This window comes from Phragmites australis, chromosome 20 (genome assembly GCF_958298935.1).
Source record: "Phragmites australis chromosome 20, lpPhrAust1.1, whole genome shotgun sequence".
NCBI lineage: Eukaryota > Viridiplantae > Streptophyta > Magnoliopsida > Poales > Poaceae > Phragmites > Phragmites australis.
In genome coordinates this window covers 20,495,167-20,567,255 of record NC_084940.1, presented here as the reverse complement: position 1 = coordinate 20,567,255, position 72,089 = coordinate 20,495,167, and the positions used below count along the sequence as shown (strand labels likewise).

At 45.1% G+C, this 72,089-nt stretch overlaps 1 protein-coding gene across 1 annotated transcript; it reads left to right on the top strand.

Moving 5' to 3' along the window:
- Positions 1-14,675: 14,675 nt before the first annotated feature.
- LOC133902034 (uncharacterized) lies at positions 14,676-18,899 on the top strand. Its single transcript, XM_062343606.1, has 4 exons — positions 14,676-14,987; positions 17,173-17,290; positions 17,368-17,596; positions 18,544-18,899. The coding sequence occupies exons 1-4, from the start codon at positions 14,836-14,838 to the stop codon at positions 18,570-18,572; spliced, it is 528 nt and encodes a 175-aa protein (XP_062199590.1). The 5' UTR covers positions 14,676-14,835; the 3' UTR covers positions 18,573-18,899.
- The last annotated feature ends 53,190 nt before the right edge of the window (positions 18,900-72,089 follow it).

The window sequence follows — 72,089 nt, the reverse complement described above, 5'->3', positions numbered from 1 at the left end:
CGCCTACGTCTCCCGGCCAACGCCCGCATACATAACGTTTTCCATGTGGGCGTCCTCAAGCCATTCCATGGTGATCCGCCTAAAGAGCTGCCAACACTACACCCTTGCTCCATGGGTGTGTCACTCCACAACCAGCTAAAGTAACCAAGTTGTGGCTAGCAAGGGGTCACAAGGAGCTGCTAGTGCATTGGGAGGGACAGGCGTCCACTAAAGCCTCATGGGAGTCTGATGTGCGTTTAACTGATCTTCCGAAGCTAATATGATAAGTCGATTAGTGGAGTTTCGACGTTGATGATCCAAAGGCTCCGATTAGAACAGATCAAGAACTCTCACAACCACTACACAACTACTTCGCGGTTATCAACCATGCCAAAAAGCAGTTGACCTCGCCAAGAAGGCTTTTCCTGCAAGGGAATCGAGAACACAAGCAAGAACATGTGATGCAATCTGAATATTGCTAATTACCAATGAAGCACTTGAGTTTGGGGTTCAACAAACCGATAAACGGCGAAATTGTATTAAATAGAATAATCTAAGCTAAACCCAAGCCTAAACTACGATGGCTACTGTGTATATATAGGGAGGGCATGAGGAGGTCAACCTAGGGTTGTGCAAACGTAGAGAGAGGCGTGCACAACCTGGACTTCAACTCCGACACGATTACAAAACCCAGCAAGGTTCAAAATGGTGACGTAGCATCTTATTTCTTTGACTCTGACTAAACTATAAGGAATATTTGGTTGAGCTCATATCCATTGGAAAGGGCTCGTCGTAAGCTTTCTCAATAAGGGACGAATTCACCTTGTGTATATCCAAGGGAGCCGTGCCCTTATCAGAGTCTCTTGAGGAATTCCAGTGACGCTATCTCAACTTCCAGATCAAGGACAAGCTACTTGCGGAGGAGAGGAGAGATGTCATGGTAGGCAGTACCTACAGCAGGTGTGCTAAGAAGAAGATTCCCTCGACCAATGGCTAAGCCAGCCGAGGAGGAAGCTAACTGCTTACTCTTGGGATTCAATTAGCTAGTTTGTTAGTCGGTTGCTTTATGATTTGTTTCAATTATCATTAGTTTATTAGGTAATTGGATTAGTATTAGTTTGTTAGGAGAACAGATTAGTGCTGCCCTTGTGCTATAAAAGGGAGTCGGCATCATAGAATAAACAAGCAGAAAGTTATCTCCTCCTGTCCTCTCTGTTCATCCTTGTCCTACTGGTGCGGAGAGTCGATCACGGCTCTGACGTTGCGCCGTCAGGGTCCAAGGCCATGGCCTCTTGTCTCCCACAATTAGCCAATCCGATCCAATCCATTCCCTGGCGTAGAGCCCGTGACACATTGCTTGTAACACAACCAAGATAGCAAGCATGAAGCACATCCTTGCTAATATGGAGAAAGTGCATAGTTTTTATGAATTTTCAGGAGCAAATACAACAGGCCTTTGACGTTGCGATGCAGCTGTGGCCGGCTCCTACGCGGTAATTCCTGATCTATGCGCATTCATGGGCTCGGAGACACGTGATCAAATCGACTTGCTGAAAGTGAGACATGATCATCAAATTGACTATATCGGCGACATCGAGCGACAGAGAGGGCAACATGCATGCAATTGATTTGGAAACATACGTGTGCCATTTGGCTAACAGAAAAGGGAACGAGAACTAAGAACAAGATACTAGTTGGGTAGCTGTTGGGGATCATCTCCCGCCACCCCTACCTCGAAGGGAACCGCAAAGTCTACTGGAGGCGTTGCGTGATAGCCATTGTGCTTTTGTTACAGGGAGTTCATCTGTTAGTGGTGAAGATCGTGGAGCAACATTGGTCGAAGGGTGTAGGCGCGCTTGCATCTTCAAGTTCCCGTACCGGCGAAGACGAAGGCTCACGACCTTCGACTGACGGGCGAAGCCCGGGTTCGCAGTCTGCATCGTTCGGAGCAGGCGAAGACGCGAGCTAACCTTCGCCAGGGAGCAAAGGCTATCCAACGTGCGTCTAGGCGAAGGAGGCTTCGGTGCCCTTTGGAGGGATGAACCACCTCGGCATAGTGGGCCCGACTACAGTCTCCCTGGGTACTGCCATAATTATGCAATCATGCTCATTTGTACCATAATGCCCCCGGATATTCTGGGAATGTAGCAGGTAAGGGGGTAAGATGTGTAAACGGCACATGTGGTCGCCGGGTACGGGCTATAAATAGAGCCACAGTGTAACCAGAAGGGGTATCAAAAAACTGTTCACCTCCAGCACGTGTCACTCTGAGAGCCCTTCGATATCTCCGTATCCGAAGGCTCACCTTGTCTAGGAACTCGATCCCAATAGTTGGCATCGTCCACAGGATCGAACCCACGAAGGCATGCCACCCAAAAAGAAATCGAAGCCAGCCGGAACGGCGGAGGCGTTACCGGAACCCCCAGCAGCGGCCGGGCCTTCGACTGATAGACCCACTTCGGCCATACCAGGATCAAGTAATGCTTCGGCCAGGGGGGCTTTGGCTGGACGAGAGCGGCACTGCGAAGTTGAAATAAGACCACAACAACCCAGTGATGGACGCCAGGGTGAAGCACTCCGGGTTAGCACGGAGCAAATGCCGGTCATGGAACCAATAGATCGCACTCACTTCGATCCTCCAGAAAGAGAAGGCAAAAGGGAGCGAAATGAAGAATGGGAGGAACTCGATGACTTCGCAGAGTTTGAGCACGAGGAAGAAACAAATGAAAAAAGAACAGCAAGGCTAGAAGCCAAAGAATTTGTCATGAGTTTCGAAGCAAGGCTAGAAGCCAAAGAGTGCTTCGAAAGGCAGCTAGCGCAGAAGAAGAGCATGTTGGATGGCCTAGTAGCAAGTCAGAAAGCCGTAGAGTACCGTAGGCGGGCAGACGAAGCAAGAAAAACATTGGAAAAAATCCAGGAGGAAATCGATATGCTCCACCAAGCGAAGGGCATGTCTCGCAGGCCAACGCTGCCGGGAGACTTGATACGAGCTTCACAGGAAGTTCGGTGAAGATCTTCCACAGGAGATCCGGAGTCCCCTCTGGCCATGGATCCGCAAAATCAGCCATGGCCGCCAGGATTCAAGATGCCCAGAGTGGTTATGTTTGATGGAGAATCAGACCCGACAGAATTTGTCATGAGTTTCGAAGCAGCTATGGAGTCTGCCGGAGGGGATGATGCAACCTTGGCGAAGGCCTTCGTATTGGCCATAAAGGGGACAGCAAGGTCCTGGTACTCCGCGTTGCCCCCGGGATCCATATATTCATGGGAACAGCTGCGCAGTGCACTATACAGCAACTTCCAGGGGAATCGGGCTGACAAAATCACCGCAACCGTCCTCTTCGCGCTGAAACAGCAACCAACAGAAACCTTGCAGAGCTATATGCGTCGCTTCGTACACATACGTTGTCAGGCGAAGGGATTGAGAGAAGATACAATCATCGATGCCGCAATACAGGGCATCAGAGGCGGGCTATTGGCAGGAAAGCTCACTAGAAAAAGATCCGGAAGCGTCCAAGAGCTGCTCAACAAGATGGAAGAATACTCAAGATCTGAGCTCGACCATCTCCGAAGGAAAAATGAAATGACAGCTTCCAAAGTAAAACAACATGCACCAGCTAAAGAGGCAGGCAGCAGCAATCCTAGAGACAGACTGCACAGTCTAAGAAAGCCCGAAGGCTCTGATTATCCAAGGCAAAAGGAAGTCAATCAGATCAATCGCAGCCTGCTTGAAGCCGCTCAAGGATCATGCGAAGCCTACAGTTTATCCATTAGGGGAGGCTGAGCGGGCAGGGGAAGAGGCCGTGGAAGCCGAGGAGGACGGGTTCCGCAGGACCCAGCAACCTTCTACTGCGAGCTGCATGGCGAAGGAGCCGGCCACCGGACCAAACAGTGCCCACAAGTCGTGGCTATGAAAGAAAGCTTGGCGAAGCAGTCTGTTGATCACGGAAGGATAGTGCACCATGCAACAAGCTTCAGAAGAAGCGAAGGGTGGCAGAACCACAATCAGAACATGGCGTTTCTGAAGCAATGGCAGCAAATTCCAACACCACAATATGCACCTGCAACTTCAGCTCAGTTTGATCAAACTAGGCAAATGAACCTTCAGAGGGAGCTACCTCCACCACCACCAAGACCCGCAATTGAGGCACCACCAAAAAGTAGCAAATCAAGCGACACGATAAATCATGGGTACAACGTGGTGTTGGCCATCTCAGGGGGATCAAACCAGCAGACAGAATCTAAGAGACAACGAAAAGAATACGTACGAAGGGTCAACCACATCGGAGTGGGACCAACGTACATCAATTCAAGATGGTCATTACATTCTTGCAAGAGGATACGAGGGTCTTAGACTATCCACACACAGATGCCTTTGTCATTACTGCAAACATCTCAGGAAATGAAGTACATAGGATTTTGATCTATGGAGGAAGCTCGGCGGACATTATCTTTGCTGACGCCTTCAACAAAATGGGGCTGCGAAGAAGTGACTTAAAGCAAGCTGGATAGCCATTGCTAGGCTTCGGCGGAAACACAATCAACGCTCTGGGAAAAATAACAATCCCAGTGTCGTTTGGCGAAGAGATGAATTTCTGCACAGAAGACATTACCTTCGATGTGGTGGACATTGGTTACCCGTACAATGCGATATTTGGGAGGGGAGTCCTCAATACATTCGGAGCAATACCACACCATGCATACTTGTGCATGAAGATGCCTGGCCCGGAAGGAGTCATAAAGGTGTTGGGAGATCAGCGAGTGGCTAGACGAATCGAAGTGGGAATAGCTCCAGGAAGAAGAAATGTCCACACGATAACAGACCCTTTGATGGGTCGCGAAGCAAGCTGCAACCAGCCAAAGATAGGAAAAGTAGCGAAGGCTGCACCAGAAGGAGTGATCAGAATAGTATAGCTAAACTAGGAGAAAGAAGATAAAAAGGTCACTATAGGAGCGGAGGCTCCGGCAGAGGATCAACAACAACTTGTTATGTTCCTCTGCGACAACGACGTTGTCTTTGCTTGGTCTCCCAGGGACCTGCAAGGAGTAAGTCGGAAAATCATTCAGCACAACCTAAATGTGGACCCCAAAGCGAAGCCAAGGAAGCAAAAGCTTAGGAAAGCTTTGGGCGAAAGAGAAGAAGCAGCGAAGGCTGAAGTAGAAAAACTGCTCGATGCCGGAGTCATATGCGAAATAATGCACTCAGAGTGGCTGGCCAACCCCGTGTTAGTAAGAAAAAGCAATGGAAAATGGAGAATGTGCATCGACTTCATAGACTTAAATAAAGCCTGTCCCAAGGATGACTTCCCACTGCCTAGAATTGACTAGCTGGTAGACTCTGCAGCCGGCTGCGAGATGTTAAGCTTCCTAGATGCTTATGCAGGGTACCATCAGATATGGATGGCGAAGGAAGACGAAGACAAAACGAGTTTCAGGACCTCCTTCGGCACATACTACTTCATAAGGATGCCTTTCGGACTCCGAAACGTTGGCGCAACCTTCACAAGGTTGGTGCAGGTTGTATTAAAGCCATAGCTGGGACGGAATGTCTTGGCCTATGTTGATGACATAGTGGTCAAAAGTACCAGAAGGAGCCAACACCTCGAAGACCTCCGGGAAACCTTCGACAATCTGTGAAGAGCAGGCTTAAAGTTAAACCCAGAAAATGCGTCTTCGGGTTACAATCCGGAAGACTCCTAGGGTTTTTGGTGTCGAAGAGAGGAATCGAAGTGGATCCTCAGAAGATACAAGAAATTTTAGATATGAAACCCCCACAGAACAGAAAGCAAGCTCAACGCTTGGCAGGAAGGCTAGCGGCATTGAACAGATTCATTACAAAGTCTGCAGAGCGAAGTTTACCATTCTTCAAGGTGTTAAAAAGCTCTGTCCCTTTCAAATGGGATGCGGAGCAGCAAGCAGCCTTCGATGAATTAAAAAGCTACTTGACGAAGCTTACATTACTAACTAGCTCGGATCCAGGCGCAAATTTGTTGTTGTACATAGCGGCATCCCCTTCGGCAATCAGCGCTGTGCTCGTACAGGAAAAACCCGAAGACAACAGACTGCGCCAAGCACCAATATATTATGTATCAGAAGCCCTAGCAGGCCCAAAAAAGTCATACACAGAGTTGGAAAAAGTAGCGTATGCACTGGTAATGGCATCCCGCAAGCTTCGCCACTATTTCACGTCTCACAAGATTACAGTACCAACTTCCTTACCCCTTCGCGACATGTTTGAAAACAAAGAAGCCATTGGAAGAATAGCGAAGTGGGTAATGGAGATCGCTCCATTTATGATTGTTTTTGTGGCAAGAACATCATTAAAATCGCAAGCACTGGCAGACTTCGTGGCGGAATGGACACCCTTAACCGAAGTCTCGAATGATGAACCGCCAAAACTTGTCTGGACCGCATATTGCGACGGAGCTTGGGGAGCTACAGGAGCAGGAGTTTCGGCAGTAATGTTTTCACCTTCGGGGACGAAGCTAAGATACGCCTCTAGGTTAGAGTTCTGCTCTATAAACAATATGGCGGAGTATGAAGCAGTCCTCCTGGTACTTCGCAAGGCGAAGGCTTTGGGCGCTCGGAGAGTACTTGTCAAAACAGACTCGAAGGTCGTAGCAAGTCAAATTGATAAAACATTCTAGGCAAAGGAACCAGAGCTGATTAAGTACAGAGCAGCGGTGCGAAAAATGGAAAAATACTTCCTCGGATTCACAGTCAAGAGTATATCAAGAAATGATAACACCGAAGCAGATGAACTAGCGAAAGAGGCTTCGCAGAACCTGCCATGCCTTCAGACGTTTTCTATCAGAAGCTGACTGAACCAGCCCTTGAAGACACTTTGAACCAAACGCGTCTTGTTGCGACAATCGAAAGCGAAGACTGGTGTTCTCCAATATTGGCATATCTTCGTGGTCAGAGAGACATCGAAGATCAGGTCGGAGCAAAGCGCATGGCTCGGAGGGCTAGAAATTACAAAGTTGTGGAAGACAATTTGTACAAAGCCAGGGTCTATGCACCGTTCTTGCGATGCATATCTCAGAAAGAAGGCCAGAACCTATTAAGTGAAATTCACAGCGGGTTGTGCGGTTCTCATATCGGAACAAGGGCTCTGGTCGGAAAAGCATACAGGCAAGGCTTCTATTGGCCGACGGTTGTAAACGATGCGGATCAACTGGTCCGAAGTTGCCAACAGTGTCAATTCTGGGCGAAGGGGTCAAATAGACTGACGACGAAGACACAACTCATTCCGCCGATTTGGCCACTAAGGCGGTGGGGAATCGACATTGTTGGGCAGTTGCCGCCAGCTCCAGGAAATTTGCGGTATGCGGTGGTGGCAGTAGAGTACTTCTCAAATTCGGTAGAGGCAAGGCCACTTGTGAGCATAACATCAAGAAACATACAGAAATTCCTATGGCAGAATATTGCATGCCGCTTCGGAGTCCCAAGCGAAGTAACCGTGGACAATGGCACTCAAGTCGATAGTGTGGGTTTCATGGATTTCTGCAATGGTATGGGGATAAAAGTAATTTTTGCATCAGTATACCACCCACAATCTAATGGGACAGTTGAGAGAGCAAATGGCATCATCTTCGCGGGGGTCGCGAAGCGTCTTCAAGGATTGCCAAAAGGGAAGTGGGTCGAAGAACTGCCCGAGGTATTGTGGTCATTAAGAACAACAGTTGCAAGACCAACCGAGTACACGCCATTTCGCCTCCTCTTCGGCGAAGAGGCCATGACCCCAGAGGAATGCAAAACCAAATCATTCAGGGTCGGGAATGAACCAGAGCAATGCGAAGAACTACCATCGAAAGATGCCCTTGAAGAAGTAAGATTGCAAGCCGCAAAAAATCTGGCTAGTTATGAACAAGAGACAAGAAAATAGAGAGATAGGAATATATCTGAAAAGACCTTCGCCTCTGGAGACTTGGTGCTATGAAGGTTCGGTACAACAACATCAGTTGGAAAACTTCAGAGTAAATGGGATGGCCCTTTCATAGTAAAAAGATCGTTGAGACCTAGCTCATATCATCTAGCTAATATGGAAGGTGAGGAGCTTCCGCACACCTGGAACGCAGACAATCTTCGCAAGTTCTACGCCTGAAAGTCAGCGACTAAGTCCGAGACTACAATGTAATTTTTCTTTCGTAATATTTCTTGTAATCACATTGTAAAGGTACTGCACTCTTTTCCTCACAGGGGGACCCCTTCGTTAGGAGGTGAGATTTTTAACGAGGCAGGAACCCATGTAAACATTGATATAGCAGTACCCCCAAAAAATATTGCTTGTCTCGAGTACTAGTAGTTTATCATCAAAGTGTGACAACCTAGGGGTAGATTGGCGCACCAATCGACGACGCGAACGCGGTGCGAAGTGTAAGCAAAAAGACGTACACTTTTGACCTTTAAAAAAAGTAATAATATATATATATATACATACATACATACATATATATATATATATATAAAGAGAGAACAGGAATACAAAAGCCACTCGGGGGCTAAGAGTGCCTACCCCGCACCGAAGCAAAAACAATCCTTCGGAAGAAAAAAAATGAAGTGTCGCTTGACCGACGAAACGGTAGCGCACTTCATGAAAAAGTCAGGGGCTAAGAGTGCCTGCCCCCGCACCGAAGGAAAAACAAACCTTCCCGAAAAAAATGAAGTGTCGCTTGACCGACGAAACGGCAGCGCACTTCACAAAAAAGTCGGGGGCTAAGAGTGCCTGCCCCTGCACCGAAGGAAAAACAAACCTTCAGGAGTAAAAACAAAGTGTCGCTTGACCGACGAATTAGCAACGCACTTCGCAAGAAGTCAGGGGCTAAGAGTGCCTGCCTCCGCACCAAAGGAAAAACAAACCTTCGGGAGTAAAAACAAAGTGTCGCTTGACCGACGAATCGGCAACGCACTTCGCAAAAAGTCGGGGGCTAAGAGTGCCTGCCCCGCACCGAAGGAAAAACAAACCTTCAGGAGTAAAAAAGAAGTGTCGCTTGACCGACGAATTGGCAACGCACTTCGCAAAAAGTAGGGGCTAAGAGTGCCTGCCCCCACACCGAAGGAAAAACAATCCTTCGAAAGATAAAATCGAAATGTCGCTTGACATACGAAAAGGTGGCGCACTTCGCAAAAAAGTCGGGGGCTAAGAGTGTCTACCCCCGCGCCGAGCTAAAAACAAATCAAATCTCTACAGGCCGAAGTTACCTGCGACTAAAAGTCGGGGGGGGGGGGACGGCGTTTTACAAAAAATATATAACACAAGTACTGTGCAATCGCAGGAAACTGCGGCAAAAATCGGGGGAACGACGTCGCTCGGTACGTCGAGTCCGAAGCCCCTACCTACATAAGATTTGGAATGTCTCAAATCACAGACAACGCTTCGGGTGTCACATCGCTGAAGTGTAACAAGAGAACAAGTCGTAATGCAAAACCAATTTATTCCGCATGGTCATCAACATCTGGATCAACAAAATTCTTATACCAATGACTAAAAGAAAATTGAAAAGCAACGCCTTCGCTGGCGTGAAAATGCGTCGCTGGGGCCAGAGAGGCCCCAACTTGAGTCAAATATGATGGGGACATGCGGACATCATCGTCGCCACCGTTGCGCTTTACTACTTGCGAAGAGGGACCACGACGATAGCAAAGTTGCGGTCGGCGCAAAACTGGCTCTTCGTCCTGAGGCTCAATCTTTGGCTCAAGGAGCGCCGACGTGCCTTCGACGTCTCCCCTCGCTATACGTTCAGCTCGGCGACTAGCTAGCGCCGAAGGACCAAGGGATTTCCAAAAAGTTTTTGTCCTAGCATTCATATCATCATATGACCTACACTTCGCATGCCAATACCGCTCCAGCTCGATATCGGCATGGCGACGGTGAAATGATTCCCAGCAAGACCAAGACACATAAAAATTATCCCTCATCATGGTCAAAGGGACAACTTCTTCGGCTACTTGCGCAGTGTCCGAAGGAAGGACCTGCGCAGGGAGCGCAAAAAGTCAATAACACTTCGATATAAATATAAGATATATTACACAACCAATGTGTTACATCGTCAATCACAAAAGCAAAAACAAAAACAAGACGACCCTTCGCGCTAGCCCACCTTTCTAGTATCTTCGGCTGTCGTGGTCGTTGCTTTTGACGAGGGGTCATCCCTCGCCTTGGCCTGAAAAAAGATATTTGATTACAAATAATTTATTTATGATCTTCAACCAGATGACAGAATAGGTAACTCATCGTATCCTTTGTCGGTTCATTTCGGCTTCTCGAAGAGCGAGCTCGCAGCCGTGCTTACACCAACAGTTGGTGGTGAATGATCGAGCGATGCTCTTCGACACCTTCGTAACGGCTGAGGTCGACAGATCCGTCGGGTACTAGAAGGAGGGCCTCTAGAGAGCAGTATGATGGTCGCAACCCATCATCTCGATAGACTGCACGAGACTTCGGGTAGCAACCATCGCGCAGAAGTCGCCATAAAGTTGTGCGGCAGGAAGGAGGCTTCCACTGGTTTCATTGATCCAACTTATAAGTCCCCCCAGCCCGATAAGTTCTATTGATGGGGGAGTCACCGAGGCGCAAATACCTTCAAAGGTATGCCTGATGGCTTCGCACGCAGCGACTTCCTTCGGCTCCAGCTCCCCAATAACATTAAGGGCATCATCGGTAAAAGCCTTCGCCTCGTTTAAATTCAGATTGCAGCCATTGCGATTTATCCTTCTCTGATGCGCAAAGTGCCTGCAAGTCGCACACTTGTGCCTCAGAGGACTGTAAGTTCTGGCGAAGGCAGCTTACTTCGCTCTCGGCAACCTACTTCTCCGAGCAAAGGGTGATAAGCTCTTTTTCAAGCTGTTCCAGTCACAATTCAGCATCCTTCGCTCGGTGCGACAACTCGCGCTTTTGGCCTTCAGCTTTCTCTGCCCGTTTTTGCAGCATGTCAATCTGCGCGTGTGCGCTCCGGGTCTGGGCTTCAGATTTCTCAGCCTGCTTGCACTGAGCCCACGATAGAAGCAAAGCCTGCAACGTCGAACACAATTCAGCAAAATACCAAGTATAATAATGTAAGAAAATAAATAATATACCTTCGCAATAACCACATCAGAGGCATCGAGCAGCTCGTTGGTGGACTTTTGGGCGATAGGAATTTTGAGTTCGGGGAGGACGAAGGTACCAAAAATCTTCTTCGCATCACCAACCTCCCCGGCACTTGGCTCAAAAGCGGCAGGCCACAATGCCTCAGGCGCAATGGCCTTCACGTCAAGCAGCCCACCGAGGCCCATCAAACCCTTCCCGCCGCGGCAGGGCGCACTCGGCGTCGATTCTTCGGTCTCAGAAGGTGAGCTCAAAGACGAAGAGGGCGAGGAGTATGCCACCACTTCAACGTTGTCAATACCCTCGGCTTCGGGCTCCTCCTAAGTGGTGGCCTCGAGTATCGCCCCCGCCTCTGTCAACTCCTCGTCATCGCTCAGTATCGGTGTTGGAAGATCGACGCAGGAGCAGAACAGTGATTTTGGGGCCTGGCCCTCCCGCGCGCCTTCGAAACTTTCCCGCCGGGGCATATCGCGTGAGGCAGCGGAACCCTCCGGAGATGTTTCTGCGTGAAAAACCTTAGGTGCGGCTTCACGTGGCCTCTTCCGGAGGGCAACTGCTTTCTTAGTCTGGCCTCCCTTTGGCGATCGCTCGGAGTGCTTCCTCTTTGTTGAAGGGCCAGTGACGGCCTCTTCGCCCGCGTCTGCTGCTGGGGAACATCCCGCACCACTTTGCAGCCCGGCGACGATCTTCGGCCGTTTAGAATAGGATAGGCCTCAATATTCAAAGACTCTATTCAGTCTTCGGATAAGGCCTTGGTCGGCACAGAGCTGTGCTTCACCTGGTGTGAACTTGCCGACCAACATTATAGCCTTGGCCTCTACTTCAGCGACTGACAAATCTAGAAAATATCATAACCGTTAAGCAAGGACATGCAAATTGTGTGAGCAGCTACGGATAAGGGAGTACCTGCGAAGCCGTGTACAGTAGGGTGGGGCCAGCAGAGCCCCTCGGGCCCTTTATCCCCGAACTCCGGAATAACCCAACCACGGCTCAGGGGCCAGACTCCGGCAGCTATGAACTCTTCTACCAAGTCGCGAGTTGAAAGATATTTCGCGCACTTGGCGAAGGCCTCGAGGGCCGTTTGCTGCGATGACTTCAGTCGCACATCTGGTGCGCGGTTTTCCCTTACCTCTTCGCATCTTGATACAAGATATTCCTCGGCGTCCACTTTGTGGTAGAACCACCATTAGGTCCAATCGCTAGGCCACTTGTTCTTGTACACCACGACGGGCGTAGACAACCCAGCACGATATGCGAAGTTCAAGCACCCATAGTGAGCCTCGCTCTGCACTCCGCGGGCAAAGACTGGCTTCGGTTGGTGGTGCAATCGGTGCACGGCAGCGAAGGCCCTAGCGGACGCCTTCACACCCTCCGAGTGAGCTGCCCCGGCGAAGAGACCCATTCTCACTATGGCATTGGGGGTAAGTTGATGCAAATAGACTTCGAACAATTTCAATACTTTAATCACCATCTCGTCGCAAGGAAGGCGAAGACTGGCTCGGAAATAGTGGACAAACACAACAGCCTCGTCATCAGCCAGCTTCGGTATCTCCTGTTGGCCGGGAAGCCGGACTTTTGAAACATCGCTGATTAAACCTTCTCTCATAAGGCTGCCCAAAACTTTGCCGTCCACTTTGGATTGCCCGATCCAGTAAGTCTTCGGTCGAGAAGATCGAAGCTTCGGCGCCATCTGGTCCAAGGAGTGCCTTCAACAGCAGGTCGCACGGAGAGATGAGAACTGGGGGCTTCCTCCAGAACGCTTGAGAAACTTTAGTCGACTTCGTACAAGAGCGACACCTTTAGCAAAGGCGCGGTGAAAAATATTAACAGCGGCCCGATATTTATAGGGCGAGGCAGGTGGCGGTTATAATTGCCCGCATCGAAAATTGAACAGGCACCGAAAACCATGCTTAGGCATACATCAAGAACACTAAATGCAGACAGTTACAAAGATCGTTTGGCAGCTACCGAGGAGCAGTTCGTCTAAAAAAAACTGATATACAACAACGACATGCATTGAACCCAGTATACTTCGACAGGCTGAAGGGGACGGCGTTGAGATATCTCGAAGGCTACAGGCTCGGCCTATCGAAGATAAACCTTGCCAGTAGGGGGCTACTGTTGGGGATCATCTCCCATCACCCCTACCTCGAAGGGAACCGTGAAGTCTACTGGAGGTGCTGCGTGATAGCCATTGTGCTTTTGTTACAGGGAGTTCATCTGTCAGCGACGAAGATCGTGGAGCAACGTTGGTCAAAGCGTGTAGGCGTGCTCGCATCTTCGAGTTCCCGTACCGGCGAAGACGAAGGCTCACGACCTTTGACTGATGGGCGAAGCCCGGGTTCGCAGTCCGCATCGTTCGGAGCAGGCAAAGACACGAGCTGACCTTCACCGGGGAGCGAAGGCTATCTGACGTGCGTCCAGGCGAAGGAGGCTTCGGCGCCCTTCGAAGGGATGAACCACCTCGACACAGTGGGCCCGACTACGGTCGCCCTGGGTACTGCCGTAATTATGCGATCATGCTCATTTATACCATAATACCCCCGGATATTCTGGGAATGTAGCAGGTAAGGGGGTAAGATGTGTAAACGGCACCTGTGGTCGCCGGGTACAGGCTATAAATAGAGTCATAGTGTAACCGGAAGGGGTGTAAAAAAACTATTCACCTCCAGCATGTGTCACTCTGAGTATCCGAAGGCTCACCTTGTCTGGGAACTCGATCCCAACAGTAGCAATATATATTTATTGCAAGTAATTTTTAGGATCTATTGGTTATGGTTCTAGAGATTACAAAAGAGAGAATCAAAGCAAAGACTTTTTAAAGGCTTCTCACGCTTTGAAGGTGATGGCTATGGATATATTTGTTAAGAATAGGTGGTGACTTAATTATAGAATAAATGGATAATTCTTATAATGAGACTATATAATAATGAACAAGAATTTCTTCGCATCGAAGGATGTATATGTCTTTTTATTTTCTATTTGATCCTTTAAAACATTCAGGATGAAACTTTGTAATAAACATGAGCTATATGTATAGGAGAATGTAAAAAGGTCGAAATTAATTTCTTTTATCTAAAAACATGTGCCATTTGGAAGCCTGCATATACATGCGTCAAATCGGCCTAATCCCGATTGATTTGGAAACATACATGCATGCGTGATCAAATCGGGAGGACAGACCATGGTCAACTGGGATCGGGTGAATCGGTTCGCTTCGTGGACTCGGGGTGCACAGACCTGGCTACAGAATACACCTTCCTGTATCTAGCTACATATTATACCCGTGCAAGGCTATCCGTGAAACTTGAATTGGGCAGTAAGCTTGAATAAAAAGGGATAGAAGAGGAGAGCCCAAATATACCTACATTTGTATCTGAAATGCTGTCCAAAACGTGGACTAAACTTGAATTGAAGTTTTTTTAAAATATATATTTTGCAAATGTTGTATGCCAGCGGTTCCGAAACAAAACAGTACCCTCCCTACCTGGGCCCTAGAACCAGCCTATCAAACAACTGGGACTTTGCACCTGCTCACAGCGCAGGCAGGCTTGGACTATCCCATCGGGCCAGGCTGGGGGCCCACAATCACCATGCCTGGCTCGTCGTTCGTGCGGTCGTGCCTAGTCTAGTCTAGCCCCGACCGTAAAGACCTTTCCGCCATTGGGTTCGCTGGCCAGATCTCTGCCCCGTCCTCTCTCGTCGTCGCGCATTCGGGAAGTCATCGAGGAGAAAGAGGGGGACAAGGAGGAGCAGACGGCGAGGGGATGGGGCGGGAGGTGGCGGAGAGCTGCGTCGACGGGGTGGTGATGGAGATGGTGGCGGCCTACTGCGGCCGCTTCTACGCCGCCAAGCCGGAGCTCGCCGCCCGCCGCATCGAGGCCATCGGCTTCCAGGTTGGCCACCAGCTATCCGAGAGGTACAGCCAAAAATAAAGTATCTTTCTCCATCCCTCTGTTGTTCGTCTTCCTGATTCGTCACACGGGCTCCCAGATCCGAGCCTTAACTCACGGTCCGTCTCCACCATGTGGTTCTTGTTGATACGGGCAAATCTTCAAATGTTCTTCTTAGTTGAGGTTAAGTGAGCGCTATCTGCCCTTATTTCGTAGCAGATCCAGCCTGAACCTCATGGTCCAGCAGTCTTTATTTTGGGAACCTTACCTGAATGAAATTTCGGTCTGACTGCCCAAATTGCGATTTTACTTTTATCTGCATCAGAGATAGAATTACTGAAGTAACGATCCTCATCAAAGTAGGACGCTTGCTGTGGAATTAAGATGTTTACAAAAAGTTACAATATTTTGGGTAAACAGGCGCAAGTGTTGTTCCGCAAGGCATGAAATGCATCCTAAATTCTAATAAACCTTGATTTTAGGCTTCTCTAGATTGAATCAACCGAGCACATGTCTATGCGGTGACGTGCAGGACAATCATCTTCTCAAACAGTTGAGTTACTGAACCAATTACAGGAGTATTTTTCTAGCTTCACAAAACTAGAAAAGCCTATTCTATGGATGCTAATGCTATTGATTTACTTGATGTTTATCAATTATGCAATATGACTTGTTTGATTGTAGCACCGTATGAGCTTTTCGAGCAAGTAACACCTCCTGGAGGTCAAGCTAGAGAGTGGTTTGATACTTGGCACATATTGAACTCGAGTCAATGTTACCATCTGGTACTATATATCTGTAGATAAAAAGCTGGAAAGTCTTGCATGAAACTTCATAATTAGAAAATAAAATCCTAAATTGTGTGTCTTATCTATTAGAACTATTCTGCATTACATATTAGAATTTGAGCTACATTGAGCGAGTCAACATAGAGTCAATCTCGGCCTGTTTTTCATCTGACCTCCAAAGGATGCTTAAACCGGTCTAATTTCTTTTGGTGGTGATCACAAACCAAACCAACTTGAGTAGCTTACGTGCCTCGTGCTTTTTCTTGCAGCCCTAATCAATATCGTACATGATCAATAGATTTCGCAAGCATACACCATTAACATCAATGCTATATCCGTTATTGTCACTACTGTCCAACAGGTCCATGCATGCCTATATACACAGTGTTTTTATTATTTTATTATTTAACCTGCAGCTATGACCAAATACCTAAAATTTTGTAGTTGAGAGGAAGGTAATTATAGCATTTTGGACTGCAGCTTATCCCTTGAAGCAAACTGATAAAGTCCATAAGACCTAGCTTTAGAAAATTAGTGAGCAACCTGGAGTTAATTACTCCCCTATGTGCTTCTAGAAATTGATGGGATATGTGCTAAACTTGTGGCTGGTATGTTTTACTATAAAGCATTTGGCATGCAGTTATAATTGGTGAACGAAATTTGAATGATACTTCAAATTTTATGGAATGCAGCAGAGGCTGGCCCTTAGAGTTTAGGATAGCCATCCTTATATTATAGACACGTTCTCTTACCATCGCTTCTTTAAACTGCCATAACTGATAATATCACATGTTTCTTCAGAAATGGCCATAGTAAATAGTTTTTGCAAACTGCATATGTATTCCTTAATGGAATAGATGGATGAACTGCATTTCTTATGTCCTTTTACCATTCAATGATGATTTTTTAAGTGAATTAAATACATTGAGCTTTGCTTTCATCATTTGCCTTTTTAGCGCGTACTGCAGTTTCACGTGGTAAAAGTTCTCTTATTTGCTTCTAGCTATAGTATCTTATCTCCTATTTAGATGTTTGGGAATTTCTTCTAACTACTAAAAAAACTTTATTGCATTGTTTTTAAATTGCAGAAATTTATTTCTCTGATTTTTCGATGCTCTTTACTATAGTAATCTCTCTGGTTTTCATATTTATAATTTTTCATAAATATCTTCTATTCCTTTTGTTGTACTTAATTTTCGTCTTATTTTAATAGATGATCATGTAACTTTGCGAACAAGTTTTCTGTTATACTTTTGTACTTTTCTTGAGCGCAGGGTTTCCACCTGTATCATCTCAAGCATAATATTTTATGCTCTGCAAATGCGATTCCAGTTTTCAATATCTGTCATTAGTTTTTAGTTGCTGGCATCATTCCAAGGCATGTATTGATGCAAACTTAACCAAAATTTCTGTTCATATTCAGATATACCATGGAGCGCCCTCGATTTAGTGATCATCTCGAAGCAATCAAATTTATCTGCAAAGACTTTTGGTCAGAGCTGTTCAAGAAACAGATTGACAATCTGAAAACAAATCATAGGGTAATGAACAGAATACCTCATACCTTATTTTCTCTTCTTGTTATAACACTGGCATTTCTTGACTACTGTATATGCAGGGTACCTTTGTCCTTCAAGATAACCGTTTCCGGTGGCTTACTCGTGTTTCTCTAGATCCATCTGCAGAGAGCACGGAAGCAACTGACAATGACTCTGCACCAATTGGTGATACTGCAGCCCAAACAACAAGCATGCTTTTGTATTTTCCATGCGGGTTGATAAGAGGTGCCTTGACCAACTTAGGAATTTCGTGTTCTGTCTCTGCGGACATGTCAAACCTTCCAGCATGTAAGTTCACCCTTGTGTTTCCTTGACCTTTTAGCATGTGATTAATGTTGCATGGTGATCTGTTGAATTGTATCTTTAACATGGACTGCACGTCATACATCGACCAATGGATCCAAACAAGTACAAAGTATGGTGCTTATTGCACCGACCATTTCAGGATGTAGAGAGTTTGATTTTAAGATACAATACATTCTTCCCCCAGTAGCAACTTGAAATCTAACAACATTACAACATGAGACTGTCGTTATATGCAGTGAAGCTCCTAATAGATTTATATATTAAAAATTAGATCAGTTGTGGTTTATGGATTAACTTTTATACTCACATAGTGAAATCTAGATCCGTTGTGGCATATGATGTGCTTTTGTGACCTTCAAATGTGATTTTATCCATATGCCTCACCATCATTGCACAAGAGTGCATATCTGCTATTGATCTCCATGGACAAATAGGTTCGATATTATAGATCAATGCTACTAACTGGGCATATTCAACAGTAAAATGTGTTCGGGCTCTGCTTTACCTGCGTGATTTTAATTGCTTATGCTAAGCCTTTTTCTTTCTACGGTCCCTAGTTTCCATTTAGTTTTAGTTGCAAAAATATAATTTGCTAAATTTTCTGGATTCAGTAAAAAGGAAAATTTCACCAAATTTGCCTTTGGTCGAGCACTACCAACCTTCTGGGAAGAAATTGTTGTGATATAATTTAATAATTTATTTATTCTGAATGAAAAGCATATTGGGTCCTTGCTTTCTAGTTTAATCTATTCATGATTTAGTCAGCAACTCACCATATATTCCATGCATCTAGGAAGGCACAGCACATTTCTTCATTCAGTTTATACTGGCAGATTGAACGTGCCACTCCATTTAAAATTTTCAATGACCACTGCATGAAGTTTGTCTTATGTGAACCCTGACGATTATCAAAATTATCTTCTTGACAGGTTCGTTTGTGGTGCGCATAAAGACATGAACTGTGCGAAATGATACAAGTACAATTATAAGTGCCTGATTGTGGTTGAAGTCGTTTGAACATTGAGAGCGGGGTTCGAACATGCATTAGATTGTATTGTAGTGATACATTTAGCCAGGGAAATACTCTATTTAGCTGGTAATTTTTCTCTGGTCGCAACCTGTTTTCATCCTCATTAAATTACCTCCTACCCCTTTATAATCATATTCCAGAGATTGGGCGCAATTATGTGTTGCATGACAAAAGGCATTTTCTATGGAATAGTCGATGCAGCTTTGTAAAACTTCCATCTACAAAAGTGGATCAATTTCACGTTCCTTTTGTGTAGATTATAGTTGGATGTAGACAAACATAGGCCCATTTGAAACTCGGGAATGTGCTATGAAGTTCTCGTGAAATTTCTACATTTCAAACAGGCTATCAACTGATTTCTTAGAACGTAGTCTATCCTATTTATTTTCAACACAGGAGGGGATGCGACCAAGGACGCCTAAGCAGGTCCTACTAATGCAAGGTCACGGCGAGAAGGAAATGTGCAGCCTGCTATTCCGACCGTTGCTGGATCAGTCGTCTGATTGCCGATACTTATTCAGAATAAGAGGCTAACTGTGAGAACCGTTTAAATTATATTTGAATTAATTAAATTGAGCAATTATATATATTAAAATGAGAGGTAGCACACGTCTGTCTCTTAACATGTCAAGTGTTAACTCACGTCTTAAAATAACAATTGTAGCCACATAATGGATTGAGATGAATTCAATTCCGGTAGTCTCGGTATGTATTTTCTACCTAAGATCAAAACACACACTTTTATAAAAAAAACTTCATCATATCAGGGCGTAATAAAGAGCGAGTAATGTAGATATATATTAAGTCAAGTCATTATAAGTTTAACAATTTAATGTACTACTTACTAAAATTAAAAGATAAGAGTCATTTAAACAAGTTCGGGCTTTTAACATAACGTCAACAAATGTTAGAATAAATAAAATACAACAAATTTATATCCTAGCTTATTAATGTTACTAAGCCGTGGAATAACATCTATAAACAGCAAAAGAGGTGGTGTTAATTGAGCTAAGGCACCACCGAGCCACCACAAGTAGCCCAAAACTAGTCTTGCCTATCATCGATATCGGCGGGCATGAAGTAGCAGTACACTAATCCTCATCTGCAAAAACTCAACGATAGTAACATAAGTACGAAGGTACTCGTTAGACTTACTCATAGTGGGTACATATAATAACCCAACTTTAAGGATCATGCAATTGAAATGAGTAGTAAGGAGTCGGCCACAAGGTTAAATGAATTTATACGCAAAGTAATTTATTGACTCAAGAGTGTGAGGATCTAACATATCTCAAAACTTATACTATCCTATCATAAGAACATAAGTATGGACTTACCAACATAAGAACATGCTCATCTTGTCACAGACATACAGGAGTCACTTCTGAACAACCACCTTAACCCAACTGCGGAAAACTCTACGATTAATGCAGATGGACATTAAGTATGCTCATAACCGAGAGTGCAGTAATTTAAATTGATCTTACACCGTGCAAGGGGTACATCTTTACCTGCACAACTTGGCTCCATCCACTTAGTCCCTGAGACAACCTTTCTCATACCTGAAACTACCCACTTACACTTATCCCTATGGCACCAGGGTTACCACGAGCGTGTCTCGAACATCTCTGGCTCCCCGCCACCTTGCTTCTCCTATTTTTCTATTACATTTCATACGGTCACAAGTCAAGTATTAGCACAACGTATAGCAATCGACTCATTTGTAAATTTATTGAAAATATAGAAGTACGGAATGTGCTTAAACCAATGGCAAACAATGGCTGGTGCTTAATCGATGCAAGCAGCCTATGGTATCTGGGTTCCTCTCCCGACCTGCCCCTAACACCACCCATATCTCATTCGTTCTCACCAACTCTTTATCGCAACATCATTTTTATTGTGAATAGTAATTAAACGCTATAGCTCGCGAATAATGGAACATTCCACTACTCGCTTCTACCGATGACCTAAGCTTGCTAAGCACATCGCATACATTTTAAGTTTGGTAATTACATAATGATACCCTATGTTACAATAGATCAAGATATACACAATATCATGGTAGGACAATGCAACAATTATGATCTACCCACAAAACTCTGACATGACTCGCTAAACATGCATGATATACACAATGTGATAATTTATCAAAAGTAAACAACACATAGGTCCAAAGCAGAGGTGAAATAAATATTCATAGATGCTTCTCTTTGCTCTCCAATAATTCACTCACGTACACCTCCAGTTCGATTTTGGTCTCGATTACTTGAACCATTGACACGCCACTCTCTAATCAATGGAACAACACATCAAATGAACCAAATAACAAATTAAGAGGTATGCTTATTGTTGGCGCAAGAAGATATCTTGAACGAACAAGTCCGACGAGGGCTCACTCACAGGAGTGGCTCAAGCTTGGAGAAGAAGTGGAGAGGGAGGAACATCAAATATGTTGATGGTAAAAAGGATCGGTCTCTTAGCTTGATGGCCAAGAGTCTGTATTTATAGGGCTATGCAGGGTACAGATATATAGGTATGCCCTTATAGTGATACAAATATCGCAATACATCATGGGCCTAGAGCCAGTTGAATCACACAACATGGGCCTAGGTGGGATACCTTTGCCCCTAATTTAAAAAGATATTATCTAGTATGGCGATATAATGATGCAAGTGGCTATAAAGGCGTGGTATTCTGTCAGTTGCCTATTGCGGTGCTGCACTACTGTAACACCCAAAAATTCAATTTTTGGAATAATTTAAAATTTTGCTAGAAATTTAATCAGATGTTGCAACTTAGTTCAATAGGAAATTAATTTCTAAATTTAACTTGGCCTAGGATAAATGTTTGAATGCATTCATGCCGTTGTAGATGCAATAAGGTTTTATTAGGTGGAAAAAGTTTGCAAAATTTCGCTATGATTCGCCGCTTTAATACCTCATTTGGAATTGTGTTGAATTTCAATTGGAAAAGGTTTTGAAAATAAAGAAAATGCGTTTGGGCCGAATTCCTTTTCCGGCCCAGCTCACCCCCACCCCCTCCCTTCTTCCCCCTCTCGTGTGGACCGGCCCTTTCTCTCAGCGTCAGCCCAAGTCGACCTGCTCCCCGCCGAGCCGATCCGCCTCACCCCGCCGCTCTCACCACCCGGTGGGCCCAGCTCCGAGCTGAGCCGAGTGCCCACCCGAGCCGCTCCTTCCTTTCCTCTCTCGCTACTGTGTGGGTCCCTCCTGAGCCGCGAGCCAAGCCGCCGCCCGATCGGCTCCTCTTCTCCCTCCTCCTGCTGTCGGACTCCTGAGCTCCCAAATCCCGCCGCCGCTTCAAATCACCGCCTCCCCACGCATTGATTCGGCAATCAAAGTACATGGCCGCGTTCCCCTCTTTCCTTTACCCCCAATCCGACTGTTTCCCCTTTGATTCCCCTCTCTCTTGCATGGAAACCGAAGCTTTGATTGCATTTGGAGCCGCCGGCCAATCTTCTCGAATCCGGCCGTCTTCCTCCCCCTCTCGGCTATTTAAGCCCTCCTTTGGCTTCCTTGCTTCATTCCGTACCGAATAACCCGTTTCCCCTCTCTCTTGCACTCGGATTTGCCCCGGCCGCCGCCTCCGCAATTGCCTCCGGCGGTCTAACCACCAAGGGCCAGAACCTACTGAGTGGGGGCGGTCAGATAGCCACAAGGGGCCGATCTGACCGCCAGTACACAGAAGCTAGGGTGAGTTAGGGTTGCTTGTTTGGGGTTTCGAACTTCGGAACCCTAACACTTTAGGAATCTTTTACATATGTAATTGAGCCTTGGCGCTCTACCACTGCTAGAACTCGCATATTTTCATGCATTTACATTTGTTCGTATATTTATGCATTGCACGCTTGTATGTCTTATAGTGACTGCAGATCTGTCGATTCTAGAGGCCGAAGGCGATCCTGTCGCACCGTTTCTTTTTGTTCCAGGGCAGCAAGGCAAGCATCTATCATATTGCACCGTGTTAACTTGAAAGTCTAAAGTGTTATCTATGCTAATGTATGTATGCATGTGTCGGGTACCCTTAGGTAGAACCTATGCCGTTGCATTCTTCTACCTTGGTCACGAGTTCATGTGTGTTCCTTGAAGCCTAGAGGTGATGTCGATGTCTAAAGTTCTTCGCTATGGTTAGCAATGCTTAGGTATTTTGGTAGAAGTCGAATGATGGCGTTCTCCATTGTTCGCGAGAATGAGATCTACTACTTTTTACAATTACATGTTGTTGGTGATGGTATGGTTGGTGAGTGGTGTGTATGAGATGAGATGTGGGCGGTGTTAGGGGTGTTGTCTCCTCGATGGAAAGTCCAGAGGGTAGGTCGGGAGAGGAAACCCAAGCACCATAGACCGGTTGCATCATTTAAGGCCGATCATCGGGGTTGTGGGCTTTAGCACTTACCTTACTCACCACATGCCGATCTAATGGTAAGGCGAGCCGAATACCTTCGCAGCTCTGGCTTTGTGGGCGTGAACATCGATGGTGTGAGCAGGCGGGCTTGTAAGCGGTACTAGTTTGCTCCGGGAGTAGTTCAAGTATTGTCGCGCCGAGCGATGCAGGCCCCACACGGTTGGGGCTGGTTGGGAAAGGTTATCACGAGTACCCCTCTTGTCTGCACTTTGGCTGGTGGCACAAGCCAAATGGTCCTCGTGTCGTGTGGGTCCAGGAGTATCCCCCTATAGGGTGTATAAACAATTCAAATTGCTGTGCTCTCGGTCATGAGCATGCTATTATTTTATCTGCACCCGGTCGTAGAGTTCTCGTTGCGGTTTGTGGATGATGGCATGAGGTTGATGGTTGGGCATGTGATTTGGTCTGGGTATGGTGGTTGGTGGTTGGTGGTTTGAGTTGGCACTTGTTCACATTGATATACTTGTTATTACATTTACATATGCTCAGTTGTTGGTTTTGCCAGGGTAGTTTCATACAAGTTGGTTAAGTTAGTTGCTCACACCTATGTCTAGGATGCTTACCGCTTAATTAACTTAACCATGTTTAAGTCTTGTTACCAGCTTAAATGCATAATCCTTGGAGTCGGGAATATGTATACCCATATTGTGTAAGGCTTGCGAGTACCTTCATACTCAGGGTGCTACCCTTAAGTTGATGTAGGTTCGCAGGTCGGCGAGGAAGAGGCGGTGTTCGGCTACTTTGTGCCTGTCGATTAGGGTGGCGGGGAGGAGTAGCACACTCTACTCCGAACTCAGTGTTTTGGTATGGAGCCTAAGGACATATGGCTCCATATCCTTTTGTTGCATAGTTTTCTTCCGCTGCGTAGTTGTTGTTTCCTTTTTGTTGTAAATTGTGGAAACAACTGCATGTTTAAAAACTTATAATATAATGTTAATTACTCCCTCTTTCTTAAGCTTTGTTGTGATGTATATGTTGGAAAGGCATGTGTTCCGATCTTAGGCATAAAACATGTACCAGGATTACTGGGATGATATTCTGATTAATCATCGAGGTTGTGATTATGAAAAATGATCCGCCTGATGATTAATTTGGATACCATTTGGACGGTTCCTAACACAGCCTCTGCACGACGAAGACCTCGCCACCCGGGGAGAGGATGCGGCCGAAGCCACAGCCAAGCATGCTGCCTTCGAGTGTTTCTGGGCAGTTGAACCCAGGAGTGTTCCCGCCTGGGCTTGGTCCCAAAGTATCCCCTTCGACAACACCTGGGATAACCCAAGTGAGCCAACAGCTTCGGAAAGTCTATCCACCCAGTGTCCTCCTTGGGCCCCTTAGGCGAAAGAGGGTTCCAAGGAGATGCAGGGCTTCGGGGTGCGCAGACCCCGCCAGTGCCTTCAACGCCACCCTCGCAATGCCAACCGCATCCAAGGAACCCCAAGCCCACCTTGTACGGGGAGGCATAATCAGAAACACTTCAGCTCCAAAAGCCGGTGTATCGGACGGTCTCGACGGTCTCCCAAAGGGGAAGGAGACCTTGGGGAAACCACAGGCTCCGGGACACACCGCCTTCGGTAGCAACCTCAACAACAACTCCAAGCTCTGGTGCCCCCGGAGGCACACAGGTGCATCCTGCATGGACCAGGGTATGACCACAACACCAACGACTGCCGCACTCTCATGACCTTCTAGGAGGAATACCTCGGAAGGCAATCAGGATACCTGGCCATAGAAAGAGCTGGCGAAGGACGACACAGGGTTCGGAGGCCTAGGGAAAACTCCAAGGCAAATCCCTGGCCCCTCAACCCTTCACCGTCACTAGCAACCCTACTACCAATGGTACTATATCCAGCAACGAGAACTGAGTCGGGGACATGGTGTCGCCAGGCTCCGGACGGATTACCTCCGGAGCCGAGCAACAGCTTAGGGTCGAGGCGGTCGAGGACTGCCTCTCCCGACTAACCTTCGGCTACGCCTCCAACATGCCATCGCCAAGCTCTGGACGAATTACCTCTAGAGCTGGGCAATGACTAAGGGTCGAGGTGGTCGAGGACCGCCTCGCTCGACTAGCCTTCAGCTACGCCTCCAACATGCCATCGCCAGGCTTCAGACGGATTACCTCCGAAGCCAGGCAACGGCTAAGGCTGAGGAGGTCAAGCACCACCTCTCCCGGCCTAGCCACAGACTTTGAGGCCTCCAAGCCTCACAATAGAGGCCTTATTTCTACAAAGGTATGCCCACTGTTAACTATCAATGGTTTACCTAGTGATCTATCTTTCATACAGCAAGGTTAGAGTATGTTGGAGGCCTCAAACCTTACTTCTAGAAGTCTTTTGCAATAGATAGCCACTAGGTAGAAGCAGTAGAACTTAAGTTATATCCTCATTTAGCATGAATAGTTATATAACCTAGCTATGTGTTATACTACAATCAGCTTCATATTGCCAACAATAGACTGCAAATCTTAGCTAGTATAACCATGCAAAATCCCTACACTCCCGTAGATGCATCGTGCCTAGGTCGCTTGGGGGGCGGTTCTACCCAGGTTTCCTGGAAGGTATTGTGTAGACTTAATAGTGTGCAGATGCCGGTTATCAAGGGACTTCCTTGGTAATGTAGTTGCGAAACCCCTGAGGGATTTCTTCGGAGGCATGATAGGGCCACGCACTAGTAAGCATTGCTTGCCTAAACCCAAGGTCACCTGAAAAGGTTTCCCGAAGGGTAGGCTTTGCCCTGGTAGGCAGTGGAGCCCACACACCGCGGGTGTAGCATGCCTAGGTCACCAAGAAGGCAAGACTGCCGAGGTTTCCTAGAAGGTATTGTGTAGCCTCGATAGTGTCTGGATGTCGCATATCAGGGGATGGCCCTGATGTGAGGATGCGGTGCTCTGAGGAATGCTGTCGCAAGGAATATTTGTTGCATGACATGATTATATACCCCTGACGTAGCATGCCTAGGTCACCGCTAAGGCATCAAGCCTAGGTTTCTTGGAAGTATTGCATAGCTTCGGTCGAATAAATGCCACGTGCTAGGGCACATCCTTGGTGGAGAGTGTTGCGGTGCACCCTAGGCGTTTCCTCAGGAGCACAACAAGCCTACACACAACGGGCATAGCATGCCTAAGTCACCTGGAAGGCAAGACTGCCTAGGTTTCCTGGAAGGTGTTGCTGTAACACCCAAAACTTCAAAATTTGCAATAATTTAAAATTTTGCTAGAAATTAAATAAGTGGATTTCATTTTAGCTCTATAGGAAATTAATCTCTAAATTTAATTTGGAATAGGTTGAATGTTTGTCGCATTCATGCCGTTGTAGTTGCAATAAGGTTTTATTGTGTGGGAAATTCTTTTTGCTAAAATTCGCTAGAGTTCGCTCGGTTAAAATCTCTTTTGGAAAATAAGTTTGAAAACCTAAAGCAAAAAAAAAAAACAAAAGGATTTCTAAAATGGAAAACCCTTCCTGGGCCGTCTTCCCCGCGCCGGCCCAACCCGCCTCTTTCCCCCTCCCTTTTCTCTCCCGCCGTGGGCCGCGCCCCTCCTTTTCCCGCGCCGGCCCGCAGGCCGAGCCGGCCTACCGCGCCCACCGAGCCGCCTCGCCTCCGCCCGCCTCGCTGCCAAGTGGGCCCAACTCTGAGCCGAGCCGCCCTCCCGCCCGAGCCGCCGAGCCGCCGGCTCGCCTTCTTCCTCATTCCGCCACCGGACACCGACGCCCCCAAATCGCCGTGACCGTTTCAAATCGAAGCCTCCCCGTGCTTTAACTCTCCAATCAAACCACACCACCGTGATCGCCGCCCCCTATTTCCTCCATTTGAGCCGTTTCCCCCTTGAATACCCACTCGTTTGCATGGAAACCGAAGTTTTTAAGTGCTTTCAAGCCGCCGGCCGAATCTCCTCGAATCCGGCCGTTCCACTCCTCCTCTCGGGTATTTAAGAGCTCTATCGGCATCCTTGTTCGGTTCCGCACCCGAATACCCCATCTCCCCTCTCTCTTGTGCACGGATTCGAGCCGCCGCCGTCACCTCCATTGCCGCCGGTAAGGAGCTCGGTCGCCGCTCTCTTTCTCCTCAACCGAACCGCGATTAAGCTCGTTCTTCGCTCTTATGGTGCCGCCGGACCTCTAGGAGCTCACCCCGGCGCTTCTTGGAGCTTCACCCGCCGTCGAACGCCGTTTCCGCCGAGCCGCTTCACCTCCGCCCGCCGTTCTCCGTCGCCGGCCATCTCCGGACCTCCTCCGCCGCCGTCAAGCCCGCGGTAAGTTTCCCCGCGAGCTCCTCGTTGCTATGCGCCAAGTCCCGAAGCAAACCGTGGCTGGATGCGCCTTTTGCGCATCGCCGGTGAGTCCGCCGCCGTCCCCATCGTCGCCGACCGCCGCTCCCACCGTTGAACCACCGGCGCCACCCCCCTTTTTGATTTCCGGCCGTCGGATCCCGGTTCTTCGGCCCGGATTAGACCGGCCAAATTTTCATACCCCTTCGGTCCACCATGGACCGGTGGACCGATGCCCTTTCAGTGGTCCACAAGCCCGTGGACCAATTCCATGTCATTTCCAATTAAGAAATAATTCAGTAATTGTTTTATTGCGTCATAATCCAATTTCCAGTATAAAATTATTTCGGTTTACTCTCTGGAAAACATGTAAAATTTGCAGTAAAGTCCCTACATCTTCAAAAGCTTATAACTTTTTGCTCGTAGCTCCGATTTTGGCGATTTTCGCATCAAATCGTTCGTAGCGTCGTGTAGAATTTTTTTGTAGAGTTTTTGAATAGTTTCAGTACTGTTTGGTGTGCTGTTCTTAGAGTTTTGTTTGGTTTGTGTTTTTCCGGTCCGTCGTTTAGGAGCTGAGCAGTTCGGCAACCTCCAAGACTAAGTTTTCGAGGACTTTGAGCAGCAACCCGGTGAAGGCAAGTGCCCTTGAGCATTTCTATACCAGTTTTAGGACTTGCAGGTGTAGTTTTTATCCTTCAATATGCATGCTGTCCAAAATGATATCCCATACTAGGGTTTACTAGTTTTGTCTTGATATTTTTCCTTGTCGCCGTTGATGTATCGGGTTAAGAAGATGGGTAGATCATGCTAGCGCTGTCCGGGTGGGAGAATGGTTAATATTGACTAATGAACTATGTAACACTGTCCCGATGGAAAAAAAATGGTAATTCTTTTGTAGCAACATGGTATAGGTCTTCCCCAACAGAATGGATGGATTGTGGTGGTGCCTATGGCAAGTTTGTGTATGTATCTGTTTGGGGTCCTAAGGACCGGTTCTTGGGCATGTAACCAAGTTATATCCGTACAACCACGAGGCCTATATGGGTACGGCCTGGCCAAATAATTAGCGACCACCGATTCTGTGGGCATCACTGGTCGAGTATGTGGCACAAGAGGGGGCTTCTGCAGCGACTCGGTCGGCTGTTAGCGGTGAAACCTTAGTGGGTGCCTACAAATCGGCGGGAGCTTTGTAAAGGCCTTGTAGTGAGACCCCGACTCCTTACCCCGGAAGTATGGAGTAACAAGGGAATCACGACTCGTGGATCTGTGCAAACTCTGCAGAGTATCAAACTGGTCGATCAGCCGTGCTCACGGTCAAGAGCGAGCTTGGACTTCTTCAAGATTAGTTGGATCTGGGTTTTGGTATGGTTGGTCGGGTAGCCAGGTAATGGGATTATCTGGTGCGCTTTGGGGTAACCGGATATGGGATACCTGGTGAGTCAAATCCCTTTGGTTATAGCAAGTGTCTTCACACCTAGTAAATAGGATGCCTGTTGCTGGGAGTATAGGTTAAGGCAGCGTTTTAGTTGCTTAGTGCTAATAACCCCTGTCAAGCCTTTTTCTTGTCGAAAGCCTCATACCCTGCTTTCCCCTGCACTTGCGGAGTACAACCTTTTGTACTCACCCTTGTTATTCTCCCCTGCATTCTCCCGCCATTCAGAAGCTGTCTTTGAAGCTGGTACCTTCGACCTCGATGACTTCGATCCCGAGCTGCTGTTCTAGGCTGTGGAGCCCCCGGTTGACGTCTTCGCCTGTGGAAGCTGGAGCCGCTGACGCTGAAGACCCCTCTTGTCTCCCGCTGTGTTTTCTTTCAGACCCTCGGGTCATTTTGTAATAAGGTTAAGTTCGATGTATCTTTTGCACTGTGATGATATCACTAATGATGTAAGCACATGTATGGAAGTTGTTCCTGGCATACATGTGTTGTGCCCGGTTTTGTTCCCTTTAAAACTGGGTGTTACAGAAGTGGTATCCGAGCCGTGTTACCGTAGGACGCAGCCTAGGTAGACTGGACACGCTAAGGACTTATGTTTGTACAAAATTTACTTTCACAAAATTGTTTTCCTCCAGTTATTTCTTTCTCGGTCTGCTGCTTTTTATAAAATGGTTACTAATTTCTGACTTTTCCAAAATTTTAGATGGCCCGTACGAAGATCACCCCGCGCAAGCGCGTGCTGGTTCCCGACGTGGAGGTTCCTGCGGGTGCAGTCTGGAGGTACCAAACCCCAGCTGAGTTCTACTCTGACGGACAGCTGGCAGGGTACTTCGCCCGCACGTTGTGGTATCTGCTGCAGGGTCTTGGCTACCACGACGCTCCACTCTTCAAAGGCGTCAGAGTTCCACTTGGAGACCGTGGTTACTCCTGGACAGTGGAGGTAACAATGTTCGAGAAGCCCTCCGCCGACGACCTTCGCCGAGTTCGCCGAGTCCACACAGCCACCGCCCCCAGAGCTACGTTCGAAGCAGGGATCGAGGACGCTGCTCGCCAGGCTCTGGCTGTTCTCTCCCGGGAGAACAGACAGGACCTCCGCCTCACTCAGTTCGGGAAGTTCCCGCAGCGCCCGTCAGGCAGTCTGGAGGTCATCTTCGCGCCCGTCAACAATGAGCCGGATCTTCGTTTGCGAGAGCAGGTCCGCCTCACCGCCGCCCTCTACGCCGAGCTGGACAGAGCACTCGATGAGTTGGAGGATCTTCACCAGCGCCACGCCGAGCAGGAGCAAATGATCTACGAGCTAGAGATCATGCTGCAGGATCCCGACCAGCACCCCGACGAGGCTCCACCAGCACCGCCTTCCGCCCCTGCACCGCCCCGCTCTCCTTCGCGCAAGAGGCTCCGTCAGGCAGATGTTGCAGGACCTTCAGGCACCGCCGGCCAGGAGTAGAGTCGAGCTAGGAAGATGTCCCCTAGCAGAATAAGTCATTTAGACTCATGTCTTTTGTAGTAGGGTGTGCTTGTGCTTGTGCTTGTGCTTGTGCCTGTTCTGTGTAGACCTTGTTTTGAGTTGGATCTTTGCTTGAGTGTTGGTGTGATGTAGGGGTTTCCCCTCTACATTTCATCAGTTATTATAATAATAGTCGGGAGTCCTTTCTTTCCGTTCCCTTCAGTTTCTTTCAGTTCTTGTCTCGTTTTCCGTCCCTGTTTTTCCCTTATGCTTCTCGCGCCTTGGCAACAACAGATGGTGAACACCCGACGTAGCAACAACACCAACGACAACATCAACAACAACAATGTCAACAACAACGCTGCCAACAATAACAACCTTCCTCCCCCGCCACCCCTCATGGACGCCAACCAAGTCATGACTCTTCTTCAAGGTTTGGTCCAAGCCATCAACCAGCAGCCTTAGGCTCAGCAGGCACCGCTGCAGCAGCCACAGTCTAGACTCAGGACTTTCTTGAGCACCCAGCCACCTACCTTTTCTCAGGCAATAGAGCCAATGGAGGCAGATGATTGGCTAAGGACAATCGACAGCAAGCTTCAGATAGCTCAGTGCAATGGAAGAGAAAAAGTTCTCTTTGCATCCCACCAACTCAGTGGGCCAGCTCAGGAGTGGTGGACTGCTTACACTGCCGCTCATGAGGACCCCCAGGAGATCACCTGGGCAGAATTCCGAAGCAGTTTCCGCGCTCACCATGTTCCTATCGGAGAAATAAAGCTGAAAAGGAAGGAGTTCCTCAGTCTCAAGCAAGGCCCTATGTCTGTAAGAGAGTACCTCACTAAGTTCACTCAACTGTCTCGCTACGCCCCCAGTGATGTTGACACAGACGAGAAGAAGCAGGACTGTTTTCTTGAAGGTCTAAACTCCGGTCTACAGTATGCCCTCTCTGCCAACGAGTACCCTAATTTTCAGAAATTGGTGGATAGAGCTTTCATATTAGAAAAGAAGCGCCAGAATCTAGGTGAAGAACGTAAGCGCCATCTGCAGGGTCAGTCTTCTGGCAGTAACACTCGCCCCCGTTTCAACGCCCCTACCACTGGTCCGATGTTCCGCCAGGGAGGTCAGAACCAGCTGCAGCAAAACCAGCAGAGGCCGCCGCAGAAGATGCAAGGTCAGGTTACAGGGTCTTACAAGCCCCCGATTCAGCAACAACAACAGCCTCGCCCCAACTTCCAGCAGCAGCGACCCAACCACAACCAGCCACAACCGCAGAAACGCACAGGTCAGGGGTCAGGCAACATTGGTCCGTGTTTCAGTTGCGGCCAATTCGGGCATCTTTCCAAGCAATGCCCTAAGAAGCAGCAAGGTCAGGCCCCAGGTAGCAACAACCAGCAGCAGCAGCCCCGCCAGAACGCGATGCATGGTCGCGTCAACCACGTTGCAGTGGAGGAAGCCCAAGAAGCTCCCGACGTAGTGCTGGGTATGTTCTCTGCAAACTCTCACCCCGCAACAGTATTATTCGATTCAGGTGCTACGCATTCTTTCATATCATACCAGTTTGTGAATGCTTATAAATTGCCAAGATCATTAATGAAAAATAGAGTACTAGTAAGTTCTCCTGGAGGAGCAATGGAATCAAGGCAGGTATGCCCTAAAGTAAATATAAGCATAAGGGGGGTAGATTTTCTTGCCAATCTCATCATTCTGGAATCCAAAGGAATCGATATCATTCTGGGAATGGATTGGCTGACCAAGTACAAAGGAGTCATAGGATGTGCAACAAAGACAGTACAGCTGACACATACTGATGGTACCAAAGTGGAATTCCAAGCTACAACAGAGTCAGCCATCAACGCCAGTTTGAACAAAACCAATGCAGTGGAAGATAGCAGGGTGGTCAGCGAATTTCCTGATGTCTTTCCGGAAGATTTACCAGGTATGCCACCTGATCGAGAAATTGAATTTGCCATTGAATTAGTACCTGGAATGGCTCCTATATATAAGAGGCCATATAGAATGGATGCCAATCGGTTGGCTGAGCTCAAGGAGCAAATGCAAGAGCTACTAGACAAAGGGTTTATTCGCCCCAGTTCTTCGCCCTGGGGAGCCCCTGTAATCTTTGTTCCAAAGAAGGATGGTACACAGAGGATGTGTATAGACTATCGAGCTCTGAATGAAGTAACAATCAAAAACAAATACCCTCTGCCTCGCATTGAAGATCTGTTTGATATGCTGATAGGAGCATGTGTGTTTTCCAAGATTGATCTTAGATCTGGATATCACCAGCTGAAGATTCGTGCTTCGGATATTCCCAAGACTGCATTTGTTACTCGGTACGGTCTATACGAGTACACAGTAATGTCTTTCGGACTGACCAATGCCCCAGCATACTTCATGTATCTGATGAACAAGGTTTTTATGGAATATTTGGACAAGTTCGTTGTGGTATTCATCGATGACATCCTGGTTTACTCCCAGAACGAAGTAGAACATGAGGAACATTTAAGGATGGTATTGCAGAAACTCAGGGAGAACCAGTTGTTTGCCAAACTGAGCAAATGTGAATTTTGGTTGAAGGAAGTTCCTTTCCTCGGTCACATCATATCAGCAGGAGGTGTGTCCGTAGATCCATCCAAGGTAAGAGACGTTCTGAATTGGAAGCCACCGCAGAATGTGTCTGAGATTCGTAGTTTTCTGGGTTTAGCAGGATACTATCGTCGATTTATTGAAGGTTTCTCCAAGATAGCGAAGCCAATGACCGAACTGTTAGGGAAGGGAGCAGAGTTCAAGTGGACAACAGCTAGAGAAGCCAGTTTCAATGAATTAAAGAAAAGATTGACCTCAGCACCAGTTTTGATCATGCCAGACACTCAGAAGCCATTCTCGGTATATTGTGATGCATCCCGTCAAGGTTTGGGATGTGTGCTTATGCAAGAAGGCCACGTTATAGCTTATGCATCCCGGCAGCTAAGAAAGCATGAAGAGAATTATCCAACGCATGATTTGGAACTAGCCGCAGTTGTTCATGCACTCAAGATTTGGAGGCATTACCTGATTGGACAAAGATGTGAGATATATTCTGATCATAAGAGCTTAAAATATATTTTCACTCAGCCGGATCTTAACCTAAGACAACGCAGATGGTTAGAGCTTATTAAGGACTATAATTTGGGAATCAACTATCATCCAGGAAAGGCGAACGTAGTAGCCGATGCCTTGAGCAGAAAATCTCAGGTTAATTCTATGACTCTCCAAGAGTTGAGTCCCGAACTATGCAAGGAATTCAAGAGGTTGAATCTAAGTATGGTGTGTAATACCGAGATGATTGCTATGGAAATAGACTCAACACTTGAACAAGATATAAGGAAGGGTCAGCTTGAAGATGACAAGATTTTGGAGATCAAGCAGTTGATCAAAGCAGGCAAAGCCCCGGACTTTTCTGAAGACAAGCAGGGTACAATATGGTATAAGCATAGGATTTGTGTTCCGGACATAAAGTCTATTCGGGATACTATTTTAAAGGAAGCTCATGATTCAGCGTATTCTATTCACCCTGGGAGCACCAAGATGTATCAAGATCTTAAGGATCAGTACTGGTGGTATGGAATGAAACGTGCAGTAGCAGAACACGTAGCTTTGTGTGATATCTGTCATCGGGTCAAAGCTGAACATCAAAGACCCGCAGGACTGCTACAGCCACTAAAAATACCTGAATGGAAGTGGGAAGAAATTAGCATGGATTTCATAGTGGGTCTACCACGAACGCAATCAGGATATGATTCTATATGGGTTGTGGTTGACCAGTTGACGAAAGTGGCTCACTTTATTCCAGTTAAGGAATCCTATCGAGGTCCAAAGTTAGCCGAGTTGTACATGTCCAAGGTTGTATGTCTGCATGGAGTGCCTAAGATAATTGTATCTGATCGTGGTAGTCAGTTTACTTCAAGGTTCTGGCGACGTCTGCATGAATCGCTGGATACAAGGTTGAATTTCAGTTCAGCCTATCACCCACAGACTGATGGGCAAACGGAAAGAGTAAATCAAATTCTTGAAGATATGCTGAGAGCATGTGCACTCAAGAATGGTAACAGTTGGGACAAGAATCTACCGTATGCAGAATTCTCATACAATAACAGCTTCCAAGCTAGTTTGAAGATGTCCCCTTTTGAAGCTTTGTATGGGAGAAAATGTAGAACCCCGTTGTTCTGGAATCAAACCGGGGAAAGCCAAGTTTTTGGTCCTGAAGTCCTGAGAGAAGCAGAAAGGCAAGTACACGAGATCCGGGATAATTTGAAAACCGCACAGTCAAGGCAGAAGAGTTATGCGGATCATCGACGTCGGGAACTAACCTTTGAAATAGGAGACTTTGTGTATCTCAAAGTATCACCAATCCGAGGGCTACGTAGATTCAAAGTCAAAGGCAAGCTATCACCTCGGTTTATTGGTCCGTACAAGATACTGGGAAGACGAGGAGAAGTAGCTTACCAGCTGAAGTTACCACCTCAACTTTCAGGAGTACACGATGTCTTTCACGTATCACAGTTAAAGAAGTGCTTAAGAGTTCCTGAGGAACAGTTACCAGTAGAAGACCTGGATGTGCGAGAAGATCTGTCTTATGCCGAATATCCGGTCAAGATTCTTGAGACGTCAGAACGAGTTACCAGGAACAGGGGAGTCAAAATGTGTAGAGTGCAGTGGAAGCATCACTCAGAAGAATAAGCCACCTGGGAAAGAGAAGATGATTTGAAGACAGAGTTTCCCCATCTCTTCTCCGATCTTTTCGAATCTCGAGGGCGAGATTCATCGTAAGGGGGGTAGGTTTGTAACACCCAAAACTTCAAAATTTGCAATAATTTAAAATTTTGCTAGAAATTAAATAAGTGGATTTCATTTTAGCTCTATAGGAAATTAATCTCTAAATTTAATTTGGAATAGGTTGAATGTTTGTCGCATTCATGCCGTTGTAGTTGCAATAAGGTTTTATTGTGTGGGAAATTCTTTTTGCTAAAATTCGCTAGAGTTCGCTCGGTTAAAATCTCTTTTGGAAAATAAGTTTGAAAACCTAAAGCAAAAAAAAAAAAACAAAAGGATTTCTAAAATGGAAAACCCTTCCTGGGCCGTCTTCCCCGCGCCGGCCCAACCCGCCTCTTTCCCCCTCCCTTTTCTCTCCCGCCGTGGGCCGCGCCCCTCCTTTTCCCGCGCCGGCCCGCAGGCCGAGCCGGCCTACCGCGCCCACCGAGCCGCCTCGCCTCCGCCCGCCTCGCTACCAAGTGGGCCCGACTCTGAGCCGAGCCGCCCTCCCGCCCGAGCCACCGAGCCGCCGGCTCGCCTTCTTCCTCATTCCGCCACCGGACACCGACGCCCCCAAATCGCCGCGACCGTTTCAAATCGAAGCCTCCCCGTGCTTTAACTCTCCAATCAAACCACACCACCGTGATCGCCGCCCCCTATTTCCTCCATTTGAGCCGTTTCCCCCTTGAATACCCACTCGTTTGCATGGAAACCGAAGTTTTTAAGTGCTTTCAAGCCGCCGGCCGAATCTCCTCGAATCCGGCCGTTCCACTCCTCCTCTCGGGTATTTAAGAGCTCTATTGGCATCCTTGTTCGGTTCCGCACCCGAATACCCCATCTCCCCTCTCTCTTGTGCACGGATTCGAGCCGCCGCCGTCACCTCCATTGCCGCCGGTAAGGAGCTCGGTCGCCGCTCTCTTTCTCCTCAACCGAACCGCGATTAAGCTCGTTCTTCGCTCTTATGGTGCCGCCGGACCTCTAGGAGCTCACCCCGGCGCTTCTTGGAGCTTCACCCGCCGTCGAACGCCGTTTCCGCCGAGCCGCTTCACCTCCGCCCGCCGTTCTCCGTCGCCGGCCATCTCCGGACCTCCTCCGCCGCCGTCAAGCCCGCGGTAAGTTTCCCCGCGAGCTCCTCGTTGCTATGCGCCAAGTCCCGAAGCAAACCGTGGCCGGATGCGCCTTTTGCGCATCGCCGGCGAGTCCGCCTCGCCGGCCGCCGCTCCCACCGTTGAACCACCGGCGCCACCCCCCTTTTTGATTTCCGGCCATCGGATCCCGGTTCTTCGGCCCGGATTAGACCGGCCAAATTTTCATACCCCTTCGGTCCACCATGGACCGGTGGACCGATGCCCTTTCAGTGGTCCACAAGCCCGTGGACCAATTCCATGTCATTTCCAATTAAGAAATAATTCAGTAATTGTTTTATTGCATCATAATCCAATTTCCAGTATAAAATTATTTCGGTTTACTCTCTGGAAAACATGTAAAATTTGCAGTAAAGTCCCTACATCTTCAAAAGCTTATAACTTTTTGCTCGTAGCTCCGATTTTGGCGATTTTCGCGTCAAATCGTTCGTAGCGTCGGGTAGAATCTTTTTGTAGAGTTTTTGAATAGTTTCAGTACTGTTTGGTGTGCTGTTCTTAGAGTTTTTTTTTGTTTGTGTTTTTCCGGTCCGTTGTTTAGGAGCTGAGCAGTTCGGCAACCTCCAAGACCAAGTTTTCGAGGACTTTGAGCAGCAACCCAGTGAAGGCAAGTGCCCTTGAGCATTTCTATACCAGTTTTAGGACTTGCAGGTGTAGTTTTTATCCTTCAATATGCATGCTGTCCAAAATGATATCCCATACTAGGGTTTACTAGTTTTGTCTCGATATTTTTCCTTGTCGCCGTTGATGTATCGGGTTAAGAAGATGGGTAGATCATGCTAGCGCTGTCCGGGTGGGAGAATGGTTAATATTGACTAATGAACTATGTAACACTGTCCCGATGGAAAAAAAATGGTAATTCTTTTGTAGCAACATGGTATAGGTCTTCCCCAACAGAATGGATGGATTGTGGTGGTGCCTATGGCAAGTTTGTGTATGTATCTGTTTGGGGTCCTAAGGACCGGTTCTTGGGCATGTAACCAAGTTATATCCGTACAACCACGAGGCCTATATGGGTACGGCCTGGCCAAATAATTAGCGACCACCGATTCTGTGGGCATCACTGGTCGAGTATGTGGCACAAGAGGGGGCTTCTGCAGCGACTCGGTCGGCTGTTAGCGGTGAAACCTTAGTGGGTGCCTACAAATCGGCGGGAGCTTTGTAAAGGCCTTGTAGTGAGACCCCGACTCCTTACCCCGGAAGTATGGAGTAACAAGGGAATCACGACTCGTGGATCTGTGCAAACTCTGCAGAGTATCAAACTGGTCGATCAGCCGTGCTCACGGTCAAGAGCGAGCTTGGACTTCTTCAAGATTAGTTGGATCTGGGTTTTGGTATGGTTGGTCGGGTAGCCAGGTAATGGGATTATCTGGTGAGCTTTGGGGTAACCGGATATGGGATACCTGGTGAGTCAAATCCCTTTGGTTATAGCAAGTGTCTTCACACCTAGTAAATAGGATGCCTGTTGCTGGGAGTATAGGTTAAGGCATCGTTTTAGTTGCTTAGTGCTAATAACCCCTGTCAAGCCTTTTTCTTGTTGAAAGCCTCATACCCTGCTTTCCCCTGCACTTGCGGAGTACAACCTTTTGTACTCACCCTTGTTATTCTCCCCTGCATTCTCCCGCCATTCAGAAGCTATCTTTGAAGCTGGTACCTTCGACCTCGATGACTTCGATCCCGAGCTGCTGTTCTAGGCTGTGGAGCCCCCGGTTGACGTCTTCGCCTGTGGAAGCTGGAGCCGCTGACGCTGAAGACCCCTCTTGTCTCCCGCTGTGTTTTCTTTCAGACCCTCGGGTCATTTTGTAATAAGGTTAAGTTCGATGTATCTTTTGCACTGTGATGATATCACTAATGATGTAAGCACATGTATGGAAGTTGTTCCTGGCATACATGTGTTGTGCCCGGTTTTGTTCCCTTTAAAACTGGGTGTTACAGTTGCGTAGCTCTGATAGTGTGTAGGGCCTTCGGCATTAATACATGCCAAGGAGTCTTACAAAACCTTCGACAAAAACGGAGAGTCTTACAAAACCTCCGACAAAAACTAAGAGTCTTACAAAAACCTCCCGAAAAAACGGAGAGTCTTACAAAACCTCCGACAAAAACGGAGAGTCTTACAAAACCTCCGACAAAAAAAGAGAACCTTATAAAACCTCCGACAAAAACGGAGAACCTTACAAAACCTCCGACAAAAATGGAGAACATTACAAAACCTCCGGTAAAAACGGAGAACCTTACAAAACCTTCGACAAAAACGGAGAGTCTTACAAAATCTACCAGCAAAAACGGAGTGTCTTACAAAACCTATATGGACCACTTCCCCCGCCTGGCCCTTGGCTTCACCTCCAACAGACCGTCACCAGGCTCTAAATGGAGTACCTCCGGAGCTGGGCAGTGGCTAAGGGCGAAGGGGGTCACAGACCACCTCTCCTGCCTGGCCCTCGGCTTCACCTCCGACACGCCGTCGCCAGGCTTCGGACGAAGTACGTCCAAAGCTGGGCAGTGGCTAAGGGCCTAAGGGTCACGGACCACCTCTCCTGCCTAGCCCTTGGCTTCACCTCCGACACGCTGTCGCCAGGTTCCGGATGGAGTACCTCCAGAGCTGGGCAGCGGCTAAGGGCCGAGGGGGTCAAGGACCACTTCCCCCGCCTGGCCCTTGGCTTCGGCTCTGACACGCCATTGCCAGGCTCCGAACGGAGTACCTCCGGAGCCGGGCAGCGGCTAAGGGCCGAGAGGGTAGTGGACCACCTCTCCCATCTAGCCTTCGGCTTCACCTCCAACATGTTGTCATCGGGCTTTAGACAGGTCACCTTCGAAGCCGGACAGTGGCTAGGAGCCCGAAGGGACGTAGTCCATCTCTGAGAGCTTGTCCCCATGAATCCCAATGGGGCCTCGCTGGGTCGAAAGTCTAAAACAAGATTGGAAAAAGGCCTAGCCAAATGCCAAACCCGAGGAGAACACGATGCCCAAGAACTGCGAAGTCACCAATACCTCGCTCGGCCATCCTTAGCTACCCTACGTATCTACCATCACCAAAGCCCCAAGGCCACCTCTCTCCAAGAAGAAAATGAAGCCAGTTACAATCTATGCAAGGTCTCGATACCCCGGTCATCCAAAAAACTAGCCACAAAGAGGGCGAGGAAGTACGGTACGAAGGCATGAAGGCACACATACATACGGTCACCCGTTTGAAAGATCCCCTTGCACTACGATACAGAAAGAGATACGACCATCCCTGAAGGTCCATATTATATTATTAAACAACTAGTACATCCGGAGGACACATACAAAGAGCGACAATACAGAGATTGCTACGAAGGAGATAGACCCCGACAGAGCAAACCAGGGGGAAAAAGAGTACAAGGTGACTAGGTTAAGCCATGGGCCCACAGAAAGGCCATAGTCGACCGTGAGACACGAATGTTTCGTGACTTCACCAAGAGCTCCCTCCAGAAGACTGCCTTCACCTCTGACGGGTCCCGATAGGGGCCACCCTTGGGGCGGCATATGCACCTCATCTGCATCCTGCCACTGCGCTGGCTGATACAGTAGTAGGCTCACGAGCTGTCGGAGGACGAAGAAGATTCCAAGGAGGTCACCAGCAGGGCCTTCTCCCTCGCCTTCCTAGCCTCCTCCTTTCACCGTCAAAGTCATCGTCATCTCCGCAGACACCTTCTTCTCCTCATCGCTCTCCCCCCCATAGGAGTTTGACAATGAATCTGAAAATCAGCAAGTAGTGGAAAAGTTTTTCCACCCAAAAAGGAGAAAGCAACAACAACTTCTAAGTCTAATGGAATTAGACTAAAAGGGTGTGTTATGCTTGCTATTTGTTGGGGGAAAATAAACCAGCCTGAGGATAATGGTTGAAGATTACTATCCAGGTCCGTCTAGAGCCTTGATCTCCGGACCCTCAGTTAAAGGCCCGACCTCTGAAGGCGTCGGGCTCCTTCGTGCCGGCTCTTCATACCTATGAAGCCTTCCCATGACTCGAAACCATGCCTGGCCCCTCCAAAGCCTTCGGCCTCCAAACTCTCAGCAGCAGGCCTGACCCCCGAAGGTTGTGAACCCCTTCGGGCCACCCCACCGGCGCCTAGGCGGCTTTCCAAAGCCTAAGATATAGCAGAACTCCAAAGACAATATCAGGGGAAAAATGTCTCCCCCTGCCATCGACCTGATGTGAAGTGACGGGCGATCAATACCGGTGCAAGTGGTGCTATCCTGACACCCCAGTGCATTTAAGGCCTCCCTGACACCCCTGACAGTACGGCGTCGGGCAGCAATTAGCAACCGGCTCACCCCCTTCAGGGGGTAGGCACCACGATAGTTACTACGGTGGATATTTATATCCTAGGTAGGGTAAAAAGTAGTTATCCGGGATAAGGCCCAGTAATTTAGTCAGATCCCAAATATTTGTACATTGTGTTAACTTTTACGCCAAGCTATGCACGGCCCTATAAATAGGAGCCATGGTCGCCTGGGCTAGAGGGGGCTAGCGGCATAAAGACACAGAGGTGAAAAAACACCAAGTTACGCTATGATACTCGCCCCAGATCAATCCATTTTTTCTACCATCAATACATTCGTGGTGTTCCTTTCTCTTAAACTTCGTCTCCAAGCTTGAGTCTCCTCCTTAGAAGAAACTCTTGCTGTACTTGCTGGGGCAAGACGAACTCTTGCTCCAACACTATTAAATCTGACGTTGCTGAAATTTGTGATAATGAGCTGCCATGCTATGCTTTGATATGCAAAGATGCTTTAGTTTCACTCGAGAATATATCTAGCTCTTTGTCTCCTGTTGTTGCCAACCTTTTGCAGGTTTATTCTACCATGATGTGTTGCATTAGTATCAAACTCCCATAGTCATCCTAACAAAAGTGAACATCCTTGCATGGGTACAACATTGAAATTAGCACAATCATGGTATGAACCAATAGAAAAATGCACCCTAGCTGTTTGTAATACCTTCACCTTACAACTGTTGTTGAACCATTGAATATGATAAGGGTGAGGATGGTTTCTTGTCGGCAAGGCAATCTTCTTGATCATATATGAACTTACCAAGTTGTTGTAGCTTTCTTCATCAATAATGACTCGAACACGATAATCCTTGACTCTGAGGAACATTTGAAACAAATTGTTGCGTTGTAGCTATTTTGCTTGCTCCATTTGAGTGCTTAACACTCGCTGCACAATGAGGGTCCGAAAATCCTCTGTGGCAGTGGCATCGAACACTTCCTCATGGTCGATATCCGTCTCATATCCATCCTCATCACCAGCATGGTTAGCGGCAAGAGCAAATTTATCCTCAACATCACTAGCACTTACATATCCACCATCTTCTGTTACAATGTACACTCGCTGACTTGGGCAATCCTTCATGACGTGGCCCATTCCCTTGCATCGGTGGCATACAATCCCGGTCGATCGGCCTGTAGATGAAACGGAAGAAGAGATCTTGATTGGACCTTGCACACTTACGGATTTGCTTACCTCAGGAGCTTGCGACGGTGTCGAAGGTACTGCTAAGTGCGCCCTACTTGAGAAGGGGCAGCAGACCATGTAGCTGAATGTGGGGCTATTTTGACTTGTACCAATGTTGATTTTGAAGTAGCCGTGCTTCCAAAATTGCTCCTTGGTCTCTGTTGTCATCCCTGCATTTTTTTTTCTACCAGACATGCAAGTTGAAACAATCTAGAAACACTATTGTATTCTTTGTAATCAACTATGTCCAGAATTTCACGCCTTAACCCTCCATAAAAGCGTGCCATTGTAGACTCTTCATCCTCAATAATATCACAACGCAACATACTAATTTGTAGCTCTTGATAATATTCTTCTACGGATTTATCACCTTGGCTTAAGTGCTGCAATTTTTTACGCAAATCACATTTAAAAGGGAGTGGAACAAATATGTTATGCATAGCAACCTTTAAAGCAGTCCATATGGTAGGCGCTAATCCATCGATGCATACTCTATCCCACCTGATAATTCCAAATTCTTTAAATTCACTACCGACCTGCCTAACTCTATGCATTTTAGGAACTAAATGAGCATTCAACTTCTGTTCAACTGTCATCTCCCAATTTAAATATTTTTTGGCATTAAAAGCACCCTTAAAAGGTGGTATGGTAAACTTAAACTTAGCAAATGGATCATCATTAACATATAGGTTATGTTGCTGAAAATTATTACCTCTCATACCTTGACGGTTGAAGTTTAATTGGTCTCATTGTCGTGCATCAAAGACATCTTGTTCTTGCCTCAAAATTTCATCATGTGCGACGGACTACTCTTGCTCATGGTCTGCGCCACAAGGATCCATACGCCCATAGTTTGGTGGCTGATTAACCACTGGATCAAAGCGTGTATTGAGCATGGCAAGACTATCATTAAGTCATTGCAATGTAGTGTTTGTCTCCGCAAGCTTCTTATTAAAGTCATCAGTAATAGCTTGTCGATGATCATTCAACACCATTGTTAGTTCTTCCCCAAAAACACACTCCTGTGCATCTTTCTCCTACCATGGTTAGTCGAAGATAGAAAATAACGAAAGATAAATTATCCCTATCGACTACTAGGTGGTGGAGGTGGAGTCACACACTCTCAAGCGTCTTACCACGCTCTTGTAAGTGTTCTTACCAATCACCGTAGTTGGCACAACCGGTGGCTGGTTCGTGATAGTTTATCGGGTGTGAGTGAGGTAGTTGCAAGGGAAGAAATCGTTCTGATCGAGAAAACGTGTAGCTTGGACAGATAGTATTTAGTAGCAGGGAAAAGCAATAACTGAAATTAGATTAGTAAAACTGAATAAAAGTTCACAGTACTCATCACAGTTGCTAGCCCGAACATGTTCCTAGGACTAGCTCAAACAAACCGAAAAACTATAACAGACACAAGCATAATGGAACAAAATTCGCAATGCAAATTGATTCTCTTTTTTTAATTCTCTCTTTTTTTGCACTCTTTGCTTCTTCTTTTTTGCACTCTTTGCTTCTTCTTTTTTGCACTCTTTGCTTCTTGCGTGCTTTTCTTTTCTTTCTTTTTTTTTGCGAATGTGACACAAACTTAAAACTCTTCTACTGCCTTTTCTTAAGACCAGTGACGTATGTGGGTCACAAACTTTTCTGGAGAGTAGGGGTATAAAGGTAATAAAAAGATACTCTCTCTCTCTAAACTTTGGCTACCTCTGTTTCTGCTATGGTGGTCAGATCCGAGAAGGTGGGCAATTCTGACTAGGTGGTTAGAGTGACTGGAAGGGACCTTGAGTGGGTGATCGGAGTGACTGGTCAGGACCCCGAGTGGGTGGTCGGAGTGCCTGGTTGGACCCCGAGTGGGTGGTCGGAATGACTGGTTGGGACCCACTCGACTGGTCGGACCCCGAGCAGGTGGTCGGAGTGACTGGTCAGACCCCGAGCAGATGGTCGAAGTGACTGGTCAGGACCCTGAGTGGGTGGTTGGAGTGCCTGGTAGAACTCGAGTAGATGGTTGAAGCGACTAGTGGTCGAACATGACTTGATGGTCGACTGGACTAGTGGTCGAAGTTGACTAGATGGTTAAGCGACTAGTGGTTGAACACGAGTTGATGGTCGACATGACTAGAGACATAATCTCGGCTATAGCAAACAAGGGCAGGTCGAGGTACACGATGACTAAACAACAATACTCAACACTAGAAACTAGATTATGATGACTCGACCAGCAACAAAGACACCGACGATGGACTCAAACTCAACAATGTGAATACTAAAAACAAAATTGCGAAGGCACAAAGTGGTTTGAATAGCAGAAAAACTAAGATTTAAATATTTTTATGGGGTAATTTTCTGTACTCTGGGTAATGGAAAATGACGAAACAAAGTGGATAGCTAAGATTACCTAATGGGCAACCGAGACTCTAATACCACTTGATGTGCGTTTGCCTGATCTTCCGAAAGGTAATATGATAAGTTGATTGGTGGAGTTTTGACATTGATGATCGAAAGATTCTGAACAGAACAGATCGAGAACCCTCGCAACCACTACACCACTACTCCGTGTTATCAACCGTGCCAAGACGCAGTTGACCTCGCAAGAAGGCTCTTCCTGCAAGCGAATTGAGAATACAAGTAAGAACAAGTAGATGCAATATGAATATTGCTAATTACCAATGAAATACTCGAGTTGGGATTCTACAAACTGAACAAGAGGCGAAATTTTCTAAAACAGAATAATCTAAGCAAAACCCAAGTCTAAACTATGATGGCTATTGTATATATATAGGGGAAACGTGAGGAGGTTGACCTAGGGTTGTGCAGCCATGGAAAGAGGCATGCACAAGCTGTACTTCGACCCCGACATGATTACAAGATCCACCTAGGTCCAAAACGGTGGCGCGGCATCTTATTTCTTTGACTTTGACTAAACTATAAGGAATATTTGGTCAGACTCATATCCATTGGAAAGGGCTCATCGTAAGCATCCTAGAATGTCCAAGATTGCCTAAAACAGACTTCATATGAGAGAGTTATGCCCTTTTTACTGATGTGCTATCCTGCGACTCAACCACAACCACAACTTCAACCCTGACCCTTAGCCTCGAGTCTGAGTAGACTTAGCCTTCGAGGGGTGATTTCTAGGTAAGGTTGTGGTGCTTCTCCCACATTTCTAAGAAATAAAACATCACAAAAATTTAGTAGGAATCCATCCAAGGAAGCATGAGTTCACCTAGTGGTCTAATTATCATGCACGTGCTCTTATAATTAGACCTTGTATGATTTGAGGATTATTGGCAGTATTGATCGTATCTGAAGGAGCCATGTGCTCATCAGGGGGTGGTGAGGAGGTTGCCAGGTAACCAAGCTCTTGGACAACACTAGCTCAATAAAGGTGTCGGGGATGTCACCGCCGAAAGCTTCTGGGGGCTACACCTAAGCATGGGTGCCCTTGGGCTCAAGCAGCTAGAACCACTGGAGGGCAGCCTATCTTGTAGCGGCCTCCGTGGCAACCTCTTGGAATGCAGCGATGTCCTCACCGCACAACAGCTGGAAAGCTTCTGTGTTGGTTTGGGTTTCCATGCCAACCTAGGCTATCAGGTCGACATTAGCCAGAGGGCTACCACTCTGCCCAACTATGAAACGGACAGGGGCACATAGGGTGCCTGGTTCCAACTACCATGCGTACTCCTACATGGGTGTGTGATAGAAGCAGCTACTTGTGCCAGTTCCTTGGTGGTCCTTGGTTGTGTCCCACCTCCCCATGTACTTCAATGTTCAGATCCCATGGACGGTGTGTTGTTGGCGCAAGAAAATATCTTGCACGAACAAGTGTGGCAAGGGCTCACTCACAGGAGTGGCTCAAGCTTGGAGAAGAAGTGGAGAGGGAGGAACATAAAATATGTTGATGGTAGAAAGGATCTATATTTATAAGGCTATCCAGGGTATAGATATACAGGTATGCCCTTACAGTGATACAAATATCGCAATACGTCATGGTCCTAGAGCCGATTGAATCACACAGCACGGGTCTAGGTGGGATACCTTTGCCCCTAATTTAGAAGATATTATCTACTATGGTAATACAGTGATTCAAGTGGCTGCAAAAGCATGGAATTCTGGCAGTTGTCTATTGCAGCGTCACACTACCAAGATGTCAGGATGGCCTCCACTTGTGTCACATTAAATGTATGTCACCTCTTTGCAGGTGGAGGATGGCTAGTGGGCCTGCTCTGGTTGATCATTTTCCAAGGTCTGATGGCCCCTTCCTGTGGGCTCTGGGAGACGGGGGCCTTTGGGAGGCCAGGGCTCCGGGAGGCTGTGGCTTTGGCAGGCCAGACTTCTGTGAGCCTGGGGTTCCGGGAGGCTATGGCTCTGAGAGAGTAGGGCTCCAGGAGGCTATCGAGACTAGGGCATCAGGGATCCTTAGAGACGACCCCCAACCTCCCTTGGAGGATGGCTTCTTCTCCTGTCTTGGGAGACAATAGCTGGAGGGGCCTACGGCCTTCGGAAGCCAGGCTTCCTCCTTTGGATCTAGAGCCCAAGGGCTCCAAAGGAGCTCCTGGTGGTGACCTTTGAGCAATATCTGTAGGCTGGGGTATTTCCCCCAACACTTACGATGCATGATCGTGAACGAGGTGCAATGTGACATGTCATTAAAACATATGCAAAAGAACACTTGATTGATTGATAGTCAGACCAGGTGGGGTGGCGATCAGACCGTGGAGGTTGAATAGAGAATAATCGGTACTCGGGAGCTATGGTGGAGAGACCAACCTCATGGCGGTCAGACCGCGGGGTTTGGCGGCAAGACCTACCACAGTGACGGTCTGACTCCTGACTATGGAATCTAAACTCAACTCTAGTTGGCCAAGTCCCAACCTAGCCTTTAGACCGAATCAGGTGGTGGTCAGACCACAAGGCCTGGCTAGCAGCACCTCAGCGAGGTGCCGGCGATGACTCCGGTGATGCCTTTGACCAAGGGTGGCACCCAAACACTCTACAAGAGTAGGCGAGTTCATTTTGGGTGGTTTAGGCAACATGCATGGGGCCAAACTATAGGGCCCCATGGATGACGTCCGTGGCTAGGGGTGGAGCTCGGGTCTAAGCAAATGGGGATAGGGTGGAGTTCGTGGATGATGGGGAAACAGTTGAGGAAGTATCACCTTGGTGTGAGGAAGATTTTTAAAGGGTTGACCAGTTCTGGGAGGTCTTGATTTGAAGATCAGTTCCACGGTGGTGCTTGGCCTTGAGGTGAAAGAAGACTCATGGGAAGCTTCTCCAATGAGGATGATAGCGGGGAGGAGCTTGGGGAGGTTTGGTTAAGCTCGGGAGAGTCTTCTCTAATGTTCTTCGGCCATCGTAGTGGTGCTCCTACTCTCTCTCTCTCTCTCTCTCTCTCTCTCTCTCTCTCTCAATTTCAGGTTGAATGTGAGCTGGCCGATGTGGCTTTTTAGTGAGCACTCTGAGTTCTGGCGGCCAGAACACGAGCTGAGTCCACGTGTAGTTAGTTCTTCCTCCTTTCCCCTTTTCTACCAAAACTTGTCCCCTTCCTTCCTAAATGGTTTTGGGCTATCTAAACTATTCCAAAAGAAATTCCCACTCATAAGTATATGGTGAAAATTTGAGTTGCTTAACGACATACCGTTTTCAAAAAATGTTTGAACACTTCAAATAGAAGCCAAAAACATTAAACATGATGCTAAAAAATTAAACATTTGCCCCGATTGTAGTTTGCTCTAGCACGTTCTGTACTAACCACATATCTAATATGGGAAGGATGAGCCGGATACCTCATGTAGTTGTGATCCTTTTGCTTGAACGTCTCAGGTGTTGTTGGTATAATAGGCTTGTAAGAGGAATCTAGTTTGCTCGAGGAGTAGTTCTCGATGACCCCCACACATAGAGGCACATATCCCAATCAGTCGGAGCTTACTTGGGAAAGGTTGTCACGAGTACCCTATTTTGTGGACCTGTGTGGTCATGCAAGCCGAATGGTCATCATGCCATGTGGGTAAAGTTGTACCCCCTGCAGATGTAAAATAATTCAAATTGCTACACTCTCGGTCATGAGCACGCTTCTATCCATTTGCAGCAGTCGTAGAGACCGATGTGGGATGAGGGTATGTTGGGACATAGTTGGTGATGGCTATTGTTGAGATAGGATTTTTCTGTTCCAGATATATTCATGATGTTGATTTTAGGATAGAAAGGTATATGTGATTAATTGTAGATGCTCACACCTTTGTGTCAAAAATTGCTTTTGCATATGAATCTACTTAACCTTGTGGCTGATTCCTTGCTAACTCATCCAAATGCATAATCCTTGGAGTCGGATTATTATATGTACTAGTTATAGATTAAGTCTTGCAAGTACCTTCATACTCACGCTGCTTATACAGGTGCTACAGGTGATGAGGAACTAGTATTTGGTTACTTCACACCTGATGTTGGTGATGGGTAGGAGTAATGCAAACTACTCGAGTGATGAGGTTTTGGAGTGGTGCCTCAGGGAAAATGTGTAACACCCCAAGGCCGCCAAAAACCTAGGATGTCACTAAACTACGCAACCTACAACTTGCCATAATAATAAAAAAATGGCAGCATCTCCTCTAGGAAAATAAGCATCGCGGAAGCATTAACACAGATAAACAAGATATGCAGATTATCACAATAACGGATAAAAACATCCTAACATGAACCAAAAGGAAAATATTAAGTTTAACTTCACCACCACACTTTAAACTTCAAACGTACGACTCTAAGGACTAAACTTTATTTATTATTACAGCACAATGATAAAAAAAATATAGGCATGAAGTGCAAAACGTGCTGCTACATTCCCATCCCTTCACGACATGCATCAAGTACCTGGAAGGAGTAATGCAAGGGTGAGATATAAAATCCCAGCAAGCAAACTTGTTTTGACAAGTTATTTAAACCATAAGTTGATTAAGCATCGATTTAATACAGTTTTCTCAAGACATAAGACATGTTAGGATAGTATTAACAACATTAAAGAATAACTCCAAATAAAGATCACAACCACATGTGTAACTTCATATCCACAATAACAAATAAATGTTATTAATTTCCAAGAATGCATACGAATGCAATGATATGTCTTCTTTTACATCGCACCCCTCTTCTGGCAACGTATGATGTGTACCGGTACAGTCATGATCTTTACGATATAACTTCCAATGCATATGCAAATGCAAGTGCACATGGTAGAAATATGTTGCAATTGCATTAAAGTATACTACCAATAATACTTCAACTTCATCCTCAAGTCAAATAACAATATAGCTCACAAGAATTGTAGTAACGTAAGGATAGATATAAGTCAATGATTAAACATGCTTAAACATAAAGTTCAGATCACAGTTAAATTATCATGGTTCTGAAATAAAGGTGTAGGTGATGAAAATAACAAGTCAAAATGGTAGCAACAACATAGCTACGTTTACTTGCCTTCTATCGACGATAATGACCAACTTCAAGTGTAAGACGAAGAACCACCACATAAACATAACCATAACTCAGCACCAACACTCCTCATAACATGCAAATACATAAAACAAAACGCTCCTACGCCCGAAACCCTCAATCAAGACATATCAACCAAAAACAGCACACACGCATTAGTTTGACAGGAGCAGCAGTACTTATCTTTTTCGTATCTATTTTTCTACCACAGATATAATGGCAAATGAATATATTTTCAGAAACTACAGAACAAGCGCTACAACTTTCGTTGTGACGACACAATTTTCCCATGCCTCTAAGGTCTCCTAAATGACATAGCAAAACAGCTCTAGAAACCTGTCATCAATTTTAGACAGAAGCCACCCAAACCTGTTTATCTCCAGAAATACGCAACGAAAAATTCTAAAATTTTGTGGAAATGTAGATCATAACAAAAGCTTCAACTTTTGTATCATTCGGATCTACATAAAACATCTCTAACAAGGTCTAATCAAGTTCTGAACTTTGACAGCGAAATCTGTCAACCATTAATTGCAGAAAAGTTCAGAACAACGTAACTAGAGTTACAACCAATAAAAAATTGCATTGTTCACACCATTGGAAAGCTTAATGAATCCTCTACAACCTTATAGCATTCTGAAAAATTGGCTCGGCAACTAAGATGCCCAAAAACAGAATAGATCTAATACTGACAGAAATTCGACAGAGGTACAACAGTCAGATTCAGACAGAAATATCTCCTAAACCACATGGCCAAAAAATCTGAAATTTCACTGGTAGCTAGGTTTCGACGTTAGCTACAACTTTCTAGTTGATAAAGTCTACAGGAAAAATCATGTAGGTCACTGAAACATCAATAACACGCACACTGCTCAATCTGCCTGCGCGAAGAACACTCAGTTCGACCCCAAACCACAAATTCCCCTAACCAAAACCTCTCAAACGAAGATCTACCGGCCATAATCATCAACCAAAACATGAACAACAGCAGGGGAATAGTTACCTTAGGGCACCACAGCAAGAAAACCCCAAAATCCCCTAGCTCCAAACCTCCTCTTCCCTACTTCTCCTTGCTTTCCTTGCTGCCCTTCCCTTCCTCTTCTTCTCCTGTTCTTGGCCGGATTCCAGCAGCAGCAGCCACTCTAGGGCAGGACAGGGAGACGCCACCACAGGGGAAAGAGTGGGGGGGGGGGGTGGTGGTACAGTAGAGGGACGGCTAGGATTTTGGCGGGGTGGAGGGGAAAAAGAAGGGGGGCGCCTGGGCCTTTGGGGGAGGGGCTAAGCTAACCGGCCCAAGCCCAGGTTGGCTCAGCCCACTCTCATGGTTAAAGCTTCTCTATTTTAAAAGAAATACACTGCTGCAATTTGTCTCAATTTCTTCTCTTTTCTTTCCCGGCGAGAGCGATTCAATACCGAAAAAACCGGAAACGACGACTTCCAATTTCCTTCCAAAATTTTATGGCATTACAAAATGGCTTCACCCATCTTTTGTTGTTCATAGATTTTGTTCTGTGCTGCGTAGTGTCTTTAGATGGCTGGGAGGTGAGGCTATTCTTTTATCCTCCTAGTGTTCGTGCATTGTAAATTGTTGTAAATGATAATCCTCTAAAGACTTGTAATATAATTTCATTACTCATTCTTTATTAGGCTTTGTTGTGATGACATATGTGGCAAAGGCGTGTGTTCCGATCTTGAGCACAAAACACATGCCGGGACTACCAGGATGGTATTCTGATTAATCATTGCGGTCGTGATTATGTAAATGACTGACTTAATGATTAATTAGAATAGTATTTGGATGGTTTCTCACAACGTGGTATCAGAGCTTGGTTTAATTAAGTAGCCCAAAAATACTTAGAATGTGGTTTGATAAAATGTGTCAACATCACTAAAGCAATAAAGCAACCCACTAAAGTTTATCTTTAGATCCTAAGTGTTTGCTCTACTTTATTCCTCACATTGTCTTATATTTTGTCATATATATTCTTGTTAATAACATGTTTAATCTTGATTTCTGACTCATCTCCTTCTTCATGGGTTGAGGATGATCACCTTTGTACGAGTCTTCCTAAGATGGTAAAGACAAGAGAAGTGAATGGGGCGTACCCTCTTCTTCGTTAGCTTTTGAGTGGTTAATTAGCTATAATATACCCCTAAGTGTAATATATTTGTGATCTTATCCACATGGCGATCGTGGTTGTAGGATCAAGTCGCATTCATAGTTGAAAGTTTTGTTGTGTGGAAATTGTGGTGGAAAGGATGCTGCTGGTGCTAGACCTTCCAATAGTCTGATCGCCAGGTAGCTAGCCGACCACAAGCTCGCAGTCTGACTGCTGACACTTTTGCAGAACATTTTGAGAACTGCGAGCTAGGCTATGTGTTTGTTGTCATTCTACTATACCTTTGATCATGCATTCTCCCTATTATATGATGCTCTATTGTGCATCATTTGCCTTGGTTCGACCGATATCATGTTTAGTTAAGTGTGAATTTTGATCTTTTGTCTCTGCCCCGTTTTTGCCGCTACTAACAGGACGAGAACCCGTCAAGATCTCGGGGACCTTCCTGAGGGTTCCAATGAGAATAATCTAATACCGCCTCCACCGCCGAGCATGACGGATGTCTTGATGCGAATTGAGCAAAACTATCAAGCTCAGACGGCCCTTCTCAAAGCTCTCATGCGCAATATGACCCCTTTGAGAGGAGGTGGAGTAGGGCTCTGTGATAACTTTGCTAACTTCCTTTGGGCTCTACCGCCCACCTTCACGCGTGCTGAGGATCCTCTCAATGCAGATCATTGACTTTCGACCATTGAGCAGAAGCTCAAACTTCTTAGGTATGAGGACTACGAGAAGGCTCTATTTGCCAACCATCAGCTTCAGGGTGCTGCTGTTGCATGGTGGTCCAACTATCTGGCTATGCACGCTAGCAATCACCATGTGTCATGGGGTGAGTTTCACGGAGCCTTTCACGACTATCACTTTCTCAAGGGGATGATGGATACCAAGAGGCGAGAATCACTAAACCTCCAACAGAGAGGTAGATCTATTATGGAGTACGTGCAGGTGTTCAACCAACTTGAACAATATGCACCGGAAGAGGTTAACACCGACATGAAGAAGCAATATGATTTTGTGAATGACCTCTCCTCCAAGATGCAAGACCACCTATCGGTTCATGAGTTCACTGACATTGACAAGTTGGTGAGCACATTCCTTATAGTTGAGTTCAAGATGAAGAATCACCAGGAGGAGAATAAGCGCAAGAGGGTCCCGTCGCCTTCAATGGGAAACATCCATGGATAGATAGTAAACCTCCTACATCTCACATGCCAACTTCTGCTGCTCCACGACCAATGTGGGTAGTGTGACGTCTGTCCTCCTCTTCGCAAGGATAACCCCTAAGACTCGCAATATATCAAGGGAGCGTGACAGGTGGCCCTAGAGGCCCATTCTATAACTGTGGGCATGTCGGGCATTTCACGCAAGAATGTCATTTTCTGAAGCTGGGACCTGTGGTGACTGCTCCAAGACCCCTGCGACCAATGCAACCCCCTTAGCAAGCCTCCCAAACTGCGCAAGTTCCCATGCATGGTCGTGTCAACTACACCACTGCCATAGAAGATCACGAGGGTGTCAACGTCCTTATGGATATGTTACTTGTGAATTCGTATGCTAGCTTTGTTCTCTTTGATTCCGGAGCTTCTCATTCATTTATAACAAGGAACTGTACTCGGCATCACAAGCTAAGTGTTAGCACTACCCCTGCACCCTATTTTATAGCACTAGGAGCCAACATCCTTACCGATCAAATTATGTCTAAGGCGCCCATTATCATCAATCGGATAATCTTTGTCACAAATATGCTAGTAATTGACTACAAGGGGATAGATGTCATTTTGGGAATGGATTAGTTTGCCAAGAATAAGGTCATTATTGATTGTGCTTGGGGGGCTATCACTCTTGATGATATATCTGGCACCCAAGTTCATCTGAAGCTTAAGGACGTTGATCATTGTCTTTATGCTCTGAAGGTTGTTCTGTAACACCATGATTTTCAGAAATTACAACTTTTTTAAAAAATTTAAGATTATTGAATAGCTTCACCAATAGAATAGGTTTAAAACCTATTTTCTTAATCAATCAATCAACCATTATAGATTATTATTTTGTGTGCATTACATGCTGAGTTTTGTTAGGAGCCAAGTAAATGCATTAGAGTTCTTTTTGTCTTTCTTTCTCTTTGGTATTTTGAGTGAAAAAGGTTTCGAAAAGGTTTTTGCAAAATTCAATAGTGAATAAGTTAAGGATCTTAATGGTTGGAATTCAAAATTCTTGAATTCATTATCTATTCAATCATTGATCACATCTAATCCTTCTCTAGTTCAATTCAAATCTTATTCAAATTTCTCCGCAAAAGTTTCTTTTGTAAAACCCTAGATATACCTAAGTATCCCTTGGCTCAATCTTGATCAAGTCCAAACTCTTAGCCAAGTCTTATAGAAGGCCCAACAAAAAGGATTCACGACATCTATACATATTCACGGAGTCCTGGATATCCTCTTCTTCCCATGGAGTTTCGGAGTTCAAAACGGCCTCAAATACATATCTTGACAATACCAAAGTTGTAGGTCTTGTCGATAGCTTCGATTTGAACATATGGAAGTCCCCTTTTGGATATGGAGCTAGGAGTTACGGCCCCTGAAATCAGTGCTATATAGATAAGTCTGAGTTAAAAAAATTTATCTTGTGATGCATTTTTAAAAATCAAGATGGCACTTCCAGAATTTCCAATGGATACCAAAGTTGTAGATCTTGTCGAGTAATATAAGATAGAGTCTAGAAATGTCCAATTTGGAGTCTGAAAGATGGAGATATCATCATTAGAATAGAGGGTTGCGAAAAAGGAAATTGTAACCAACTCGAATTCGAACTCCAACCCGAGTCGTGTCCGGCTTGGACTCCACCTCAACCAGCCATTCCTAGCCCTGTAAATAGGAGTTGCATGCCCTCTCCTTCCCCTATTCCATGCCCCCAAGCCCTAGACACCGCTACTGCCCTGCCCGTGCACCGTTGTTCAACGGTGCCACCGCCGCTGCTGCCCATGATGCGCTACGTCATCATCTCCATGAATCCTCCTTCCTTGACCATCAAAGCAAGGTGAGGATCCCTCCTTCTCCTCCCTTACTACTATTTTACCATAATACTAAGTCCCTAGCAAAGCCCTAGCTCTGGCCAAAGCCTGATCTACATAGTCATGGTCGTCGCCATTGCGGATAGCTGTGCCATTGCCGATTGGCATCAACATTCCCAGCTGAACATAGATTGAATCACCATATCCTTTGTCCAGCTTCTGTTCTAGGATGTTTCCCACGCCCTCTCCAACCAGATATGCTATTAGAGCACCGACGCATCTGGGAACGCGATCGCCGTGCCCGCTGCCCCAGTCTGGACGTGTTCTGCACGTGCACCAGATTTACATTCGCGTGCCCTATCAATCCAGAAGTCGTATGGATGTTCCATAAGCGTCACGGAGTGTCCCATAGAGTCTTCTACATGACCCTAGGAGTCCTTCACCATTTGAGGAGTGAAACGACCGGAACGTGATTGCCCACCATAGCATGTGGCTGCCATCACCCGTCTCATCTCTGCTGATCGTTCTTCCTCTCAGAGAATGATCTGCCCAAACCCGTGCTATAGAGTTATGTTCCAGATAAATATGAATATCTCTATTAAGACAATGGCTCAAAATTCATAGCCAATCTCTAGGAATGCGAGTGTCTCCATCGCTGCATCTGTTTGCAGTCACCACCAAACATAGCAGCAGTTGTCTCTGTTATGCCGCTAAATTGGATGACCGCTTCCAAAAGTAATCATGCCTTTGAGTTATCATTTCCATGTTTTACACCATGTACCCCTCATTTTGCTGAAATGCCACAGAAAGCCAATGTCAATGTCAGTGGCCACGCGCCCGATCGCTGTCTTCGACGAACCCGAGCTGCCGTCGCTATGCAGACTTACCGGTAGTATCCTTAACCTAGAAGCGTAACCCCGGCCATTTGATCATGGGTAGTCGAGACCAGACCTCAGCGCACCTCTTCTTTAATCCAAGTTGATGCTTGCATAACATGCCAAGTCAGCACCACATCTTCCTCCTTAGTCTAGTCAGCCCTATACTTCTTGAACCTTGCACAATGGTGTTGACTAGCCTGACGCAATGATTGCACAATAAAGTCTTTTCCCATAGGAAGATAACTCCAGTAAACCAGTCTTTCCTTTTCAGCCTAATCCATCTTTCAAAAGCTTGTTATCTTTCACCTTAACTCCGATTTAGACGATTCTTGCATCAAAATGTTTCTTAAATCATACCTATCCAATCATAGTGTTTTAAAGTGTTTTGATGATATTTGGTATGTTGTTCTTAGTGTTTTGTTTGTGTTGTTTGTCGGTAGTTCCCGCAATTCCTCGATACCATTCTAGAATAGTTCGAGGGACTTCAAGACCAATGTTTCGTCAATACTGAGCAGCGTTGGGTAAAAGGCAAGTATACTTCTTGATCATCTTGAACCTATATTTTTAGATGTTTTGTTTTACAAATTGCATGCAGTGTCAATTTGATGGGTAGTCACCTATGTTAGGGTTTACCTAGTTTTTCCTTTACATTCCTTGAAGCTTAAGTAATACGTATATGAGTCTTTTGGGTAGAATTGCTTAGCCTTGCTGTCAGGATGTTAGGAAGTGTGTTATACATTATTAAAGAACATATGAAACTTTGATAATGAACATGAGGTAGAAACATGGAACCTTAGGCGTTGAACATAGTGATGTTGTGATAGTGATCATGGCTATGTTGTGGGTTTAGTATTTGCTCAAGTATCCTAAGTAAGGATCGGTTTATAGAGCGACAACCCAAAAAGTACTGTACCAACCACGAGGTCGATATGGGTAAGGCTTGGTATACTAGTTAGAGTTCTATCCAATGTGTGTCAGGTCAGCACAAAATGAGGCTTCTGGGTTGGAAATGCTGCAGCCTTTTCGTAATCCTTAGCAGTGAAACCTAGTGGGCAGATGCATATTGGAGTGGCCTCTGGTTAGTGGTAAATGTAATACAGTGATTTTTTGATGGCACACCACTGGCGTGTGTTATGTGTCTTGCAAACACGATAACATGGAATTTGCTGACTCATGGGGAAAGCTGGAACACCTCTACAGAGTATAAAATCTGATATATCAGCCATGCTCATGGTCATGAGTGACTTGGATCCTCACATGATTAGTTGGTTTGAGTTATGGTTATGGATACGATCGGGTGATATGAGATGATTATGGTTTGCAAGGTGGGTAGCCTTGAGTGGTAGTTATTGGGTCGTTTGGGTTACACTCACTTAACAACTAAATAATGCTTTTCAATTACATTACTATTTACTTTACTCATATTTACGCAAATATACCATGTGTTAGCTTGTCCTTGATATAAGCCTGCATATCATTATTCTCATGTACACTTGTTGAGCATGTCATGTGCTCACACTTGCTATTTTTCCTATGCCATGCGACATGTGTGGTGCTGCTCAGTGAGTGAAGATGTTGAAGACTATCAAGATGAGCTTATAAAGTTCTAGGCACGTGTCTTTTGGTCGGTTGCCTATGGTGTTGTTGGGCACTAATGCTTTTGTTTTGCTACAAATATCTACATAGAAGACAATGTATGTCAATTGTTGTAAGAGTTAACATTTATTTAATAGAAGTATTGCTTTTTTTACTTCACCTGTGACATCCTTATGTGTGTTGAACATCCTGGGCACATATAAGAAACATCTGGTTTTGGCCATTAAAACCGGGTGTGACACTATCTTACCAGAAGAATTGCCGGGAATGCAACTCGACCGAGAGGTGGAATTCTCTATTGAGCTTTTACTAAGTACGGCTTCGATTTCAAGAAGGTCTTACTGGATGCCTCCAAATGAGTTGGCAGAGATGAAGAAGCAGATTTAAGAGTTGCTCTCAAAGAGTTACATTTGCTCGAGCTCCTCACCTTGGGGATGCTCGACGCTCTTTGTGAAGAAGAAGGACCAAACTCTGCAGATGTGTGTTGATTACCGTCCATTGAATGAGGTCACTGTTAAGAAGAAGTATCCACTTCCATGAATTGATATTTTGTTTGATCAATTGATCGGTGCCTGGGTTTTCTCCAAGATTGATTTGAGATTGGGCTACCACCAAATAAAGATCTGACTGGAGGATATTCCAAATACGGCTTTCTCTACTCGTTATGGGCTTTACGAGTACATCATTATGTCTTTTGGTCTGACCAATGCACCAGCATTCTTCATGTATTTGATGAACACGGTCTTCATGGAGGAACTCGATATGTTTTCTATGGTTTTCATCGATGATATTCTCATGTGCTCCAAGACTGAAGAAGAACATTTTGAGCACCTTCGAGTTATTCTTAGTTGACTTTGAGATCACCATCTCTATGCCAAGTTCAACAAGTGCGAGTTTTGGCTCAAAGATGTTGCTTTTCTGGGTCATATTCTATTGGAGTACATAGTTGTTGTTGACCCGAGCAAGGTGCAAGAGGTTCTCAATTGGGTTCAGCCCAAGAGTGTCATGACATCAGGAGTTTTCTCGGACTTGTGGGTTACTACCACTGGTTCATCGAGAACTTCTCCATGACATCCAAGTCCATGATGGAGCTTTTGAAGCAAGGAAGTGTGTTTGAGTGGTCAAATGAATGTGAGTTAGCTTTCCAAACCTTGAAGAACCTTCTCACAACCGCTCCCGTTCTTGCTCAGCCTGAAGTGGATAAGGGTTTCGACGTCTATTGCGATGCTTCCCACATAGGCCTTGGATGTGTCCTCATGAAAAAAGGCAAGGTTTTTGCCTATGTGTCACGCCAATTGATGCACCATGAAGAGAACTACGCAACTCATGACTTGGATCTTGCAGCAGTTGTGCATGCTCTTAAGATTTGGTGTCATTATCTGATGGGCAATCTTTCTCATATCTATACAGATCACAAGAGTCACAAATGTATCTTCACTCAGGATGACCTGAATATGAGACAGAGAAGATGGCTCGAGCTAATCAAAGACTATGAGCTGGAAGTTCATTATCATCTTGGCAAGGAGAATGTTGTTGCTGATGCACTAAGCCAAAAGGCTTGATACAATTATCTCTCACTCAAGCTTAGATTCACCATGCTTTGTGATGATTTCTGAAGGCTTAGACTTGAGATGGTTTTGGAGGGATTTCTTGCTAATCTGGAGATCAGATCCACCCTCTTGGATCAAATCAAAGAAGCTCAAAGGGATGACAAGGGCATGGCCCGAATTCAAGATAAAATGAAGGAAGACAAAGCTACCGGTTTTGCTGAAGATAATCAAGGTATCTTGTGTTGAGAAGAGGCTAGTGGTTCCAAGGGTTGATGCATTGGGGAAAAAGATTTTGGATGAAGCTCATGATTCGTTGTTATCCATTCATCCGAGTAGTACCAAGATGTACGGAGACATCAAGCCAAGATTTTGGTGGACCTGCATGAAGCATGAAATCACTCGATATGTGGCTGAGTGTGATGTTTGCCGGACAGTGAAGGCCGAACACCTCGAACCAATCGGTGCACTTCAACCCATACCTATTCCTTCCTAGAAGTGGGAGGAGATTGGTATGGATTCCATTACCAGATTACCTTAGACCTCTCAAGGGAATAACTCGATTTGGGTCATTGTAGACCGATTGACCAAGTAATCTCATTTATTTTATGTCAAGACCACGTACTCAGTCAAGTAGTATGCAGAGCTATAGCTCACTCGAATTGTTTGCCTTCATGGAATTCCAAAGAAAATCATCTTTGATAGAGGCACCCAGTTCACCTCTTATTTCTAGAAGAGCCTTCATGAATCAATGGGAACCGAACTCTTCCATAGCATTGCCTACCGTCCTCAAATCGATGGTCATGCCATTTGTAGAGTTCTCCTACAACAACAGTTACCAATCAAGTATTAAAATGTCACCATTTGAAGCTCTCTATGGCTGAAGGTTGCCAAACTCCGTTGAATTGGTTTGATTCTAGCGAAAGAGATTTTCTAGGCCCGGATTTGGTCAAAGAGGCAGAAAGCTCAAAATCGTCAGAAGAGCTATGCGGATCGCTGCCGATGAGAACTTGTGTTCGCTATTGGGGATTTTGTCTATCTCATGATGCTTTCAAGTTAGAGGGAAGTTAGCACATCGATATGTGGTACCTTTCCAAATCATCGCTCGGCGAGGAGAGGTGGCCTATCAGTTGGACTTACCTCCATTCCTCTTCACCGTTCATAATATGTTCCATGTCTCACAACTGAACAAATGCCTCCGAGTCCCAACCGAAGTCATTAAAGTTGCAAACAAGATTTGCATCATGATCTCTCTTATGGCGGGTGACAAATACGGATTTTGGAGGAAACTGAGTGCAAGACTCGATGTCACTCTATCAAGTTCGTTAAAGTGTAATGGATCAATCACTCGAAAGATGAGGCTACTTGGAAGCATGAGGTTCAAATCCGCTTCGAGTTTCCCGATCTTTTTAAAAACTTGTGAGTATTGTTTCGATTATGCATATTTTGAGCATCTCACCTATCTGTAGTTCATTATCATGTTGGTCAAAAACTTCGTTCCCGAAGGAACCCGCTTACAAAACATTTCAGTTGGGAAAATACACTTTTGGCGGTCCAACCACGCCTCTTCCAGTCAAACCACCAGAAGCATTCAGAACCCATTTCACTCTTTGTTCTTGGAAGGTCTGACCGCCCCAGCCTCATGCTCCAACCATCAGAGCCAAAAACTCTCTGTACAATTTGCGATCTAACCGTCATACCCATGGTCCAACCGTGCCGCAGACTGACCAGGCTTAGCTGCGGTCTGACCACCAGTGCATGTGAAGGTCCGATGACTGTCTTCTTGTCCCGTTGATGAAAAACAACATAATTCTTTTCCAATTTTGGAAAATTCCAGTGTGTTTAATCACCGTCACCTTCTCCCTGAGTTTTCCAAATCTCGGGATGAGATTCTTCAAGGGGGAGGTTTGTCACATCCCAAGGTGTTAATTACATAATTAAGTATGTATAGTCATCGTGGCATCTTAACATCATGTTTTAAGTATTTAAAAACATTTCAAAAATATGTGTCTTGAGTCTATGCTCGTTTCCACCATTTATTTTGAGTAGAAATAGTTTGAGATGGTTAGTGTCATGTCCCAAACCCGTAATCATGTCAATAGGCATAATCATGCATCATAAACATCATGTTTAATTGTTGAGCATTGGAGTGCTTGCTAAATTCTAATGGCTACTTAACTTTGCAATTAGTTATGAAAATACCCAACGTTAGAGTTTTTGGTTTAGTTTCAATCTCGCCTAGGCTTTTAGGGTGAATCCAATTTAAATAGGGTTCATCTTGTTTTGTTATCGCTGCACAAGAATTCATAGAATTTTGAAGCACTAGAGCACCTTCTCTTGGGCCAATAAAAGAGAGAAGGATTTTGCGGAGGGACAGAAATGTTTTCAGCTGAAACTGTTTGTCTCTCTAGCATGTGGGCCCACCTGGCCGGCCAACACCCTCTCCTCTCTTGGGCTGCAGAAGTCCCACCCCTCCACCTCACTCCCTTACTCTTTAAGGTGCTCCCTCCCTCTCTTCTCCAACTGGCCAAAGGCAGCAGAGCTACTGTTCTTCTCCTCCCTCTTAAACCCTCTCATATTCTCCCTGAAATCTCACCTTCAAGAGCAAGGATTTGAGGTATGCATGTCACACCAATGAAATCCCTAGCTCAGTAGCTTCACGTCCACCCAAAAATCTCCTGCATGCACCAAGGTTTGGGTGTTCTCCAATCCAATTTCGTCACCCTTTCTTTCTCTGAAATTTCAGAAGCAACCTTCTTCCTCTTCCTCAAGCTTTCCCCTTTGATTTCTTCTTCGTCGACGGTCACCAACCTTTGCAAGGATGCAGGGTTAGTCTTTCGGTTTCCCCTTCTATGAATGCACGACTTGAGATGGTTGATTTCAAGTTTAGGAGCTGTGTTCTTCAAATGGTGAAGTACCATTGTGTTCTTGAGGCAACGGAGTGAGCAGGATTGTTTGGATGAGTAGAGCTGGTGTTTGTGCATGTTTCAGTGAGTGAATTAGATTTAGAACCAATGCTTTAGTGCCTATACATGTTTAGGTGGACTAGATTTCAACATGCAAGTCGAATCGGCTGATGAATCATCGAAAAACTTGTGTTTTGCTACAACCCAGAAATTCTAGGTTACAACCTAGAAATACTAGGTAATTATAGCCAGAAATACTCGAGAATCCTACTTGGAAGTTCCAGGTATAGCCCAGAAGTTTTGGGTTAATGCGAGCAATTTTAATCGAGAACCCTCACTCAGAACCTCACCCGGAAGTTCCGACCACCCAGAACTTCCGGATCTACTGTTCATCATACTTTTTTTTTCTTTTTGTTTACTTTTGTGATAGCTTGTATATTTCATAGTTAATTCATACAAACTCTAAAAATCATGAAACTAATTTTGTTAGCTTTGTATGAGTGTGAAATACATGTTAAAAATGCTGGAACTCAAAAAATACTTTTTTATAATTGATTAATTAATTAAATGTATTTTAGCTCAATTAAATTATAGTTAATTAATACCATGTCCTAAAATTATGAAACCAATTGGAAAATTCATGTTATGATCAGTGATATCTAGGAAAAATATACTTTGGTACGTAAGTCTTGTTTAAATTATGAAGCTCACTTAATCTTGATAGCAAGCTTAATTACGATCCTTTTTGAACAGACCATAAATAAATCTTTTATATCATGAGCTTTCACACTTCAATTCATATGATTTTTGTTGCATCATGTTATTTACTCAATACCTCATCTCCCATTATATTTTTATGGCATTTGATGCATGTATTATAGCATTTCATCATGTTAATTGTGATGCACCATTCTTTCTTTTAGTGATCAATGAATCAGAGAGTGATAGGGGTATTCTTGAGATGGAACATGATTGTGATTTTATGTGTGAAGCAACTGAGCACCAAGGCAAGCACATAAGCATACTCCACCTATTACTTTGGATCATGTGATTTTAATATGATAAATTATGCTTACGTATGTTTGCATGTTAGGGAGTCAATGTCGGTTTGTAGGTAGTCCCAATGTTGCGTTGCTCTACCTTGACTTTGTTTATCCCTTGATCTGGTGTAACCTTGGTGGTAGAGAGAACTTCTTAGATTTTCATCAAATTGGTGGGCAAGATTTTTCTCAAATAATTCTGACAACCTCCGGAGAAAAAGGATTTTTTCCAATAGAGCCATGGAATCCCCGAGCGGTTGTGGCTGTACTTGTACTGCATTTTTATTCACTTGAATTTGTAGATCAATGGTTTACAGTTACTTTTGGGGGATGATCTCCTGTACCCGTTTGGATGGCGAGTCGAAGTCCACTGGTGGCTGTTCACTGATGAATACTGTAGTGGTATTTCAGGAAGTGCAGGCGAAGGCTCCAGCGGGCCTTCAGACGGAGGCCAAAGGTCGACCTGCAGTGTCAAGAATCAGCATAGGCGAAGACTCTGCCGGTCGGACGGATGCCGAAGGTCGTCCCGCGGCACCAAGAATCACCGCAGGCGAAGTCTCTGGCAGACCTTCGGACGGAGGCCGAAGGTCGACCCACGGCGCAGCGTCGAGGCTGGTCGAAGGTGCCCTGAAGGCGTCGAAGCCTGTGTAGCTGTCTAGGGTATAATTGTAAATGTGCAAATGTCCTTGATGGTACCAAAATACCTCCGAATATGCCAAGAATGTAGCAGTTAGGGGGGTAATGCTGTAAGTTATAGTGTGGAGTGGTTTAGTACGGGCTATAAATAGGCTGGAACTATAACTGAGGTGATGGGATGAATTAAGATGACTCCACCCCACGAATACGTGTTGCACTACAAAGCCTTCGGCTTTCCCTCTTAAGCAAAGGACTTCCTTGTTGTTCGGTGACTTAGATTCCAACAGTTATCAACTCGCCTCACTCTCATGTATTTGTCAAATGTAAAATGAATGTGATGTTCTTAGCAAGCTTAGGTATTTTGGCGTATTTACCACATGTCGATATAATGGTAGACAAGCCGAGTACCTTATGTAGCTGTGATCTTTTGGCGTGCGAGTCTCAAATGTTGTCAGCATAATAGGTTTGGAAGGGGTATCTAATTTGCTCGGGGAGTGTTTCTAGATGACCTTCGCATGCCGAGACGCATGTTCAAACGATCAGGTCTTATTTGGAAAAGGTTGTCATGGGTACCCTCTTTTGTGGATTTTAGCGGGTCACACAAGCTGAATGCTCCTCATGTCGTGTGGGAAAAAGGAGCATCCCCATGAAGGGTGTAAGATCAATTCGAATTACCACACTCACGGTTATGAGCATGCTTCTGCCCATTCACATGAAACATATGTGTTGGGAAATAGATGATGATGTTGATGTCAAGTTGAGATGGTTCTAATGCAGAAACGATATGTTGATAATCTCGGGATATAAGGGTTTTTGCTAGATCGTAGAAGCCCACTAATGAGGACATGGCTCCTTCAGATACGAACAACACTGCTAATAATCCTCAAATCATACAGGGCCAATTACAAAAGCACATGCATGACAATTAAACCACTAGGTGAACTCGTTCCTCGCTGTTTATACCTTATTGAATGTATTACTACTAAATTATTGTAATGTTTTATTCCTTAGGAATATGGGAGAAGCATCACAAGCTCACCTAGACGTTATCACTCGAGTGCAAAATCTACTCGAACTAAGTCGATCTCAATTCAGATTCCAAATTCGGTTTGAAATCTTAGGACAACATGTTAGTAAAATGGATATAATTATAGCATATAAAGTCTGATTAAGGCGATCTTGGATTTACTGGAAAGCATATAAAGAGTCCTTTCCAATGGATCTATGCTTGACCAAATATTCCATATAGTTTAGTCAGAGTCAAAGGAATAAGGTGCCATATCACCGTTTTAGACCTTCTCGGGTCATGTAACTGTGTCGGGGTCAGAGTCTAGGTTGTGTACTCCTCTTTCCACAGCTGCACAATCCTAGGTCAACTTCATCATGCCCCCTTATATATACACAATAGCCGTTGTAGCTTTAGGCTTGGGTTTTGCATAGATTATTCTGTTTTAGACAGTTTCGCCATTTATCAGTTTGTAGGAGCCCAAACTCGAGCACTTTATTGGTAATCAGCAACATTCAGATTGCATCTACATGTTCTTACTTGTGTTCTTGATTCGCTTACAAGAAAAGCCTTCTTGGTGAGGTCAACCACATCTTTGCACGGTTAATAATTATAGAGTAGTGGTGTAGTAGTTGCAAGGGTTCTTGATTTGTTCTTGTTAGAGTCTTTGGATCATCAACGTCGAAACTCCACCAAATGGACTTATCATATTACTTTCAGAAGATTGGGCAAACCCACATCAATTGGTATCAGAGCTTCAGTTGCCATTAGGTAATCTCAGTTATCCCCTTTGGTTCGTTGTGTTCCATTGCCTAGAGTCCTAAAAATTGCCTCATAAGAAAAAAAATGATTTAGATCTTAGTATTTTTGCTGTCCAAACAACATTATGCCCTTCACAATTTTGTTCAATTTCACGTTGTTGAGTTTGAGTCCATCGTCGGTGTCTTTGTTGCTGACCGAGTCATCATGTTCTAGTTTTTAGTGTTGAGTATTTGCTGATTTAGTCATCAAGTATTCTGTCCTAGCCTTGTTTGCTATAGCTGAGATTGTGTCTCTAGTCGAGTCCACCATCAACTTGTGTTCGACCACTAGTAGCTTCAACCATCTATCGAGTTTGACCACTAGCTGAGTTGACCATCTACTCAGGTTTGACCATTAGTCATTTTGACTATCTATTTGGATTCTATCACTAGTCGTTTCGACCACTTCCTCGGGTTTGACCACCTAGTCGGATTCAACCATCCTTTTGGGTTCGACCACCTAGTCGGATTCGACTATCCACTGAATTTCACCTCCACAATCTAGTTAGATTTTATCTGTTTCTAGCTGCTCTCGAACACCCCCACACACCCTTCATATCTGGCATTGTCTGGCAAAGTTCGAGCAACAACTACTTAGCCAAAACAAAGCAAGCCAAAGTTTAGAGAGAGAGAGAGAGAGAGAGAGAGAGAGAGTTTGAATTTGTAACTCACACACCTCTTTGTTCCTCGAAAAGGTAGTAGATGTTGGGCAACAGGTAGGCTACACTAGCCTAAAACAAAACATTTCTACCGCATTCATCCAGGAAATCATGCTAGTAGGAGATCATAGATCGTTATCGCTCAATGCGCAGTGTAGCGAAAGAAGAGTTGGAGTAGATCGATCCAATGTCATGCGTGTCAAACTCCTCGAGCAGCTTCTCAATCAGATCCATGATCAGCCGCGCGAAGGTGGTCATGTTCCTCGACCAACTCTGAGCAGGTGGTCATGCTCGTCGACCAACTCCGAGTAGGTGGTCGTGCTCCTCGACCAATCCCGAACACATCATGTTCAATTCACCGAGAAGATCAGCGCCGCAATAGCAGCAGTGCCTCTATGGTATCCACACGTACTGGGTAGGAACGCCGAGCGCCGATGTGCTAGCACCGCACGCACGGCTATGGTTTTTGGAGATCATGTGGAATGCTGCGACTAGGGTTTCGGAGTGGCTCAACCTCAGCACGCCCTACCCACGCCTCTCCTTATATAGAGCTTGCCAGTGCTCCCACGTTGGAAACCCTTTAGGACTCTAACTTCTCATGGATCACAATCTAGTCAAAATCCATATACGAATCCAATTCGCATGTTTTGTTCCATCCCATTAAGTGTTTGACCCGTTAGGTTCATGTAGAAATGGCTACGACTCAGAAACCCTTTCCAAACTGAAATCAATAGCGGTCCCTACCAGGACATGTTGACTCCTCAGTATACACAAAAGATCATATTGGCTAAACCTTGATATCTACATGCACTGGTCCCTTCGCCTCATGATACCAGTCAAGCTCAAGCTAAGATACGTGCCACCCTTGTGTTACCCCAACCATTCACTCGATCAAATAGTGGATTCATCATGATTAACTCTTTAATCATATTGGCATAGCCATGCACTTTCTCAATCCAACTACCTCGAGGGGTCCAGAGATATCTCTCCCGTTATCAAGGAGGGGCAAATTCCATCTTGATCGCACATACCCCCGACACGTTTCATGACAAACCCAAAAACTACCTTTATGACTACACAGTTACGGAATAGCATTTGGCAGCCTCAAAGTATGACACTATACATTCTGGGAATCAATGACAATCTCAAGTCTAAAGATCCTGCAGATACACTATTTAAGATAACAACTGATGGCACATCATAAATAACAATCCCAGCAGTATCTCAAGGTGGGTCTATCCAACATCATGTTCTTTAACATAAATGTCCACATTATTGACTTGGTATCTCTATACCTATGATCCATGAAACATGATCATCAATCAATACATGTGCTGGTCTTATGTATCATCATGATATAAACAAAGAGTTTCATAAACAATTCACTTACTTGCCAATCAATGTAAACGATAGTCATTCTTGGAATAACACATTATTCGATAGTACATGAACATAGACGTGTGATACAATCATCTCTATGATTGCCTCTAGGGCATATCACCTTCAATAGAGGAGTTTTGAGTTTGTGTCACATTAAAAAAAAAAGAGAAATCAAGAAGCAAAGAGTGCCAAAAAAAGGGAAGCAAAGAGTGCAAAAAAAAAAGTGTAAAAAAAGAAAATAAAGAAAGAGAATTCAGTTGGCATTACGAATTTTGTTCCATTGTGCTTGTTTCTACCCTATTTTATTTGACCTGCTTGAGATAGTTCTAGGAACACCTTCGGGTCAGCATTGTGATGAGTACCATGGATTTTTTTCAACTTGCTAATCTGGTTTCAATTATTGGTACTCCTTGCTACTAAATATTGCCTGTCCAAGCTCCACCTTCTCTCAATCAGAATAGTTCTCCCTTTACAACCACCTCACTCACACTCGATAAGGTATCACGAACCAGCCACTTGTTGTGATTGGTAAGAACACTTGCAAGAGAGTGGTAAGATGTTTGAGAGTGTGTGATTCTACTTCAATCTCCACCACCTAGTAGTCAATAGGAATAATATTGTTGTCTCTTGTTTGCTACTAACCATAGCAGGTGAAGCATCAGATGCGAAAGAGTGTGTTTTGAGAGAAGAACTCACAATGTTGTTGGATGATCATCGACAAACTGTTAATGACAACATTGATAAGAACCTTATGGGAACAAATATTGCATAATAGTGACTCAATGATAGTATTGCAATGCTCAATACACGTTATGTTCTATTGGTCAATCAACCACCGAACAACAGCCATATGGACCCTCATGGTGTAGCCATGAACATGACGAGTCCGTCGCGAATGATGAAATTTTGACACAAGAACAAGACATCTTTGATGCACGACAGTGGGACCGATTAAATTTCAACCGTCAAGGTATGGGAGGTAATAATTCCCAGAAACATAACCTACATGTTAATGATGATCCATTTGCTAAGGTTATGTTTACTATACAATTTTTTGCAGGTGCCTATGATGCTGAAAAACATTTAGATTGGGAGATGACGGTCGAACAGAAGTTTAATGTTCATTTAGTTCTTGAAATGCATACAGTTAGGCAAGCCACTAGTGATTTTAAAGATTTTGCAATTATCTGGTGGAATAAAGAATGCATCGATGGATTAGCACCTACTACATGGAATGTTTTAAAGGTTGTTATGTGTAACAGATTTGTTACACTATCATTTAAATGTGATTTACGTAAGAAATTGCAGCGTTTAAATCAAGGAGAAAGATCCATAGAAGAATATTATCAGGAGCTACAAATTAGTATGCTATGTTGTGATATTATTGATGATGAAGAGGCTGCAATGACACGCTTTTATGGAGGATTAAGACATAAAATTCAGGACATAGATGATTACAAAGACTATAATAGTGTTCCTAGATTGTTCCAACTTGCATGTTTGGCAGAGAAAGAATTGTAGGGACGACATCAAAGACCCAGGAACAATTTTGAAAGCACAATTACTTCAGAATCAATGCCGAGACAAGTCAAAATAGCCCCACGTTTAGCTACATGGTCTGCTACACCTTTCTTCAGTAGGGAGCGTTTAGCACCACCTCCAACACCATCACCTATTTCAGAGGTAAGCAAATCTGCCTATGTGCAGGCTCCAACCAAGAGCTCTTCTTCGATTGCTTCTACAGGCCGTTTAACCGAAATTGTATGCCACCGATGCAAGGGAATGGGCCACATAGAATCCTATAAAGAGACCCGAGTTATCACTCGAAGAAATGGTCTATCAAAAAATTTCTCTTTGCTAGACTAAGTTTTTGATCCGACGAAGCCTCATTTCAGGTAATGATGGGACGTTTGATGATGGATAGTATAAAACTACCATATATGACCATCTTATATGTATCTAGATCCACTAGGGTTTCCTGTATTCTCGGAGCATACTGTAACACCCCAGACACTGTAAAAGCCTAGAATGATACCACAACTACTCCACTAACATGCCGAAACTATAAAGTTTTGGCAATACCTCCTCTAAAACATGATAAAGTGAAAGCAACAATAGATATCATAAAGGATGCGTAAAGTAAACAAGCACACTATCATAGAAGCATCCTAGCAATTAACCAACATATTAAAACTTCGAACTACAACTTATAACATGACAAACCAAAACTAAAGTTAGCACGCTAAGATACGAGTGCAACTCCATCCAATGTATTATTATTACAACACCACTACTTTATAATTAGGTGAATCACGACGTACAAGAAGTGCTGCTACTCCCATCCCTCCAAGCCAAGCAAAACATCAAGCACCTGGAAAGATTGTAAATAGGGTGAGATAAATCTCAGCAAGCAAATGAATTTAACAACCTGTTTAAAGAAGAAGTTCATTAAGCAACATTTGAGCCATGAGAGTATCAACGATTTGTAGATAGCAAGATTATCCACCTCCAAATATCCACAGGAGAAAAATCATATCTTCAATGATAAGAAAAAACATCAGTTTGAAACTGCATAGTGCAAACGCATGTTCACTGCCTTTACACCCAACAAAGTGTAAAGCTGCACCGTACCCCACCTCGAGCAAAAAATGGCGCGTACCGGTACAAGTCATGGACAGCAAACAGTGACATATTAATTCATATGAGGTGCAATTCAAATGAATGCATATGATATTTTAAATACCACATCACCTCATAGCCTTCATCATCCACATATATCGCAATAATAATCCTTCATGACTAAAGGCATAAAGCAAGATAACCACATAAGACATTAATAAAAGCTTTACTTCATCAAATTCATCAAGTTAAGAGCATGTATCATTGTGGTTATGGTTTTGAACATTTAATTAAAGTGGAGGTAGAATAAACAACAAGTTAAAGCAAATAGCAAACCACCGCTAATGTTTACTTGCCTTTTCGATGCAGCCGACAACCTTCAAACACGATCAGGAGCACCAACACCTTATTATGAGCCACACATCAGAAAAAAAAACATTCATACAAGCATGCACATACAATATGAAACCTGTTCCTAACACCCTAACTCGTCACTCATCAGAGGACCACAAAAACAACACATACATCCTTCTACCGATAAAAGCAGTAGGGCTTCACATTTTCATATATTTTTTTTCTGCAACTAATATCATAGAAAAAACCCCACTTCTAGAAACTACAGAACAAGCGCTAAAACTTTCATGGAGAACCCATATTTTTATCAGTTCAATAAGAGCCTCTAATCTGCTATTGAAAACAGCACTGAAAACTGTCATGAAAAGTCTGATAGTCCCCTTCACATTTTTCCCGTAATTAATCCACAAACCCAAAAATTCTAAATTGTTTACAGAAGCTATAAAACTCCATTATCTTCCACTTTCTAGGCATAGCCTTTTGGATTTGAAGCCTCTAATGTGGCCAAAACATGCTCTGAACAAGAATGAACTTTTCTGACGACCAAAACAACAACAGCAACATTTAAGAGGTCATAACTAGAGTTCTACTCATCCTGTGAAGATGTACTTTGTGCAGTTGGAAATATTATGAAAAATTCTACAACTTTTAATCATATCGTACCCTAAAATTATCCCATTATGATGGTCAAAAACTGTTTCGATTTATCCTCCAGTCTCTCATCAGAGAAAAACAGCCAAGTTGTAGCAACGATGTCTCCCAAACCACATGGGCTATGACGGTGATCTTGGTGCAAAAGGAAAGGTATTAAAGTCCTCTTCAACTTTGTCCATAGTGGACAAATTTATTTTGGCCTTTAATTTGCCCAAAAATGACGTTGAACAGAGGCTGCACAAACTAACGGATTTCAGAACGTCATTGCGGATGCATTATCTAGATGTTACACCATGTTGTCCCAACTAGATCACAAAATCTTTGGTTTAGAAACAATAAAAGGGTTGTATGCAACTGATTCGGACTTTAAAGATACTTTTCAAAATTGTAAAGAAGGGAGAACTTGGAATAAGTATGTGCTGAATGATGGAATTCTTTATCGCGCTAATAAGCTATGCATTCCAGCTAGCTCCGTTCGTCTTTTGTTTTTACAGGAGGCGCATGGAGGAGGTTTTATGGGACATTTTGGAGTGAAAAAAACTGAAGATGTGCTAGCAACTCATTTCTTTTGGCCAAAGATGAGACGTGATGTCGAGTGCTACGTGTCACGCTGCACTACTTGCAATAAAGCTAAGTCTCGCTTGAATCCATATGGTCTTTATATGCCTCTTCCTGTTCCTAGTGTACCTTGGGAGGATATTTCTATGGACATTGTTTTAGGATTGCCTAGGACAAAGAGGGGGAGGGATAGTATATTTGTAGTGGTGGATCATTTTTCTAAACTGATATATTTTATACCTTGTCACAAGAGTGATGATGCTACACACATAGCTGATTTATTTTTCAGGGAGATTATATGCTTATATGGAGTGCCAAATACCATTATGTCTGATCATGATGCGAAGTTTTTGAGTTATTTTTGGAGGACATTATGGAATAAATTGGGGACAAAGCTACTATTCTCTACTACATATCATCCCCAAACTGATGGACAAACGGAGGTTGTTAATCGCACATTATCTACTATATTGCGGGCTATTTTAAAGAAGAATTTGAAGATGTGGGAAGAGTGTTTGCCTCATATTGAGTTCGCTTACAACAGATCCGTCCACTCCACCACCAAGGTAAGTCTATTTCAGATAGTGTATGGTTTCAATCCCCGTGCTCTTATTGATTTACTACCTTTACCTCCTTCTGAAACTTTGAATTTGGATGCCACACAACGTGCTGAATTTATTCTAAAGATGCATGAAACAAGTAAAGAAAATATTAAAAAAATGAATGAGAAATATAGAGCTTATGGTAGCCAGGGTAGAAAACATTTAACTTTTGAAACTGGTGATCTTGTTTGGTTACACTTGCGTAAAGATCAATTTCCTGAGTTGAGAAAATCTAAATTGATGCCTCGAGCTGATGGTCCTTTTAAAGTTCTTGAGAAGATTAATGATAATGCATATAAGCTTGAGTTGTCTATAGATTTTGGGGTTAGTCCCACATTTAACATTTCAGATTTAAAACCATACGTTGGAGAGGAAGATGAGGTTGCGTCGAGGATGACTCCAATTCAAGAGGGGGAGGATGATGAGTACATCACTCATTTAGATACATACACTATAAGTGATCCTCCGGTGATTGATCCATTACAAGGACTGATTACATGGGCTCGTGCACGTCGTTTAACTCATGAGGTGAATTCATTACTCGCTGTCCATACTACTAATTATAAGGATGGGATGCTACTCAATTTTTGTGAATTTTGATGCTTATGAATATGGGAGAAGC

Coding starts and splice junctions, on each gene's coding strand:
- LOC133902034 (XM_062343606.1), top strand. CDS start 14,836: ATGGGGCGGGAGGTGGCGGAGAGCTGCGTCGACGGGGTGGTGATGGAG. Junction 14,988..17,172: donor GGCCACCAGCTATCCGAGAG/GTACAGCCAAAA, acceptor GTTCATATTCAG/ATATACCATGGAGCGCCCTC. Junction 17,291..17,367: donor ATCTGAAAACAAATCATAGG/GTAATGAACAGA, acceptor CTGTATATGCAG/GGTACCTTTGTCCTTCAAGA.